This window comes from Molothrus aeneus, chromosome Z, assembly GCF_037042795.1.
Source record: "Molothrus aeneus isolate 106 chromosome Z, BPBGC_Maene_1.0, whole genome shotgun sequence".
NCBI lineage: Eukaryota > Metazoa > Chordata > Aves > Passeriformes > Icteridae > Molothrus > Molothrus aeneus.
Window position 1 is genome coordinate 61,697,059 of NC_089680.1, and position 72,089 is coordinate 61,769,147.

Consider the following 72,089-nt stretch of genomic DNA (forward strand, 5'->3'; position numbering starts at 1 on the left):
CAACATTTACAGTTTTAAACTGAATTCTGATCTCATTTAAGAGAAAAGTGAATTTCCAATTAACTTTGTTTGGAATCACAAGTGTCCTGTTACACATCTTGGCATCTGAGAAAAATTTAGTTAATCTTAGTCCTATTGTTTTGTTGTACTTTGATGCCTATTTGACCTCAGCATCTGGAGATTCCTATTTTTTACAAAATAACTTTAAGTTCCACCAAACTGTGTCAGAAATATATTATTCAAATATATTCACTAGACTGAGAGAACAGAGCACACACAGGAAAACAAATGGTATTGTATCAAATAACTTGTACTAGCAAGCTCCAGGTGAGATTTCTATGTCAAAATATACTAACTACAGAAACTATACAGTTTAAGGAAATTTCATGTTCATGCATGACATGTCTGTCACTTTTTTAGAAGTCTTTACAATTCTTTGTAAAGGTAAATTTGCTGCACATAAATATGTCATTTAACAGTGAACATTTTAGCCTGTGCAGAAATTTAGTGATATACTCATCCTTCCCTATATGCACTATTCTTTTCCCCAAGCTGCTGTCAATTCTTTCTACCAAACTTTGCAACTTTCACATGCCTAATCTCCCTTAATGAGTCCAATCAAGTTGCAACAGTAATTCTCATAAAAATGTACTAAATATTTCAAGAATATATGCTAAACATCAAAAAAGCATCCTTATAATATATATTCTAAATATGAACTAAGTATACAAAATAAGTACCATCACCTTAAAACTTACTGTTGCACCATGTAACAGACCTCTTCTTGGAGTCCCGTGATTCTGTTTGTGTCAAACTGTCCACTTTACTCCTATGTCTAATGTTTCCTTCAGCTATACTTTTGTCATGATTAGATATATGACTTCTTTATTTAAAACACATTCGTCTATAAAAATTTTCTGATAATACCATGCTGAGTTCTATCAAAATGTGTAGGAACTACCAAGACTTTCAGTCATGCAAGTATGCAAAACCTTGCAGTGTGACAATTAGGAATGCATATGTTTTGGTGAAGGAAGGCACTAGAAGAATTTTAAGCATCAGCTCAGCATTTAACATCCCTGTTGCCCCTTCCTACTCCTGTAACTCATGTATTCCATGTAATTCTACAAGTAACTTAGGTATTTCCAAATGCTGCACAGTGGCTCATCTCCTACAGAGTCAGTTTCCAGTTATTAATAGGCTGACTGGGCTGAGAACCCCAGAAAAACATTAACCTGTAACAGCATATCATAACAGTCTTTACTGTGAAAATATTAACAATGCAACAATGCATATTAAGGTATAGCTACAAAGGAGTTGCTTCTAAGAAAAAATCCTAGAAGAAGAAAGAAAAAACTGTCATCCTAACAGAATATCTAAAGCATGAAGTTTTTGCCAAGAACACGAAAACTGATTTTTATCAAGGACAGCTTTTCATGATTTTTGCCCTTTTTATCAAGGACAGGTTTTCATGATTTTTGTCCTACAGGAATATGGAAAGAAGAAGACTGCTCAGACACAGGCATGGGTCTCATATGAAAAATGTTAGGAAACACAATAACACTAATACATCAAATAAACAAGAAAATTTTCTGCTTGATAAATAAAAAGGCCATTAATTTCATAGAGTTAAAACAAAGAAACAAATAAAAGTCTTTATCCCTGTACCCCTGTATCTTCAATTTTCTTTTTCTTTTTCTTTTTTTTCTTTTCTTTTTCTTTTTCTTTTTCTTTTTCTTTTTCTTTTTCTTTTTCTTTTTCTTTTTCTTTTTCTTTTTCTTTTTCTTTTTCTTTTTCTTTTTCTTTTTCTTTTTCTTTTTCTTTTTCTTTCTTTCTTCTCTTTCCTTTCTTTCTTTTCTCTTTCTTCTAATACAGACCTAGAGATATTGTCTGACACAGTGGAGATAGCAATTTACAGCTCAGTGTGGGGATCTGAAATGCAGTATCTCAAATTGACTTTCACATGCAGGGTAGCAGTTATGATATTTCTATTTCCTTTGCTGTTAGCCTGGAAACAGTAAAGCTCCTGCTGGCTCTCATATCAGAGATGTGGACAAACTAAAGGAAAGATCAAGATCACCTCTGGTAAAATACAAGATGAACATCTCTGTGCTTTCATTTAAATACTCAGCTTCTGGCTCAATACAGACTGACTCATGAGTTTCAGTAGAATATTAGATCCTCTCCTTTCCCACCTATATAATTCACATTGTATATACATTAAAATACACTGCATGTTCTATAAATCTGTTTTATGATTCTTAGAAGGTAATCCTTCAATGAGAAGTCTAACACAAAAGATGTAAATATACCTTATATAGAAAATATTTTGATAGGAAGCTATTTATTGATTGGTAAAATCAGCTTAGGTTGCAAAACTTATAGAAATTAATGATACACTTAGTCTTGAAAGTAAATTTATTCAAAGGTATTTAATTTCACTGGCAAGATTTTCAACAGCATTTGGCAGAGCTCAAAGACTCCTTAACCTATACGTACAAGGAGAAGACTGGAAATTATATTGATGAGCTAGAGTTCACAGGACGTACTAGCGACAAATTCAGTATTCAGGTCCTAATCTCATATTGTTTATGAGTAGCAAGATCAGAAAAATCAATCAAAGCTAATTTATTTGGTGAGCCATTTCACTCTTCTTCACTTCTGTGGTGTTTTTTACCTCAGGAAGCCCCATGTGACTGTGTCCATAATTTGTAGGTCATACAATTATCTTGGAAATCTTTGCTTAACTGAAGGTTCTCTCTCGCATAATAGGAAGAGGTAACTACTGTGGTGATATCATGTCTTTATTCCTTTGTCAAACAATTGGCTAGAGTTCAAGGTGTGCTAAGAATATCAGATTGAAAATGTTAGCCAATGCTTTTGAAAGCAGAGTTAGAACCATTAAGAATTGTTATTTTCTTTATGTAGGGTAGAAATGGATCAAAATGCTAAAAACCTGACTCCTGCCTGACCTTCCTCAGAATTCCAGAGTATGTGCCAGTTGTAGTTATAGAGAGCAGTGAAGGGCTTCGTCATCTTTGACAAAAACATTCCTATTGCCATTTGTTTTGCCTGAAATGCAGCAATTTCTACCAAGTAAAGAGAGAAATTTCAAGGTAGTAGATGTCAATTATTTATGGACTAGATTCAGCAAGTCATTACTCATGAGAGTAATTGAACTGGCTATCTGCTTCAGGAGTTACAAGTAAAGAAATTGCAGTTTGATGTGTACTTTACCATCCACTTAAATACAAAGAAAGCACAATCCAATAAACCTTATTCTTGTCATTTTATATTCCACACAGTAATGAACTTAGCACATATATTTGCTATAAAACTGATGCTATAGTTTATTATTAGTACCAACATTTTGTTGATGTTTTTCTCCTGACAGGTATATGTAAATAATAAATTGTAGCACAACAGAAATAGAAGTTTTGTTCCAGTCACTCCAAATCACAAAAAGAAAACAGTAACTAGACAAATTGAAAGGGTAACATAACTTCACACATAATTACTGCAGATTCCAAACTCTTCCACATTTCATCCCCAGCCTCATAAAAATAGAAGTTCATTAGGAGTAATAAGGAGTACATACATCTTGTATTCTGCTTTATTATGTATGAATAGCTTTAAAACATTTAAGAAAGCTACATTCAGAACATCCAAGAGTCATATTCTTTCACATTTTGGCTTTCCACAGAAAGCAGTGAACATTTTTTCTTATGCCCTTGCTTCAGAAATTACACAGTTTCTGCAGAGTTTAAAAATTCTCTTTGGTATAAAAAAGAAACAGTGAGTCTTACTCTTGACCCAAAGGGATTTTCTGTGCAGAGAAGTGAATATATGCTGAAACAGTGTGTCAATGGCTTCAAATACTGCATCGAGGTTTGCTATAGGGGAGGGGCAGAGGGAGGGAGGGGTAATTGAGAAGATCCCAGAAGGGCAAAATCCTATTCACAAGTGGTTGAAATTCATCAGAACAGAAAAGAAAAATTGGTCTTCAGGTGACAAGAGAGACAGGAAAAAGTCACACACCAACTCTAGGACAGGAAGAGAGCAGCTTGAAAGCTCTGACTATCAGCTACCTGGAGAGTTCTTAAAGACAGGTACATGTCTTGTTATCTATAGTAGAAGAGCTGGAGGAAGGACAAAAAAGGTTCAGATTCAGGATAAAAAACTTCTCTGAAAACCTTTCCTACCTTGAATGTTATTGAATAGAAGAACTGGGTTTTATGAGGAAAAGCAGAAATATCAGGCCTATGTCAGTATGTATATTTATACAATAAATGTATATATAAAGACACAAGGGGTATACATGGATACACACATACTTTTATGTTGATATATGTGTATATACATGTATTTATTTACAGATATAGATTCACTATGCAGATGTTTTATTGTAAATGCTTATTCATTTGGGGGGGTATATTTTCTTAAGTCATCTCACCTTGCATTTCCCTTATAAGTGTTAGGATGGTTTCTATTCATGTTTTCTGAGGATCCCACCACTGACAAGCACTCATCATTTCACTCACCTCTTTTAAGAAGTTATTGAACTGACAAGAAAGTTATAGGATTAATGTGTATGTAGAATTTAAACTAAAAGTTGATTGATATGTTTATACATAGGATGGTGAAGTCTCCAACTGGCAATCAAACATGTCTTGGAGCCCACTGTTGACTTAATCAAAATAAAATTTGAGGATATATACAATGACCAAAGTGGCGGGGGGGGAGGGGCAGGAAGGATTGTCCTAATCTCTGAATTCACATTTCTATGCCTACCATGCTCCCTAAACAGAAAGACAGTAGAGAAATTGTAAAACACCTGTGATGACTGAGATTTCTGTAAACTTAGAGTACACATAGTTTTCAGTCAGGCTGTCTTTTTTACCCTGGGGTGTGGGTTTTGGCTTTTGGTCAATTATATTGCTGCAGGTAACATGGCATAAGGAAGTCAGTGAGACAAAATTTACTCAGAGGGAAAACAGTTTTCCTCATATGAGCTGAAAAAAAAATTGGTGAAGAGGTTCTACTCCTAAAAGATTTTTTGTTTTCATCAGTTCCCTTAACCAGTCTAACTAAAAATTTTGCCTGAATCTGACATTTACCTGTGCTGACAAAGACAAACGTGATTTTTCTTGGTAGATGAACTGTCCTCAGACGGGTAGGCAGGCCTGTCCACAGGAAGCAGTAAATAGTTCAGAGTCCCTGGTGGAATGTAGGTTGAAGCAAAAATTGCAGAGAACATTTTTCAGGGCCCTCTTCCAGCTCTGGCCAGTTAGTGCTTGAACTGTATTGCAGCAACATCTGCAGGAAATTATTTTCTAGTTTTACTTTGCCTATTGAGAAAAGGTGGCAAAACTTTTTTTCAGAGGGCATGCAGAGACTTTAAAGATGTTAGGGCACATAATTTACTTGGTTCATCTAATTTATTGAATCCCCAGTACCAATAAATGCCATGGAATTAACAGATTGGGAGCAGTTTTGCTGAAGGAGGATGTGGAGGTGTTGGTGAATGATCACAACGAGAAAGTGAAACCTGTCCTGGGATGCATCCAGAGCAGTTTGGGCCGCAAGGCTAGGACGGGATTTTGCCCTGGTGAGACCTCACCTGGAGTGCTGCATCCAGCTCTGGAGTTTTCAGTACTGGAATAGCATTGACTAGTTGGAGCATGTCTGGGGGAATGACACAAAATATGAGCTGTGCTACCTGTCTGTGAGCAAAGGCTGAAAGGCTCCTGGGTCTGTTTAGCTTGGAGAAGAAAAGGCTCTGAGGAGATTTTATTGTGCCACTTCAATACTTAAAGGGCATGTATAAGAAAAATGAGGACAGATTTTTAAGCAGGTACTAAAGAAACAGGAGATGGCTTAGTGGTTTTAAACTAAAAGATAGATTCAGACTAGACAAGAGGAATAAGCATTTTACAATATGGATAGTGAGATGTTGGACAGGATGCCCAGAGAGGAGGTGGGTGCCTCATCCCTGCAAATATTCAGGGTCACATCGGATGGGGCTCTGAGCAACTTGAGATATTTGAAGATGTAGAATGATGCGAATTGAAGGGTTTTGAACTAGATGACCTTGGAACGTCCCTCTCAACCCAAACCAATTAAGGATTCTACCTAAATTCTTTGGAGAAGGATTTTGCTAGTCAAAACTGAGCCAGATTTCTTTCTTCTGAACCAGTCTTTGTCCAGAACAGGAATTAGTGGGTATGAAGTAGGCCATGTCTGCCAGCTGACCTGACTGAAAGTAAACAGGGATCAATTGAGGCTGTCTTATTTAGCCAAGTTCTTTTGGATTGTAGAAGAAAGAAATTTCTCTCCTTTTCTTGATCCCACTTATTTTTTACAGTTTCTGATTATTGGATGTTATTTCTCATCCACATCCCTTTCCACTTTTCAAGGAGGGGAGGGGGTGTGTGTGAATGATTGCTTGGTAGCTATCTTGCTGACAATAGGTTTTGCAGGATGGGTGCTGTGCTATCTCCATCTTTTCCTGTATGTGAGTACCTTAGCTAACACAGGACTGAATCTGTAACAGTTATCTTGTTAAGTGTACGTTTCCAACTCAGAATGAGCTCCATTTCTTGTTAGTGAAACAATTTGTCATGTGTCAGGTAATGTGCACAAAATTGTACTGTACAACCCTATAGAGGGGCTGCTCTGTCACGTCTAAGCAGGATGTGTTTAAGTGAATGAATTAATTAGGGCATTTCATTTCTATCTTCCCTGCTTTTCCTCCATAAATCATCTTCATTTATTTCATTCTTAATTGTGGAGCTATGACCTTGTGTTTTGCAACCTTTTCTTTTATCTCATTATCAACCTAAAAGATTTGCACATATCATCTTTAATTGACACCTCAGTGTGACATCAGCAAATGGAGAGGAAATAGACTACTGAGAACAGCACAATGTTCTAGTCATTGCATCAATTATGCTTCACCAAAACACTGGGGACATTTGGGATTTCGTGTCTTTGGGTAGGGAGAATTCTAAACAGAGGCCATGAAAAAGCCAGACAATTTCTTAAATCAAAACACTCGCAACTAAAATTTTCTCATACACCCTGATGTGAGTCACTAGTAAAATTGCATGAAAGCTTCAAGGACATAAATCTGGGTTTTCCAGTCCCCAAGAATCTGGGGAATATTTTATATCCTTTGCCTTGGCTTGTCTAGTATAATGTGATATAAAATTTCATTCAGAGTATTCAGTGTATAAAGGATTCAAACATCACAGGTTGTATTAAGAAAATACTAAGAAAAGAAAATTCACATAAAGAGCTTGCAAATTTTTATCCCTTATCCTAATAGCTGTTTAAACAAAACAGATGAAGACATGACCTCTTTCAAATTAATATTGATGAGTGCTGTGTTGAATGCATTCAGGTCAAAGAATAATGTTTGAAATTTTCTTGTTCACCATAATTTCTAGAAAGCAAGAAAATTAGGAAGGTGGGGAAGAACTTCTGTGCTATCCTGTCATCCTACAGTACAAAAGAAAAAGTAAGGTTTTTAAAACTCTTTTATTTCCAGGGAGATTTTCTATTGTTTGTTTTAAAAACTAGGTTTTTTAAACTCTTCTATTTCCAGGGAGATTTTCTATTGTTTGTTGTGAATTTTCTATTGCTGTTATCTTTTAAATGGAAATTTCAGAAACACTAAATTAAAAGTTTTAATAGCCTTGACATTTCATCATGTGCTGTGTGAAACTTAACATTGCATACTGTTCTCTATGACCTTGCAGGAGTAAATTAAAATACAGTAGCTAAACCACATAGCTTAAGAACTAGATCACTGCTTTTAAAACAAAGTAAAAAATCTCAAGGTTCCAGATATGATCCTCCAATCCCAGTCACTGAACTTCACAATGTACCAAGCTTGTCAAACCTGCAGCATTACTATTAAGAATAGTTTTTATCCTTGAAAAACCATCATAAATTGATCTGTTTAAGTCATTTGTCTCCCATAACATTGGGACTTAGAAGAAAAGAAAAAGCAATGTTGAACGATTTTGCTTTTAAGGCTAGGAATTAACTAGGATATTTTACCCATCTATCTTCAGAGATTATTTATTATTTAGGAAAATTTCACTTTGTTATTATTATTTTGGCAGGTTTTCAAGTAAAACAGGTCTATGTTTTCTGGTATATAACTATATATAATTTCACTACAGTTTACCGCATACTCCTTCTCTGTGGCAGACCTTGTGAAATAACTCAGCATTTTGAACCAACAGTCTCGACCAACAGTTGAGTTGGTCTATGTCAAATATCTGAGCAGCAGCTTGCTCCAATGTAAAACATCAATGAGAGAAAGAGAGAGAAGAGTCTCTTCTGCAGTAGGATCCTGGCTTACAAGCATTTTCAAATATGCAAGTGCTAGGTAAGCTTGGTACAGAGATCTTACCTAGAGCTTACATAGCTATGTAAGGAACATAAAAATCACATTAATAATATTTTTTTTGCATATATGAAAGCTTTCTTTGGCATTTACTTTCGGCTATGTATTTTTCCTCTTTTTACAGAAACAATTGCAAAATGCCAGTAAAGTGGACATGAGTTCCCTTTGCTTGAAAAAAAGCAAACTTGCCTCTTCAGGAGATAGCCATGATTAGCCTTTTCTCCTTCCCCTGTATTTTATCAAGTCTAATTTTCTCCTATGATGAAAGACGTATGCTTGAAAAAATTATTGAACTGGATAAAATATACCAATGAATAGGGTAATGAAACTTCCAGAAATGCCTTGTCCCAAACACATATCTCAGGAAACGTGTTTCACTACCTACTTCAGTTAGACAAATGTTTAATAGATGTTAGTTAAAATAATAAATTGTGTCATTATGAAGTCATGAAAACCTTTTGTTTTCCAACAGAAATAAAAAAAAAGGGTTGCTGTACCCAGAAAAGCTTAACTGACTATAAGCTTGGAGGTAGATTAGCAACTTCCTTCACAAGTCTAGCAAAAATATCCAGCATTATATGAACAATTTCTAGTTTCTTCCTTTTATGCCCAGTTTCCTCAACCAAACAAAAATACATGGTGACAAAGAAAGGAATTTCTCAAACTGAAAAAGAGTGTGAAAACTAATGAGCAGCTGAGCATGAGCAACATCTTCCAGATAGTTATGCCCTGATACACAAGACCAACTAATTATTTCCTGATGGTCCTCCTTTATCTTACACCTTTTCTTCATGCAAATATGACACAGACCCTGGAAATAGTCAACTATGATTTCCTTGCATCCAATTGTATGAATCTACAACTCTTTAGTTTGAACCAATCCTTACTTGGCTGTCTCACCTGTTTTCTTCTCAGGCCTTCTTTGGATTGTGATTAGCATCTCTCATTTCAGTATTTTTTCTTAACATAATATGACTAATAGGTTTGAATATAAAATAGTATCTTTTCTCCAGTGACTCTGACTGGCTGTTATAAGAGTAATTTGAGCCTCTTTCCTGTCTCATTTCCTGATTAATTGCTGTATTTCTTCCAACCACAGAAAATAACTGATATTAATTTTCATAATCTTTAAACAGGCACAGACTTCAAACTCAGGTCACTTAGGACAGTATAACAATGGAAGTGTAATTTAAAGCAATCATAGCACGTCTCTATCCTATAAAATTTGGAAGATGGACAACTGGTTTTACCACATGCAGGTCTTGTGATCTACACTGGCTTTGCCCTTCAATGTTATTCACTGTCTTTGTGCCTCTTTGAGGCCACACATCAGCTGCAGTGATCTGATATAAACAACTGTCTACAGCATTACATTTATTATCAGTTACTGTTCCAAGGTGAAATGTAGCTATAGCTGTTGCCCAAAATTGAAATCTCATGATTCTGCAGTTCTTTCCCATATCCCTCCTGGGTATTTATACCTATTTCTATCATGTATCTCCAAAGCTCTAACCTTAGCTGAGAGCAGTTTGCCTTCACTGCTCAGTCCTGCTGTGCTTGCACTTTCTCTTCAAGTTTATATCTCAATTAAACCATATAGTATTGGGTATCCAACTGACCTTATATGAAAATAACAGAACTGTGTGACAGCTATGGAAAAAATGTAGAAATTAATTTAGTAGTACAGAGATAAAATTCAAATTGTGCAGGGTTTGAAAGGAAACATATTGTTAGCCAGAAAATATTTGGACAAGTTTTTTGATTCACAAAATCAGAGTTCGGTTAATGAAACTCTGGTACATCAAAGATAAATTAAAGCACCTGGAGTTCTTTAATCTTCATCAGGAAGATGGCAACATCAGGAGAAGAAAAGATGGGCAAAGTTACTAGGCTTCTAAATGTTGGAGTACCTGTAAACTGAGAGCAAACAGTGTAAGGAAAAAGAGAAGGAGAGAGATAGAGAAAGCAGATATTGTGACTGAACACGGAAACAAAATACAAACATAGCAGTTGATAAAGTCATGTCTCCTTAAACAGTAGGGATTACAAATGATAGACATAAAACTCTCAGGAGTAGCCACATGTTTTGTCCTTGCTATTTACTTAAAATCCTTTCAACAGCTGTCAAAGTGAGAAAACTACTAATTATGCTCATAAGCTCTAGGTAATATCAATTTTAAAGTCACTAAAAGTCAATAGTTTAAGAACCCTCTTTTAAAAATACTGGATGTGCTGTGCAGTAAAATTATTTTGTTTCTGATAAGGTTTTATGCTGTTTTAATTAATTATTTTCTCTGCTAGGCAATTTAAGCATCAATGAATTTCAGTAAGGCTGAATGCAGAAACATGCGAGATTATTTCTGGCATGCATTCTGTATCTGGAAACAAGTGATGAACTACAACTTGTAGTAATGTATCTTACAAAGGATTTATAGAGCTCTAGTTCTTTCTAAAGCATGTTGTGACAAGAGGAATTTTTACCATAATATTATAAAGATTTATGTTTTAATCAAATCATGTCACTATTGCCATAATTACTGGCAGCTCTAACTACCATTCTGTAGTTAAATATATTATTTACATTAATTGAGTAGAGTATCATTTTACCTGAGAGATCAAAGTAGAACACTGATGTGGAGATAGCAATGGTAGCAGCATACTTAAAATTTTCTTTCACTTGACACTTTAGTTAACATGTCAATATCTGATTTCTTCAGAAAAGCCTGTTTTTAATCCACACAAGCGAAATTACTCAGAAGCATCCATCGATTAAAACTAGGCAAATGCATTTGTCGAAATAGGGACCAAGTAAGGATTTAATTTTATCTGTGTGTTCGTTTAAAATGTCATCTAGTCAAAACAGACTGAGTTTTCCTGTGTACCTAAAATAGTGTTGAGCAAATGCTTTCTAGTTATTTTTCAAACACATTATTACTAAATATTTTAATTATGTTTGCTAATTATGTACATATTCATCATTGCAGATATACAGAAACCTTCTGCTTTACATTCTACTGATATCCAGTTTATTTAGCAAAATTTAAAAAAAAATAATTCATATTAAGACAGTATTTTGATCATCAAATAGAAATGTGTGGCAATGAAAGATGAATAACGTGAAAAGGTGAATAAGAATCAGTTCTGTTTCAGAGCCTGAAATAGCTGGAAATGTTGTCCATGATAAGAAATTTTAACTTAACTGCCTGGAGTATATAGTGAGAATAAAATGTTTAGTATGTTCCTATTCTGTGCTATAACACCTCTGGATTTCAGATAACAGACCTTTCAGTTGGTGTCAAGAAAATGAGGAGCACAGGGAGGCTAACCACAGACTTTTTGAGTGATTGCTTATTGTCCAGCTTGGCAGGTGACCTCTTGGCAAAGGGAAAGTGGAATTCAGTTCTTCAGCATATTACCCTCATCATGACTACCTCACAGAGGATTTCTGATATTTGCACTGATTAGAAATTCAATAAAAGTGTGTTCTATAGCATTAGCAACTGGTAAAAATTGAAAGTACTTTAAAAATTGTTTGAATTTTGACAGCATTTTCAGTCTTAACATCCTTTTAGCACAATTTTCTGAGTTTGGTATACAGGTGTAACACAAATACTTATTTAAATACTCTCATAAATTGCGCTAATTGTTCTTTCTCTTAGAATGTGTACAATCCGTGGTTGGAAGCCACATTTTATTTTCTGTTTAGTTTTTTGCTCTCTAATGAAGAATAGAAAGACAGTGATCTTTGAGCAGGATACAACAGGAATGAGAACCTGTCCACTGAACTAATTTTAGTATTTCCTCACCTGAAGTAAAGAACAAACAGTTTCCTACAGGAGATTGTGCTCCAGATTGTGCAAGAAAATATCCCTCTTTAACATTTCTGGAGCAGCTTGATGGAGAGATGGACACAATTGCTCTGTAGTCTTCTTCATTTTGTGATGAATCTGCAAGTAAGCAAGTTTGCAAGCAGACAAATTTGTATGGGTTTGTTTATGTAAGGACCTCCTAATTGATACTAAAAAATTAACTGGCATTTATTTATTTGATAATTGTAGAGATGGACTCAGACAGAATGGAATGTTTTCTCTTCTCCCTCACATACCTCAGCTCGCAGAAACACTTAACCTCAGATAGTAATAGGTCAATTATCAAAAATCACTTGAAGGGGTTTTGTGTAATCAAGAGCTTCAATATCAACCTTTTTATTTGTTTCCAGTAAAATACATGTTTATTTCTGCTACCTGACAGCAGTTGACACTGGTAAATTCCATGATTACTCTTAAGTTTTCAGCAAAACAGTACAATAGGGATTGCATTTATTCCACTGCTATCCAAAAATTTGTAACTGTCCTTCTATGTGTAAACATAAGGCATGCCCAACATAATCACAAAAAGAAATTACTGATTAATAGTCACTTTTGTTCTATATTAACAAAATATTGTAGAATGATGATATAATTCTATTTTCTCTTTTCATATTTTGGGAAAATGACTGCATGCATGCATCTGGAGTGCAAAGTGTCTCCATGCTCCTTCTGTAGGAGAGCTGAGGTAACGCTGTGAGATGGTAAGTCCTGTGCTGTTCTCTGGTTGCTGGTTGGATGTGTTTGTGGGAACAAGGCACATGCCTAAAATTGTTGTATACAAACAAGATCAATTTACACAAGTGTACAGAAACAGAATTTATTAAGAGTATGAGGCAGCTCAACTTTTGATACCAGATCAACCATGGCTTAGGTGTTCTTTCAGTAAATTCAAGACATACTTATTCAAAATTCCATTACTTGGAAAATAGTGGTAAGATTTGGAGATTTCCCTCTGGAATCCTTTATTTTTAGACCAGTGTAATTTTTTTCTCATCACTGTATTTTTTAATTATTCATTACTGACATAGGCTAGGGTTGTTTTGTTTTGTTTTGTTCTGTTCTGTTCTGTTCTGTTTTGTTTTGTTTTGTTTTGTTTAATAGAATGACTCTTATCTAACTGACTTCCAGCAGAATTACCTTTTTTCATCCTCCTTGACATCAGTGTTGCAGAAACCAGAAACCCTTGCTGTCAAGTTCCAAAACATCATTAATGTAGAAAGAGCTATAGGCAACCATGCTTCATATATATAAGATATAAGGATATCTTATTTAAGTTGAGAAATGAATGCGGATAAAACAGTGCAGATCTTCACAATTACTCTAAGTCTAGCATTGTTTTAGAAAATATGACTCAATGAAATAAATACTGTTCTTACATGATTTATAAAATGCATCTATTTGACTTCTGCCAAATTCAATCCCAGCATATTTATTAATTTTTCTCTTTATTGCAAATATCCAGTGCATCAAAAAATAAGAATTTTTTTGAACAGATGAAGGAAAGAGAATTTTCTTTATTTTTTTTTACCTTAGTCAAATTGTATTATTATTTCTGTTTTGCACTAGTCTTTGGTATTTGAAATCTTCCACAGAGTTCACTATTTCCAAAGTTACTTTCAAAGTCAACTTATTTTCATTTGTTCTGTGGACTTACACAGAAGCCTACCTATTTATAATAAAAATACTTGCAAAAAGGAGTTTAGTTAGACACCTTATAAAACTTAAATAGACAAACGGACTTAAAAAAAAACAAAACTGTGTAACTTCTAAGAAAGTCAATGAAGAATTTGAAAGACAGCTACTAGTATAACCTTTATTCCCTTCCTTAGCTTACATTCACTTTGTGGTGTTTACTCAATATAACACACAAAAATCCCAGATATGAAGATCCATGTGAGAATTCACATTTGCCAATGAGGCAGCCTAGCCTGCCTGCCCACTTTCTACCTTGGACTTAATGAAAGTCCACAAAACAAATGTAGCTTCCAAGGTTATTTCGGACTCCTGCTCCATTTACCTGTCCTTTTCACTACCCATTCCCTGTTAAGGTGCATTCCCCAATGCATCTTTTGCATCTGCAAAAGACTGTCAATCTATTATTTTTCAAATAATTTTTCTTTTATTATTATTGCATTCAAATTTTAGGCTTGTAAGTAAGTACAGAGAAAAAAACACATCCTGAATATCCCATATTTTCATCCTACAAATAGATTCTTTACAGTCTGACCATCAAGGATGATATTTCTAAACAAGATAAATTATTAATTCAGGGATAAAAAAATATTACTATAATTGTACTGTAAAGATGTTGTTCATTTTTGAAAAACAGAGATGACAAAGACTTCTGTGTTACATACTTTCAATTTGGAAAATCATCTAAATATCCACTTGAAAGAAATACAAAAGCTTTGATATTGTTTTAGAAGTTTTCATAGGACATTTAGGCAGCCTTTCAAAAGAAGTTGGAAGACCTCACTGCTGCCATTTTAGAAGTGCTCTGTGCTGGCATTTATGCCAGAACTCAATACAAAACCAGATGATAGTGAGAAATACAAAGTTTAAAAAGTACTTATTACTGTGAATATCATAGTCCTCTATTTAGCAAAAAAACACTTGGAGTGAGGACACTTGAAGGGGAGCCTGGAAAAGGCTCTGAGATGGGGGACCTAGAGCTGTTCAGAATGGTGAAGAAAAGACAACTTCAAAGTAACAACACAAGTCAGAGGACAGACATTAGTTGTTTAGTTACTTGAGGTTGGTTAACCTAGTATGACCTAGTCCAAGAACAGTAATAACTTAAATATTTCATCAGTATTATCATCTTTCTACCATTTCATGTTTTATTCCTACTAACTTCACTAGTCTTCCAATTTTCTTACATGAATGGCTGTGAAGGGAAATTTAATAAATCTGATAAAATATATAAGAAATAACTATAAGACATTATATACTGGTGTAGGTCAAATGTTGATACCTTCCAATATTTTATATCTAGCTTTATAACTTTTACTAAGAATTCCAGAATTTGCTAATATAAATATTTGGTAATAACTTAGACATTGCTAAAAGTGTCCAAATTACACTATTGATATTGCATATGTTTCATATGATTCTTCATGGTCTTACAAAAAGATTTTTTAAAAAAGTGTTCCTTGTTAGCTGAAACACACTGTTCAGATAGAAAGAATAAACCCAGAGATATAAGTTCATCATATGTGAGTTGGGAAAGAGAAGGTGGGATTTCTTCTGTTTGGGGTTTTTTTCCTGATTAGTACGGCTACCACATTAGTGTACCAATATTAATGGGACAGCATCAGTGAGCTTCCATGTCCTTCTAGTTGAAATTTGCTACTTACAATTCCTATCTGCACAATGTAAAACTCATCAATTTATATTTTTACTTGGCATTTAGCTTCTGGAGGCGAGATGTCATGTAGAGAGTTATAATGAGAAACCTGTAGTTGTAATTAGGTTTGGAAGTACCTGATTGATGTCTCAACTTGAATGCATGCACTATGGTTCAAAATGTTCCCAGACCACTTCTAGACTGCACAGTAGCTGAGTGCACTGTACACATCAGAGAACTGTCTGGAGAGCAAATCAGCCAATTGCAGTTCTCATTTCTAACTCCTTCACATGCAGAGGTAAAGGAAGGAAGATGGGTCAAGGAGGATGTAAAGCATACAAAGGTACTTTGCTGAGGAACTGGAACCTGTTGAGAAGCTCAAAATTTTTCTTGGTCCACTGGCAAAACTTGGCACCTCTGTAGCTCACATGAAAGCTTGGCTGCCTTCAGCTCTAGAAGAGCCATGCCTTGAATACTTTAGGTCAGGAAAGATTAATATACTAAAAAATCAAATAGCATGTTTATTTTGAACAGCAATCATACAGGAACTGCTCTACATTCAGGAACTTTCTGTGTTATTTGGTTATAAACTACTAAGAAATTCAAAGTTACAAGTGTCATTCATGAGTAACTGGTGTCCATATAGGTGGAGAATACTCACCTATGGGTGTTTCATACCTTCACAGAATTACAAGATAGATGATGATATCATAAAACCCATTATATCCATTCAGAACAAATAAAACATATGAATTTTACTGAGCTGTGAAAGGTAAAAGAACCACTTGGAATTAATTTAAGAATTAGTATTAAATCCACTAATTTAATCATGTGGCCCTTCAGCTCAGATTGTTAAAAGAACAATGCAGGGAATATTTTCCTGGGAAATGAAGCAGAATTCTTCAGGAGAGCATGCAGAGTGCTTTTTTTTTTTTTTTTTTTTTTAATCCCAGCATACAGGTTACTGTATTTAGGCAGTGATAAAAGCAGAATAACTACAAGGTAGTGCCTAGGGACAGTTTTGGACTGAGATGCATGAAACAGTGGCTCAGTTAACACATTCTCACTCATGTGTCATATGAACAGGTGAACAAATAAGTCTTGTCATCTGGTCAGTGGACAAGTTATCCTTTATTTTGTGCCATGGCTTCCAAGAGTTTTAAGTCTGTAAACAATCCCAACAAGCTTGACATCAAGCATATGCTAAATCATTTCTCTGACAGTTGAGGTTCTTTACAAGAATCTGGCTATAGTGCTTGCATAACTTCCTTTAAAATATCTAGAATTGATGCTTTTCTTAAAGGATTGATGCTTTTCTTAAGTGTGTGAGTCAATAAGTTGCTGCAATTTATCATAATTCATTTAAATAAAGTGTGGAGAAGGTATATACAACTCTATGTCATCTGGTTATCAAATAAAACTTATTGATTGCCATAGTTTTAATAGTTAGTATTCAGATGTTTTACTCCACTTGGGCATGACTACAGTCTTTTCTATATCCTATCTTCTAAAGGCCCTATATAAATATAGAGTTTTTAAAAGTTTACAGACCATAGTTTGAAAGTGTTATCTAAGAATAATCAATTGAACCTTGCAGCTGCTATAAATATGTTCTTGAACCTCAAACACATTGTGTGTGTGTTCTTGAACTCCTTTGGTCTTTTGACACTGCTACATTCTCTGTTTCAGTCAACCAGATATAGAAGTTCTTCCAGTTGACTTTTGTATGATTTTGATCAGGACTCGAATGTCTTGACTGTAAATTTTAAAATATATATTTATAAAAGGATTTAAAATATTTCATGCATTTATAAACAAATACATGCGTACCCAAGTTTTGCACTCGCAGCCTGAAATACTGGGACATGAGTGTTGCCTCTAAAACATAAAACAGCGGAGCAGTCACTGTGCCTCCGACTTGTGGTTGTCACTTCATAGGCTGCAGCTTACCCAGTCTGTGATTTCTTTCAAAGAAATTTTACTAAAATTTTCTTTTTAGAATTTCATAACAAATATTTTACTTTAAAAAAATCTAAGCTCTATACCATTCAATTAATTTTAGTCAAGCATTAATTTATAAATATTGCCTCATCTAAATTCAGGTGGAGATAGGCTGAATGCCACCGATAAAGTCAATATGAGTCTTTTATAAAGCAGAAATCTCATCAAAATTTGCAAGGTCAGAGCTTAGGGGATTCTGCTTGTTGTCTTCTTGGGGTTTTTTGGTTTTCATCTATGTTATTGGGTGTTTTTTCTGGTTTTTTTGTTTGTTTGTGTTTTTAGTTTTGGTTTTGGTTTTGGTTTTGTTTGTTTGTTGTTTGGTTTGGTTTGGTTTTTTTCTGACCAGTATTTGGCAGCCTTTAAAAAGTCAAGGAAGGCATCTGGCTCTTAAAAGGTCTTGTGGTTTTTTGCAGTGATTCCCTGGGAATTTGGTGTCTTCTGGCCTGTGACAGGCTACCTGACCATAGGCTGAGTGACAATAGTTTAGGTGTTCTGGATTTCTAGCCCCTCTTAAACATTTGTAATGCTGTGTGACTTCCTTTGCTTCATATGTGAGGGTCTTTCATTAAGGTGTAGAACAGAAGCATTCAGTCCCACCTCAAGAGCTATGAACTTTTTTCTTTTTTTTTTTAATATAATTTGCTTTTTGTCATCAGATGGAGAAGACACAAGTCACCAGAATACTATCTGAATCCCCAGCATCCTTTAAGCTTATTAGTTATTCATTAAAATTTTCTATTTCTGAGCAAGTTATCTCAACTATTCCATGTATTACAACAATCCTAAAGCAAGGAAAGAAATACGTAGACCACAAGTTATCATTTTCATGTGAATCCTTACAGAATTTTTTTATGGTGATCATGAACGTCATACACATAGTAGCCCTTCTGAAGAAGTTTTTTAAAAAAGCCCTGTTTGAAAAGAATATTAATTTGCCATGTACCAGATGAAAAGAAAAATCAACCATGAAACAAGGAATATTCATTATCAAGTGTATTATAGTTCTGAGCCTTTAGAAATCTCATCACTTTACTTTGACAAAAACATGTAAGGATTAAAGCACTCCCATTTGCTTTTGTCCTAGCAATCAATTTATGTAAGCAAATGCATTGCTTATTCAGCAGTACCCAGTGCATATTATGATATGACAAAACACAGGTTTCTCATCTACTTAACAGATTTGAGTGTCATCAGCCCCAACATGCAAATGAAGTTAGTTGACTGGTTTAATATTATGGCCCTGTCTACACTGAAAGTATATCCCAAGTATATGTTTATGTTGGCAGAGCTTTAGTGAAAAACCTGAAAATCCAAGTCTAGTTGATATTGTCTTTCCTACTCCATAAATTGCTTAATACATACTTAGTGGCTGGCATTTTCATATTACTGGAGAGATACTCCAAAGCTCATACATCATGTTGAATTTTTCATTTACAGCAGTTTTCAGCAGATATTTTTTCTAACATAGTGTTAATTTGCAGGAACTCCGATTCTCTGGATGGTATGAAAACATGTAGATGTGTGCCTCTTCATATACACATGTAGAAGAAACAGGAGACTGTGAGAAATACAGAATTTTATTTTCTTGTTTCCAGCATGTTATTATCAGATGAAACTCATTACATGTTGTGTGATAAATAAAATTCTAGGATAATTCTTTCACATGATGGAAAACCTTCTGTTTGAACTGGTAGCCTCAATGGTGAGAGGAGAGTAGCAGCAGTCGTGTGCTAAGATGTACAGCAAACTGTCATTCTGAGGTAGGTAGAAAACTGTCCTACCAATAAAGTAAATGCTTCTTATTTCTAAATGGTTTCATCTCAATTAAATGTTAAAGCAAATAATATGCTTTATGTCAATTATTTCTCTCTCTCTGTTTTATCCCTTTTCTCACTTCTAATTTCTTGTCCCTCTCACCCCTGCAACCCATCTGCCATCCAATGAAAGTACCATTTTTTAAGATCAGTATTATTATAAGTATTAATGCTTACAAATGCCCACGAGTAACACAATCATGACTGTGCTTCAGAGTCATTAGTAGGATTAGTCATTAACAGTGATTTATCCAATGTTATTAGGATAAGTCATTAACAGTTCTGACTTCTGTTTTTCTGCGAAAAAGAAGTGTTCAGAAAATGTGAGTAGCAAAGTGTTAGCAGAAGACAACTTTTGAATAGGAAGGATGAAAAAAAGATTATTCCGAACCTTGCAGGAAATGTAAGAGGTTGCAATTAGCGGTGGAGAGTGACAGGAAAAATACAAAAAGAGAACCAAGACAAGGAATGGAGAGAAAGGGGAAAAGAATAAGTCAGGAAAAAAATAGAAAATTGCAGTAAATGAATTGTTTTGAGGAATGAGAATAATTTTAAATTATCTTCTGAAAAGAATACAAATCAAGTCAAAGGGATAGTGGATGAAGGCAGAAGATTCTTATCTCCTAAAACTGAAGAATAGCCACGTGACATATTAATTTCAGGATGTATAAATATAATGAATGTTGAAATCATAATAGCTGGCATGGGACATGATGAAATATATTAAATACGGAATTCTAAGGTGACAATTAAAAAAGTATCTATAAACCAAATATGTAGGCAGAGTTTGCTGATCCCAAAAAGTTAGAGCAATTTATTGCACCAAAATAAAGAAAAAGATTTTAAAAATTCAGGTAAGTTTAGAATATATATAATAAAATTTAAAAATTAAGAACTGTTATAAAAAAGCAGGAAAGCATAGAGCTCCAGATAATTTACTTGCAGTGACTTTCTGCAAAGAGAAAATCTGAGCAGGTTTTAGTTTGGTTTCCTTGGTTTGGGGTGTTTTGTTGTGCTGGGTTTTTTTAATTACTACAAAATGCAAGTGGAGTCAGGTCTTATAGGAATTTTTGTAAAGCATGGTGAGCTAAAAATTTGTTAAACTTTATTTCTGTGACAGAAAATCGTGATATGTTTAAAGTTACATTTTCATCATCACAGAAGGATTTAATCTGGTAAATTTCACTATGACTCTCAATAAGATAAAATCCCTAATGTATATTAAGCACTGTAAAGAATGCAGTTAGAAAGGCTGACATTGCAATGCCAGATGAATATTTATATAACTATTGAAAGCACTGGATGAGAAGAAAAAAAAAAAAAAGAAAATACTGCCAATTAAATACTCAGCTATACTTTCAGACAGAATAGAATGAAAATTGCAATCATTATTTACAAAAGGCTTCAGGATTTGTCCAGGCAAGTATAGTGATGTTTTCCTTCACTTGACACAACATGTCTGTTTCTGCAACAAGAAGCACCTCCAAATTCTAGGTTTTCTATTTATTCACTAAAGTAAAACAGCAAATCCAAAACCTACTCTGAAGAACCATGAGGTTTCTTCCAAGGACTTCAGTTTTTCAGTAACAATCCTTTTTAATCAGTGGGAACTCAATCTGTTATTCTTTTCCTACTAGACTATATATATTCATGTTTATGTTATTTTATATATTTTTAGAAATGTGTTGTTCTGTTCAAATTAACATTTACATTTTTCAACTTTTAAAGCATTTACTTGCTCTTTCTCACAGCACTAAATGATTAAGAAGTAAAAAGTTGCCCAGTTTTATAGAATTTATTTTCCTGGAGCAGTGGTGGCTGCACCTCTTCCTGGCAGATGCTGCTGCTGGTTGGGTCAGTTCTGAGGGGATAGCAGACCTGCAGGTGCTCACTGGCCTGAACTTACAAAGCAGCTTGCAGTGGCAGAGAGGCCATGTGAATGACATCTAAGGGACATCTTACAGATCCTGATTTTGCTAGACAAAGATGCAGACATCGTGATGAGACAATCCTGTAGCATCCAAGGACATAGTAAAGATTCACTTTCTATGAGTTTCAGCATTGTTTCACTTCTTCCTATTAATGTCCCAAAGAAGATTGCCACCACGAATTCATCATTTTATGGCCCTCTTCCAACATTGTCACAGAAGCTTCCAAATGTGTATCCCTGGACAGAGCCTGAGTCATCTACCAGTAGTCTGGTACAGGCACATAAATTACCAAACCTTGTCATTAGATGCCTCTCTGTGATACCTGTGAATCCATTTCAGCTTCAGGATAACATAAAAAATTATTTACATTGTGGGTAATTTCAGAAAGAGGAGAACCCCCTGTCGTTCTGGACAGCTGTGGATCAGGAGGTACTTAGGAGAATCATTGTGAGTCAGAACACAAATATGCTAGTTAAGACTCCCAACCGCAACAGCAAAAACTTCCTGGGAGCTCCAAAATCCTAAACTGAAAAATGTCTTACTGTTGCAACCACTCTGTTTCTTGGAAAGTTCCAGGAAAGGAAAGGAAGTTCAGGAAAGGAATGTTTAGGAAAGAAAAGTTCAGGAAAGTTCCAGGAAAGGAAAGGAGAGGAAGGTTCAGGGAAGGAAAAGAAAGTTCCAGGAAAGGACAGGAAAGTTCCAGGAAAGAAATGGAAAGTTCTGGGAAAAGGAAGGAAAGTTTTGGGAAAAGAAAGTTACAGAAAAGGAAAGGAAAGTTCAGGAAAGGAAAGGAAAGTTCCTGGAAAGGAAAGTTCCAGGAATGGAAAGGAAAGTTGCAGGAAAGGAAAGTCTAGGAAATAAAATGGAAAAAAAAGTTCCAGGAAAGGAAAGTTCAGGGAAAAAAAAAAGGAAAGGGAAAGTTCCAGGAAATGAAAGTTCCAGAAGAGTTCCAGGAAAGGAAAGGAAAGTTCCAGGAAAAGAAAGTTGCAGGAAAGAAAAGAAAAAATAGTTCCAGGAAAGGAAAGTTGCAGGAAAGTTCCAAGAAAGAAAAGGACCATTAAGCTTCCCCCACGAGACAAAAACCTGTTATTGCTCTAACACATTAACAAACACTGAGTATTATTTAGAAAGCAATGTTATTTCTGTGTAGGAAACATAGTCAGACTCAAAGAATGAAGTTTGCAAATAACAGCTTTAAAATAGCAGAAAGTGATGCTGAACTGATTTTTTGCAGAATCTTTCAGCACAACTACAGGCACTGCTTGGGAGGCAAAGTTAGATGGACTGGAGCAAAATACAAAATATAGTGCAAATTCTTCACCCTTAGCATATTTAAATATTGGAATAAATAAAGCAGGAACATGATAGATTCTTCAACCACAATACTTGAAATAAAGCTACATGTCTTTCTAAATCATATGCTCTAGTTCCAGACAGAGCTATAGGCCCATGTTAAGCAGGTGAAACAGGATGACCATGATGGCCTATGTAGGCCTTGCATTCTACAAACAGATGAAAATGAAGTCATTAATTTCACTGTCAGAACAGAGTTACACCCTCAAACATGCTAAACATGCTCTTTTACCCGGCAGTTGTTCCTTATTTATTTATTTATTTGGTTGCTTGTTTTTTTTTGTTTTTTTTTTTCTCTCCATAGTTATCTTTTTTGGAACTTCATTGTACAGAATGGTCATTAACTGTGATGGAAATGCCAATGTTTCCATGGAAACCTCTGTCCACTACAGAATACACTAGAGCAATATTTGAACCATTTGTCCATTTGATTAATTATGTCTTTGTGCTGAAGGCAGCTTGGCTAGATTGTCTCATCATGTATTAGAGAAGCTACTGCTCTAACAAATGGAGCTATTGTTTTGGGTCTATTCATCTTGGTACATCCCTGAGAGCTGATAGACATGTCAACAAAACGACTGTCACTTAATGAGCTGCGGCTTGTCAGAACTGTTTAGGGCTTCATGCTAGGCACAAACTATTGTCATGACAGCTTCAGTTATTATGGCAATGAGTAGGATGTCCATAAAAGAGTCTATAGAAAAGAATGACCCTGGTTTTGATATCACATAGTTTGCAATTATCAGCTATATATACACTATGTGATAGATTAATAATAGATTCCAAAGCTTTGAGACAATTTACCGATGAACTAGTTGTTCTTCAGTCACAAAGAACATATAAAATATTTTCCCTAATCTCCTTAGCTGCTTTTCAGTAAGTACAGAAAACAAAACCCACAAAACTAAACAGAACAAAACAAAATCTCATAGAAAATATCAGCTAGTAATTGCTTGTAATTTTGCTTTGTGGGTAAATCATAGACATTGAAGCTTTCTGTAGCGAGGTAATTTCCATCTAAATTATATTTTTTAAACTTTCATGTTACCTATTGCCTGAACCGAAAATTTACTAGGAATGACAAAAAATTTAAATGCCATATGCACGGCCTAAAAGGAACATTTTTTTCTAAAACAATATTATGTAAATCTACACGGAATTTACTCTGGTTCTTGCTCAATTTGCATCAACATTTTTGCAATTTTTGTGGACACATCTGTCACTGTGTTGTTTACATTAGTGCATATCCAGTTCTAAAATGTAAGCTGCTTTGGCAGTGTGGGATAATGTCATACACATACCTGCTTATTTCTGGCAATGAGTTTCATGTATTTTGAGTAATAGTGAAAATATTAAAAATCTTTATTTATTTTCACAGTGGTCTAGAATTTCCCCTACAGAAATGTGAACTTCTCAATTGGGAAACATACTCAGAATCAACCAAACATGCACTAAGCTTACTCAAACTTAAAAACCACAAACTTACTCAAACAAAAAACCAGAAGCTAATTATGAAAATCAAGATAGAATTTCTACATATTTTTAAAATGTAGATTTATCATTTTCATTCTTAGATGCTACATTCAATTAACAAACACTAAGAGTCACTGTATATGTCATTTGCTTTAAATATTTCCCTGTGCAGCATCAGTGATTAAGCTGTGTCCCTAATAATCACAGATGGAAGTCAGCACCCTGTAGCTACCAACAGCCACATTTAATCAGTTAATAACTGTGGATTAAACTTAATTCAGATTAATTTGTATTAGTATAGAATTTGTAACTCAATTGCTTTCATATTAATTTACATGTTGTCTAGACATGACATCATATTGACTCTTTGTTTGGCCCAAACACTAATTATGAACCATGTAGCTAATGGATGCAAAACTTGCAGTTTAGAAGCAAAACAGAATTTCTGACTACACCATACTGAGGATAGTTCAATACAGTTTAGAGCTGCAGGCTGGGCATTGCCTGGGAATGACAGTTCTTCATTTGCACTTCAACCTTCTTAACAAAATATTTTGTTCCTACATGAAGAATGTGGCTACTGGAAAACAAAGTTGCTACTCTCCATCAAAAATTGTTAGCCTCAAATTTTTCTGCAAGAAGTTCAAAGAGGAAAATGAGGGACATAAAAACTTGAATTGGCTTAAAGCCAAGCCAAACCAAGCTAAACCAAGACAAGCTAAGCCAAGAGTCAAGCCAAACCAAACCAAACCAAACCACATCAAATCACACCAAACCAACCAAGCAAAGGAAAAAACCACATCAGAAGTAGGGGAAAAAACCCCACCTGCTAACATTAATAACTGTTGTGGTACAAATTGGACTGAATCACTGCCAAGGTTATTTTATCATTTATAAATAATTTATATATCCGTTCTGGGATGACTTTCACATGAACCTGAGCTCAGTTATCATTTCTTTCATAGTACTCAATCCCTTAATGGGCTTTCAAAGCACATTTTCAAGTAAGAGAAAAATAACTTAAAAAATCCTTGAAATTAATTAGCATGACATTTAATTTTCAATTATTTTGGTTTAACTAGGTTATGTGTCTATTATACACATAAGGTTCAAGTTAACTTGAGATAAACTTTACAGACAGTATGTATTTTTATGTATTTTTATGCCCATATGTAAAATTTTACAGGCAGTGTATTCATACTTATTTTTATGCCCATAGCACTTTTAAAACCTATGAAAAAAAGAGAGAATCACTCATTTATTACCTTGAAATTTTCATGAGTGATAATGGGAATAATAATTTTTTTTTTCAAAGTTGATATATATTACTCTGAACGTAAATTGCCTTTAAATTTAATTTGCCTCCAGAACCTTCATAAAAATCACCTTGGATTAGTGCTTCAAACAAACAGCAAAAAAACCCTCCAGATTAGAAGGCTGAGTTTATGTCTCTGAGCTGAGACATTGCTACTCCCATCTAATCATTCATTTCAATGATGGCCAACAAAGGTAATAACTGAGCAACAAAATAAGGCCAAACACATTTTGAGTTGTTTGTTGATTTTAATTTTTTATATTTTTAAATCTGAGTATTCTCCATATAGTTTACATGATTTGAACAAACGAAAAACCCACAATCTTTGCGGTTCAAAATATCTGCAATAGATGTTATCCTGGTATAGATGTTATCCTGCGATAGGTGTTATGCTATAGGAAAGTCTATTACTCCGGCATAATTTTTAACCTGCTGTATAAATAATGTTGGACCGGCTCATCTGCGGGGTGGCAGTGTCACCTAGTGGCCCCCGCTGCCCGGCCGCTGGTTCCCGTTCCAGGCTGCCGCTCTCCCTCCCGGTACCAGGAGGGAGGCGCAGCACAGGCAGCGCGGCACGGCATGGCCGTGCTCTCCGCGCTCCCTGCGGCAGGGAGGCAGGGAGGCAGGCAGGCAGGGAGGCAGGGATGCAGCTCCAAACACACCCCGCCGCAATTCACGCTGCATGGAGGCAGCGCTTTGCGTTCCCACCCGCGCAAACTGCGTTCTGGCACATGGGGAATCCGAGGAGCTGCCCTTCTACCAAACACACCTTGGGCTCGAGCTGTCCGGAACAACAAAGGACATTCATCATTTATCACTTACTGTCACAGGCACATGTTCTCAAAGTATAGGAGGGGTGAACGGGACACACAGAATAAAGTAATTTCAACATGTAAGGTTCGTGGTTATATGATATTTTATTTTCATATGTAATTTACTAAATTAGCATCTACCAACGAAGTAGTTACAAGATTATAGAGCTAAATTCAAACCCTAAAGAAAGATATTTTATCTCCTTTATCGATGTAATAAAAAAACTTAAAAAAACAATTTCTTTAAAAAAATTAAAACATTAAAAACTGAAAAATGGAAAAAAACTTCTTAAAATTTTATTTAACTTCTTAAAAAAATTAAAAAATTAAATAATTCTTTTAATCTGAAATGTTTTTATTAGCTATGAACTGAAAGAAATAGAAACTATTGTACAGACGACTGAAAAGCTTGAATCTTCTTTCTTCATATCATAAATGAGCTAAGCATCAGCTAAGCATTTGTAAATTCATAATGACTCACTGAAAAGTTCTACAAAAATGACAGAAGATACTAGAACTTAAAGTTACAGATACTCAATGAGTATCTGTATTCAAGGCTAATGTTAAACAATTTAAAAAAAAAAGCAGGAACATATAAAGTGACCTCTGTAAAATTAAGACCAACAAAAAAATCAGATTGATACTTTAGCATGTTGGCATTTTTAAATTTCTTTTTGTAAACAAATAAAGCTGTACATCATCGCTCCGTTCAATACACTCATATATTTCCAACAAATTAGCTCACGTCTCCTCTTTCCCGATTTTTAAACTAAAAATCCTATTCAAATGGAACAAAACCAGCCAGAAATGTTTAGACCTATACAGAAAACAGATACTGCGAATTACAATGTTCCATACACTTCTGCAGACTGTAAGTGCCAATTTCCCTCATATTAAGAGCTCCTGAAGTTTTTAAAGAGTTTATTTGCAGCTAACAGTGCATTTGACATTGAAATTAAACTCCACAAAGCAATTGCTAAACTAATACTCTTAAGGTTGCCAGCTATGATCTTTGTAAGTTAACTGTGTGTTTCAGCAGTCTCAATAGATTGAGAAGTACAATAATGTTGGAACTCTTCTTAGCATCCTGCTTCTTTCTTTCACATAGCAAACACAACAGCAGAGTAAGCAGTTTCTACATGATTAATTAAATGTGAGAAAAAATGTCCAGATGCTACTGAAGTGCTCTGAAAATATGATATATTTACTGCATTTACTTCTGCTTTTTATAGAGATTATATTAAAAATGTATCTCATTTTGCAGTTCTCTGCTCTTAGCATCTGCTAATGCTTTAGTATAAATATAATTATTTACATTAAATTGGGTGTATTTCTTGAACATCTTTATAAATTAAAGGTATGGGGATAACCTCTAGCTTGATATTGACATCGTTGCTTGGAAATATATTTTTTAATATTTCCATGTCTTCATAAAAACCTGAAACAAATTAATTCACATGTTCCCACTTTCCCTCCAATCTCATTGCTACAGATATGGGGAGTGATGAAGACATGGTAAGTTATACTCAGCTGTTAAGGCTGGGTTGAGGTCAGAAAACACACTCTGTACTAGGCAAAGGAAGCAGTGGATTGAAGAGCAAAGCCAAGAACATTGTGTAGTCATATTGGAAGCAGTATGAGAGGAGGAACCACAAAGTGAGGATCCAAACTGAATATGTTGGACACTGGAATTTTTTTTAATTCTCTCCAACAAATTCCTTAGAAAACCAAAGCCTTGAAAAGACCAGAGCTTTGATAATTTGCTTTAATCCAAAGCAACTGGTAAGATCTTCATACAGGTAACCCCAGTCAGATTCACAGCAACACACATGGCATCCTGGGAAGCTGGCTGCGGGACCAACTATCTGACTCTGCAAGGAATGTCTGAGATTGCAATAGCTTGAATCATCAACAAGGAATATCCGAGGTGAGAGTGTCTGACTGTAGATTTCTTGTAAAAAATTTTGAAGAGCTATGGCAGTAGAAGTTGTCTCCAGGAAATGGAATCTTTATTGCAGCTTTTGCTGGGATGTAAAGGTTTCATTCGTTTCTCAACAATACAGTCTACAATATCTATATCTTGGCAATACAGCCATCTTCAGCCTGCAGTGTCATATTCCTCAGCTGGAGAAAGCTGAAAAGCTGATAGTGAAAAACAAAACCCAGAGGCATGCATTTTGAAATAGCAGGGAAGACGTTTGATCTTGGAGGGAGCATGGCATATCTTCTCACTGTAAAACTATAGAGTCTGCCCATGATACAAGGACTTGCAGAAATTTGCTACAGTAGGATTGCTTATTACCCTTCCCTTCTTCACTGGTTTGCCATCTTTTCCACACTATGCCAGTGGCAGTAAAACACTGAGAGGATGTCCAAGCTTAACTGACAGTAGCAAGAAGCTGAGCACTGAAATCAACTCCACCAGGGCTTCTAATTGAATCTTAGGAGCTCTGTCACTGGTGTTAAAAGGGTCTCACAAATCTATTTCTGATAATACTGCCATTGAGAGAAGAGGAGCACAAAGAAAGAGGCAGCCTTGAATGGAGGGAGCCCTACAAGTTAAGCTTTGCAGGCTTATAAGCTTTGTGTCATATAACCTGCGTGCTTTTCCCAGCACACAGGTTCTGTGACATATGAGCTGCCACACGGACTCTTCTGGGGAAGAAAAGCTGATTGCAGCTAAGCATATTGTGCTGCCCAAAGCCCAGATATCCTCTTTTTAAGGAAGATACACAGATGTGAAGGCTGTTGGCAGGAAAGTTTTTCCTTCCCTGCAGATATACCTACATCCCTGTCTTGATGGATCTGCAGGGTTTTTGCAGGCCCTGCACCTCAGACCATGCAGTGAAAACCATAAAGAAACAGAATCTCTGCTGTGGTGGAGAATTTCTGCACTGAGATACAGCCACTGTCTCAGTAAGGATGGGTATCACTGGACTGCTTTCCTGGTCTCTTCATCTGCATATCTGCAGGGGTATTGTGCATACAGTACCTGAGTTCTGCCTGTGTTCCAAGAGAATAGTACATATTCAAACAAGTAAACATTAAAAGGCAACTGCTTAGATCCCCATGGCAATTGTTACATTAAGTAACTGCACTCTTTACAGGTATCTGTATTGCTAGCTTCACTTGGAAAGTTCCCCATTGCTTAACATTGTTAAATCCTCATTTTATTTCCAATCTCTCATGAAAAGGATCATGTGGCATCTTTCTTTTTCAGATCAGGGACTAGTTTGAAGGTGTCGCATGAAAACTCTGACTCTCTCCACAGGCCTAACTAAATCTGTGACCAGAAGGCAGTGGCATTTAGTCTTTAAAATGAGAATGTTTGGGTTTGGGTTTCGATTTTGGGGTTTGGGGATTTTGTTAGGTTGGTTGTTTGTTATCCCTCTGCAACATGAAATCACATCATATTTTTACTTCTTTGTTATCTTTTGAAAAACAATGCTCTGATTTTCTATTGACAAGTGATTTTAATTTGATTGCAGCTTCAGCTGAAAAACTGTTATTTGAATGCAGAGAGATATGAAATACAACTAGTGTTTGACATTTTCTAACTGCTAAATGATTTAGAGCATTATTTCCCAGGAGTGCTATCCACCACACACAAGCTATTCTGGCATAAATGCTTCTTGTGTGTACTCTCAGAATTGCACTATTCTGTGTAAAACACTGCTATAAACATGATCATAATCTCTGACTACGGTGATTTCCACTCCTGGATCGTCACCCCAACAATTAAGCCAAAAACCTTCTAGGCCTCTTTCTCTTGCTCAGGGTCCACAAATGTCTTTCACTTTTTAGCAAAGTTTAAAAAATTTCTCTCTGAGAATACTCAGCAATTCAAGGGAGATTGTGTTTGCCCCAATAAACAGAGGTCTGAAACCCTGCTCTGAATTACAGTAAATTTGCACTTTGGCCTTCTACCTTATCTCTACTTCACTGAACCTTTTCAGAACCTGCTTAAGTAGCAGATTTCATTAAAATTTATATATATGGTACTTATCTTTTCATAATCTTTTACCTCTTCATTCCCCTCTCCACAGAAAATATTTCCTTGACTAGATTTCCATCAGCAAACAAGCCTTTACACTGTTTAACATGTTATTAATCTTGTCATGTAGAACTTCACTTCTTACTTGAGGTTCCCATGTGTGCAGTAAAAATAAATCCCAAAATATGTTTTTTATTTATTTGAAACACAATACACACACATTTACAGTCATAAATAGATACAGATACATACATTTTTGCAATCAAATTTTCATTGTTGCATCTTAAACAAAAAATGCATAAAAATATATCTACAGTAACCTTTTGAATTGGTGACAATATAATTATTTTCACAATGGGCAAAATACAAATCACCAAGAGGGAAAGTGCTGCCTCAGTATTTAGGACTTTTTGTTTTGTTATAAAAAGGGTATATAGATGTGACAACATTTTTAAACTGTGAAATAGATATATATTTTATCTGTCGTACAATTTTTTTCTGAGAAAACTGTATGGCAACTACAATTTTAACTCTGTGCAAAAAGTGCTTTTATCACTTTCTACTCTCATATTTCAGAAAGGTATTTCAGGGAGAATAAACTGTATTTATGTTCCTGACTTTCTCCAGCCAAATGTTCTGCTTTCAAATTCAATATATGACCAGCCTAACCAAAGAAATCCTGCGGGATTTACACCTGATAGTAGATTAGTACTTTGGCTGATTTTCTAACAAATGTATAAGGAATAAGAAGATTGAAGGAAGCTTTCCTTTGTAGTTCTGTTAAGGGGGTTGGGAAGCCATGGGCAGAGAAGGGGAGGAAAGACCACAGACTCTGTGCTTGGAATTCCTTTTTCTCCACCAAGTATAGCAACAGGGGAAAAGACTTTAAATGCCCTTGAGCACAAACTGGCAGGTATGTGAGACAGAGGATCATTTTGCTCACATCTTGCACAGTAAAATATCTGTTATGTCTTCCCCATACCTGTGAATGTCAACTTTGATCATTACTATATTATCTGGGCAGACAAATAATCTAACCTCAATCCTTAAAACTTTGTGCTTACACTGTGCACATTTTCCTAATGCAGTCTCAATACACTAACCTCGCTTCACTCTGTTTAATAAAGTACATTTATTAAATCAACTCGTCTTCTGACAGAAATGTTAAGAATCAATCAAGAGTCATTTGATTTTCCTTATATTAATATATCATTTTCTCATATAATTTATTGAAGCAGACTTTCTAAAGAGTTTTCATCTACTTTGAAATCATGATTAAAATATTTCAATTACAGGAGCATTCTGCTATTTGTTTTTGGTGGATCTTCAAGGATATTCTGGGTAAGGGTAAATGTTTCTACCAATAACATAGATGTCAAAACAAAGCCAGAAATTACCATGTATTAATTCATGTTATAGGAAACATAATCTGCTATAATTAAGGCTGTATAATGCTCTCCATTAAACATCATGATTTATCTTGGTCAGACTTCAGGTTTTAGGGTTAAAACTCTCTGTGCTGAGTGTCTGCATTGCACAGATTTTATCTCAGTGTCTGCAAAACCAGATCAGTCATTTCTCAAAACAAAATTAGGAAACAGATCCTTCAGTTCAGACAATTTTAGGTGTGTTTTGAAACAAAAACTAGACATATGCTTTGGAAAGGACTCAGATATGCTTCAGAAAGTCACAGGAGCATAAGTCTAGCACTCTAGCAATTTTTATCTCTATTAAGCAGGTAAATATATGAAAATATCTTCCCCAAAATTTGATCTCCTACTTGAAGTCCAGCCCACTGATGTGTAATTGAAATCCTTCATGTAAGAAGTTAGGAAAAAAGTGCCTGCCTGGCTGGTGGTAGACTATACTGAGGAAGTCATCATCAGCTCCCTGGAGAGTGGCACTTTCCATCTCAACATAGGGTTTTACGTTGACAAACTGTATTCTTATGAGTCACCAGTAATAGTGAAAATTTATTCTATTTTCTCTGTAGAAAATACATTCTATAAAGTGATGAAATTTTCAAGGATCACTCTTCAGAAATCTCTTGCCTTATCTCAAAATACATGTATGATTTACACTATGTAAAGGTAAATCACAAACTGTTGAAATATCTGTCAATTAATATAGCAGAAAATTCTGTTATAAATAAAAAATACCCAAAAAAGGAAGTAACACAGCAATTCAAAATACTTCATATGCCAGTTGTTGAATCCATCAATATCATGAGAAAGTATCTACTACTACATTGAACTGACATCAGAAGACTCAAAACATGACATGAAAGCACAATCTTAGTAAAACTTAGTAAAACAAGCAATGCAATATTATTTTTTATGCAGCACTAACTCAGGAATATACTCATATATACTCATGTCTGACTTTCTTCTACAAAAAGATGTCAATGAGATAGAAAGCATGCAAAGTTGAGAGAGGTTAACATGGTACACTCCATACAATGTAACTGTAGAAAAATCTTGAAAAAGAGATATGAGGAAAAGATATCAAAATTAAGTGTCAAGGAAATATGATGGTGAACTGGTCAATTGAGTGGTTTTTTCCTTAGAAGATCTTGGCACAATGGATTTTAAAATTCAAAAATCCTGAGGTGCTGTCAGACAACCAGACTGTTTCTTTTCTATTTCAAAAAAAGGCTCCTCCAAACAAAATTCTTAGGGTTTTCTGAGCAGTAGTTCTCCAATGTAGAAGTAATTCTCACAGTGAACTCCAGTTCATTAAACAAAACTTTCTAGTCTCTTCTATCTTCTATTGCAAAAGAAGTTCATGAAACTTAGATTTGTTGCTAAAGACATTTTCTTTACAGATACTGCCGATGAAATAGACAAAACACTAATTTTCAGGAACCTACAGAATCAAATGGCTCTACAAACCCCTTTACAATGAAGTTATCTAATTATGTTCAGCTGGGCTTAATATTTCTGTCATAGGAAACTTAGATTGGTACTTAATAATTTTACCGTAAGTGCTCATTTAAAATACCCTAAACAAATAAGGGTGGGGTTGGAGAATGTTTGTGTGCTCAGGAAGCTGGGGGCTTAAACTTTAGAATCACCCCAAAAAAATGGTAGGTTGACAGAAGAAATTCAGCTTAGGTATCAATGGGTTAATGCAGTTACCAACAAGGAAGTCACTAAAGCTCCATTAGACGTGCTCAAAGAGATGGTGGATGTTACGTGAGGAAACTTAATGCATAGGTTGAGTCTTGCACCAAATGACCCAGAAGCTCCCTCCAACTATAAGCTCTATGAACTGTGAAAATTGTAATAAGTGGTGGCACTTGTGGAATTCCTTCCTGCCATGAAGGATAAATTATTATATAAAGGCTGTCACACGCGATACATCATCTACAAATTTTTTGAGTTCCCACTGCAGCTGCCATTTGGGAAAAAAGCCCCACCAGACCAACAAAGAACACTTCCCTTAAAATACATGAAAATGCCATAGAACTACTTGGCACAATAGAAATTCATCCTGAGGCTCTCTACAAGTACCATTGTCTTTGTTATATTTGCCGTTGGTGATGTGAACACCCATAGAACACCAAAACTCATGAAAGAAAAGTCATTCTACAGTTAAGTGGAAAAGTAAGTATTCCAGGCAAGATTTGCTTCATTTTACTTACTAAAAGGTAATAAAAAGAGGACTGGGTTAACACTGAGATTTTGGTCCATTTCTCATAACTGACAAAAGTGAAGAAGATGGTATAATCTAGATGACAAGTCCTTGAATTCAGCAACATTTTAAAAATGCCAACACGTTTATCATATATTTTCTAACAGAATCTTAAGGATAGAACAGAATTCAGAGGTTGTATCCATTAATGTTTCAGTCCACTCATTCCCAGTTTTCCCCTCTTACCCCTCCATCAACTCCATACCATTGTATTTTGCAGGAAGACTAAAACACAGAAAAATATTGAATCAGTCTTTAATATTTTCTCTTTAACAAGGAGAGAACAAGGAATTTTATTTTATTCTTATTTTAAAATTCTTATTTTAAGAACAAGGAATTGACTACTTGATACCCATGTTAGATTTCTTAGGAGTTGTACTGAAATGAAAATTGTTACCTGACCTTTGCACTGTTATTGCAAATCCTGGTCACATATGCCTACATGATAGTGACAGAGCATTCATTACAGTCATTCTTTCTGTAATGTTATTTTCCAAATTCATTAAGAATAAGGTAATGCATAGCTGATGTCTGACAAAAGATCAATTTTGTTATACTAGAGAGAAGCAACAGTTTGTAATGGTGTATCAGCATTCAATAAAATATGATTTATCTATTGCTTTGTTATGATAAAATTATAGATTTTATCTAGCCTTAAATTATATTGGTAATGTAGAAAATATTCTTTAAAGATACTTTGTCTTAATAAGCTCCTTTAGCAACAGAAGAATTATATAAGATTATCAACAATTTAATTAATCTCTACATGCACATATAGTCAACTTTGTATATAATATATAATTGTGTATATTATGTATAGCAATGCGATATGCATATATGCATATTGCATTGCTATATATTGCATATATGCATATAGCATGCAATATGATATGTATATATAATTTTGCTCAAATTAGCAATTAAGTTTCCAATACTTAGAGAAAAGGAAGATGTTCTAAAAATTATGATCAGAATCATTCTGATTGCTGTCCATAATTGTTGGGTTTTTGTACAGTATGTGCTATGGATGAGTGATAAGAAAACCTGAGTTACTGACATATATTCTTTACTTTTCTGGGCAGTTGCTTTTTTATAACATTTTAATTTTCTGTAACTAAAAAAACCCATTTTGAATTGAGAAAAAGTAAAAAATTAGTAGGATATTCTATTTTTAAACTGACAGGTTCAAAGCTATTTCTTTTTGCTCCTTAAAAGTAGTACAAGAGAGGCATATACTGTCTTCTTCATTATTAAAAGAAACAGCACAGCTCAACCTTTTCTGATGACTGAAACTGAAAGACAAGACAAAATAATAAATTTAAAGCTCATGTTTATCTTTAATGTTCTACAGCCATCAGTGGGAACCATATTGTCAATGCTGACATAAATTTAGTGTCTGAAGGTCATTATTTATACAAAAAATAATTGCACTGAGAACCCAATTTCAGTCTTCTTTTAATTACTGTTAAGCATTTTAATACTGTTTGGTGTAGCTGTAAGAGATAAAAAATAAAATATGTAAGAAAAATTATTTGCTTTTGATTGGTAGCAATAGTTCAAAGTAGTATTAATGGAAAATCCACAGAAGTATCAGAGTGTTTTTACCTTTGAATAAGTACTTTTAAAATGCTCCAGCAAAAAAAACCAATCAATAAAACCACAAAAATGCAAGGGTATAATCTGGAGCTTCACCATTTATATCAGAAGTGAAGTTGGCAAGCCATCCCCAATTGTACTTATTTCTCTTCATTTCATTCATTCATGTTTTGTCACTCCTATTTCTTGTGAATTTAATTGAGGTTTTATCTTTTTTCTCTACTCTCTCTTCTCAATAGAAACAGTTTCTTATTTTTCTCTTTCTTTCTGTATATTTCTTCTATTCTCTGGTTCTCTCACTCTTTGTATTCCTCTTGTTTCCCATCTCTGCCATTCCACTGCCCTCTAACACTTTTCACTACCCAGTTATGCACACACAAAATACCCAAACAGACATTTCAGGATTTTTGGTGTAAGTTGTCAAATTATCATTATTATATCCAGAGTACAAGCACTCTTGGTAAGTAATTTCAAATGGAATTTCTTTTTGAGAGAACATAATTCAAACATGTATTGACTATAATTGTGAGCCAGTGGGGAAGAAATCTTCATTGTTTTTTCTACAGTGGGGTCATATGGTACATCTCTTTCCATTAACTAATGTACCTAGCAGGAAATGCCAAGCCCCTTTTTTCATCTCTAATTATGTAATTCACTAATCTGTGTATGAACCATTCTTTAATTTATACAATATATATATTTTATCCTCTGCATAATATGACCCAATCGCCCTCTCATATTTCTAGTGGTACATAACAAAAAGCCTTCATGAAAGCAAAATTACATCCTGGGTTTATAGCTTCTATCATATCACTTAGCAACTAGTAATGTTCAAAAAATAGTGTTTTTCCATATAAACCATCTTGGACTCCATGATCAAAAACACCAGCTGATTTTACCCACTGTTCATCTGTTGGTGGTCAATACATCTGCATAGTTATTGCCATACTGCAAGGTGGAAGACACTGCAGAAAACAAGCATGAAAAGCAGACAATAATAGAGCAGAAAAGATTAATAAAGCAACAAAAAAAAAGCACCATATTAAACTGCCTTTTCTAACAGTATCAGATGAATATTGCACTGCCAGTCATCCACAGCATTCAGTCGCCATTTTAGGACTGCTAATCTGCAGGAAAGCAGGATTAAAGTCTTAACATGTGGTAGAATCCATAAAAAATGCATTATTTATTTGAAGCAAAGTATGCCAGTATTTCATATGGTTAAATTAAAACTTGTCATTTGAAAATGAATGCAGTACTGTAGTAGAAAATGTAGCAGAGAATGATGGATCAGCCTTATTGCAAGATCTTATGACATGAAGAATTTTTTTCACAGAGCTAAGAAGTCATCTTTTTAATGGCATAAGGGCCCTTTAAACTCATCTAAACTATATTCATGGAATTGATATTTTATTTAAACTAAAAAAAAGGAAAATTCAATTTTTTCTTAAGTAATAATGTTTTCTGGATATCTACCAGCTTCTTTGTGCTTCTTAAAGTATATTTTAGGCTTCAAAGAAAGTTTGCTATTTATCTGTTGCTAGCTATTCACTGTGAACTATGACCTACAGAAGACCTGGGCAATCTGCAGTCCACCAATATAATCCTCTTCCTTTTCCTCTTAAGTTTCTCACTGGGGAATAATCTTCTCTTTTGGCTATCTGGTTGGCTAGATGAGCTACTACAGTTACACACAAGCTACTCTCAAGTTCTGAGTTTTTTCCTTTAAATGTGTCAGGGTCTTATGATTCATGTGTATGTTATGGTCTCTCCAGCCATATCCAGTTTAGAGGAAAATAAATAACATACTGTCTCCTTTAAATTCTAAATAAAGCAGAAAATAACAGATGTACAAATAGTATTTAAAAATCCCTCAAGTTATAGGTTTTATCTGGCCATTCTAATCTGTTCAGATCATGTTCTGTCAGGAAATATAGGGACAGAAATGTAATGATTTTCCTGCACCATTTTTGAATCGTAAATAATGTACCATCAAATGTAGTGTTTCATTTTATATTTTATTTTATAAGAAAAAATAACTAATTACATCATTGATCTGTTTTCAATATCTCTGTAGACTGTCCTTTTCCACACAGGGTCTTTATAAAATTATTCAAAATATAGATATTTTCATGTCTTTTTGCATTTGCTTCAAGTAAAAAAATAAAAGGTAATGATATATATTATGTGTTTGTTCAATTTTACTTGGAAAAAATAGATCTCTAGTCATAAACTCATATGGCCCCATTTGAACACTGAGCATTTGAAAATCAACTTTTCATGCAAAATAGATAGAATACTTTAAACTGCTGAAAGTATGAAATACATTGCACAGTTAACATTACTATCATTATTTTAGACAAGATACAGGGCAAGAACACCAGTATATTGTGTACAAAGCTTTCATTGTCACTTAGATTAAAAATTTAAAAGAACATCCTAGTTTACAAATATAAATTGGCAGGTTTTTAACTACAAGTTGTAGATATGTCTAAATTTTAAAACTTGTACAAACAAGAATTTCTGGCTGCAAATCTGTGTTATCAGTGATTCTTGGAAGCTGGTTAAGAAATTCAGTTTGCTCGTATGTGCTCACTGAGTGCAATTGAGCTGGGTTGGATTCATTAGTGCTATAATTCAGTAAGTCTTATTCCTTCTTGACTCTCATTGAAGCCATAATAAATTTTCAGAGAGACAGTTGAACCCTGCATACTTTGTAAAATATATACAGAGACTTTGTGAATTTGAATCATTATGTAATTATAAGTATCTTTAAATAAATGCAGTTATCTCTGGTTTTATTTAATTCCCACTCAGAACTTTGGCTGATTGTCAATTGTAACATAAACATATAAAGTTAACTTTAATTTCTCACTGATAGTGCTAAAATATAATCAAGATAATTTTTAGAAATCTGGTAAAAGTATTTTCTCCCAGGCAGAATATTTTTATGCGGGCTTCAGCCTGAAGCAGATTTTTCATGGCAGATTTCTCAAAACAGAAATTTCTAAGAGAACTGCTGACACAACTTTCGCTCCTACATAGTAGTGTGAACTTGCCACCGTAATAATTAAGCAATTAGGCATGACAGAGAGTGTGAGTTTCCTGAGATAATCACACCCCTGGGGTATTATAAGTCATGATCCAGAGATAAGTGGTTTTAATCCCCCAAGGGTGTGATTATCTTATGATAACCACACCCCCTGGAGGAAATTCATAAGTCACATAAAAATCTTCAGTGTAAAGTAAAAAGTGCTGGTATTGCAAGAAGTCTGGATACAGAAAGTGCTATGTTGCTTCCTCAAATTAAGGAAGAATTGCAATACACAACAGTATTCATACAATTACCCATCAGTCCAATCCATTTTACTGGAAAGAATATCTAAGAACATTGGATGGGGCTACCATGGATATGTGTACAGACTGGGGAATGGGAAGTTGAAAAACAGAGTAATGGAAAGGGAGCTGGGGGTCCCAGTTAGTAGCAAGTTGAACATGAGCCAGCAGTGCCCTGGCAGCCAGGAGGGCCAAGCGTGTCCTGGGAGACATCAGGGACAGCATCTCCAGCCAGACAAGGGAGGGGATTGTCCTGCTCTGCTCTTCTCTGGGGCAGCCTCACTTCGAGTGCTGGGGGCAGTTTTGGGTGCCACAATGTAAGATATGAAACTATCAGACAGCATTCAAAAGAGGGTCATGAAGATGGTGAAGGGCCTTATAGGGAAGCCATATGAAGAGGGGATGAGGGCACTTGGTTTGTCCAGCCTGGAGAAGTCTGAGGGGAGACCTCATCACAGTCTGGAACCTCCTTGTGAGGAGAAGAGGAAGGGCAGGCGCTGATCTCTTCCTCTGTGGTGACCAGTGACAGAACCCAAGGAAACAGCCTGAAATTGTTTCAGGAGAGGTTTAGGTGGGATATTAGGAAAAGATTTTGCTTGTGTATAGGCACTGGAACAGGCTCCCCAGAGAAATGGTCCCAGTACAAAGCCTTATAGGGTTCAAATAACATTTGGATGATACTCTCAGGCATGTGGTGTGATTCTTTGGAATGGTGCTATGCAGGGCAAGGAGTTGGACTTGATGATCTATGTGGGTCCCTTTCAACTCAGCATATTCTGTAATTTATTGTAGTCTTTCTCCAACATCCAATGTAGCAAATACTGCTTTAAAACTTTTGAGATTATCTCAAAAGATAGAAATGTAATCTCTATTTGAGACTGTTTTACTTCCAGGTTATGACAAGAATGGCCTTCCAAAATGTCATGTGTAATTTTATCATGAAACACATGCACTGCAAAAGGTAGCAAATAATACATCATGTCAAACTTACTTCTGAAAGTCATATTGGATACTCAGGAGTGATGCCGGGTAGCAAAAGGAATAAATTCCTTTTCATGAATTGATTTCAGACAAAAGTGAAAAACGCAGTAACTTGAAATCATACAGTTGTCAGATCTTCTAAAATAGCCTCATCTGTTTTTCACCTTAAAGCTTCTCCCTTTGGCAGTACAATTTGAAAACCAAGGTTGCCTACCCTTTCTGTTGTGAGGAGAACACCACTTATTTGTAAAAGACACCTGATGTTGACACTGCTCACTCTTACTTCCCCTGAAATGGCATTCAACATTTGTGAACACTGATGTTTGGTTGATCAAATCAAGATGTTGATACTTTGGAAATTACTTCTGCACAGTTCCAACTGTGCTTACACCGATTGATACATGTAAGCTCTTTGGTTTACAGCATTACACACACAGATCTTGATGGCACCTGAAGTGCATTATGCATTAATGTTTCTTCTGTTTTACATTACACTCCTACACAATAAAATGTGTAGAAGTGTATATATATATATATATATATATATAATAAAATGTGTTGTATACAGTTATTCCACTATTACATCAAGATAATGAAAACATCATACACTCACAATCAATGAGCAGGTACTTTTTCTTTGTAATATTTAGCATTAAGTTGTTGACATGCCAAAGACTTTAAAAATTGACTGAAAAGTTTTGGGTATTGGTCAGGCTCAGCTTAGTTTTCTTGATCCACCACTGTAATTTGATACAAACAAAAGTCTCCTGCAAGGAAGATTTTTATGCCTGTAAATAGTCTCAAAGTTTGCTGTCCTGTATTTGTTGGAGGCCAACATTGGTAGAAGCCTGACTGCAGTGATTGTGCCTTGGTGAATTTTACTTTCTCAAGGGATATTGGCCAAGCAAAAAGTCAAGTGAAAACTTTAAACCTTGGGAAAGTAGTCTTTCAGTTTCTTAAGGAACTAAGATGGGACAGATGTTCTGCAAAACCTCCTTCAGGAATAAAGGTGCAGAAGGGATCTGTCAGATATTTAAAGACATTTTTCTTAGAGCACAAGACCTTTGCAAGAAATCAGACAAGGACACTTGGAGACCAGCATAGATGAATAAAGATCTTTCAGTTAAGCTGAAACACAGGATGAAAAAGGATAGTCACTAGAAGCAGGGACACACATTCTTGGAAGATTATGGGGATGTGGGTTGGAAGTGTAGCAAAGAGACTGAGAAAGCTAAGGGACAAATCTAGCCATAACCAAATTTGGCAGGGGATGTGAAAAGTAAAAAGTACTTCATACAGGTACATTAGTCAAAAAAGTAAGACAAAAGAAATTGTACCCCCATAAGACAGAGAATTTGATAACAGCTGACACTGACATGGGGAAGGCTGAAGTACTCAACTTTTTTTTTTTTTTCATTTTTCACTGGAAATTGCTCTTGTTGTATCTCTTGGGATGTTGAATCTCAGGGCAGAGACCGGAGTAAAGAAGTCCAGTCCCTCTCATCATAGGAGAAAATCAGGTTCAAATAATCTGATGTGATCCACTGATAAGACAAGTAGGATGAGATAAAGAACAATTTAATACATAGAGCAAAAGCCACATGTGCAAGTGAAGCAAGGAATTAATTGTTCCATGGGCAGGCAGGTGCTCAGGAAAGCAGGGCTCCATCAGGCATAATGGTGACTTCAGAAGGCAAGGTCTTCACTCCGAACATCCTTCTCATAACATTCTTCTTTGCACAGGTTCTTATTCATTACCATACTCGTGACCATCATATGGTCACATGCAACATCCCTTGGATCATTTGGGATCACCTGTCAGAGCTGTGTCTGCTCCCAAAATCCTTGTTCTTCCCCAGCCTCATCACTATTGTATGGGTAAGAAACAGTACATCTCTGAATTATCAACACTGTTTCCAAATCCAAAACTAAACCTCATCCTAGCTACTGTGAAGAAAATTAACTCTATCCCAGCTCACACTAGCACATCATTATGCAATATGGAAAAGGGCAGAACAAAAGGGCGGAACACACTGGCCAGTTTTCCTAAGACATTACAGAGTTCATCAGAGTTCTGAAGCCTCTAAATAACAGTTTGCTCTGTTTATTTTTTTTGTTGTTAACCTTCTGTCCACTTATGTTCTTGCTGAGTTAGAATACAAGATTTATTATGGGATCCAAGACCATGGGTAATTACAAGCACAATCAAAAACTCTGTAACAGATTTGTGTGGTTCTTAATGGCATTAAAAATCCAGGGATTTTTAATCAGATCATCAAGGAAATTAATTTTTTTTTAGAGTTTAGACAAATATATAGCATAGCACAATGTCTGCTAGACTACCTCTTACTTACCACTTCATACAAATAAAATCAGTATATCTGGACATTATTAATGATTTGGAAACCCATAGCTTTGTATTTTTTCTACGTAGCTTTGGTTGCTCATGTACATTCTATAAACCTCGGGATTTAGAAATTAGAATGGAATGGACCTCTTCAAAATACAGCTGAGAATTTCCAATTACCATACAACTCCATTTTATACTCCTTTTTTAAATACAGCAGCACAGGAAAAAAGAGAAAACAGGATTCCCTTTTAATTTTAGACAAAAAAATTAAATATTCACTCAGAGTTGATCAGCTCTTAGGCAAAGATTTGTAAATAAAGTTATCCTTTGTTAATGGATTGATGACAACGTCATCATCAACAACATCTACAATAGCAACTGTTATTTGTAGATGGGATAAATTTTCTGAGCTGTAGGATTTTTTTTAAACTCTCTTATTACACCATTTCTTACACTACAGCTTTCTTTGTATCACCCTGCAAAACTTGTACAGAAGAGTACAAGTCAGTATCACTGCAAAGAAGGGAAAAGACAGCAAGCTGAGTGATGATAAAATGAAACTCTTAATCAAATTTCATTGTAGGTGTAGCTTTAGACCTGTAGAAACAATGCAAGCTGATCAACTTGGCAGCCAGTCAGCATTTTTGTAGAAAAACTGACATGTTTTAGTAGAAAGGCAGGAATCATTTTCATATTAGTAGTTAAACAGAACAGCTTTGTGGAGTTCTGAAGTGATCAAAACAGTGTTAAAGGAAATATTTTAGACAATAACATTAAATTTTTTCACAATTTTAAATCCATATTCTCTGGAAAATTCAAAAATTATCTACTAATTTTATTTATAGATAGAGCTCACGTACATTTAGCTCTCTCATTTCTCACTGTACCTGTCACCATAAGGTCATTCCTGTTCCCAGTGGAAATGGCATATATTTAATTAAATTTGAAGTTTTTTCTTGTGCTATTTCTTGGTTTGTCTTTGGTTTGTTGGTTTTTCAGTTTTTCTTACAGGTGGCCAGCCAGATTTCACATCCAGGGTTTATCTAAACCTTTCTTACTTTCTGAACTTAAACTATTGGGTTGCATACTTTCCTATCCATCTTCTCAACCATAAATTCCAAGCAAACACCATATTTTCTATCCTTTCTAATGTATCTTGTGCTTTCCTCTTAGCAATACAGGAGTAATCCCTACAGATTTTAATAAAGCAAAGATAGGAAAATTAGGTTCCTTGTTGTTTTTTGTCTTTTGATTTTTTTTTCTATCTAAACTGAAAAGATTTTTATTTTTTTTATTTGGAAATTGTTGTGGGAAACAGATTTGGCTAAAATGTAAGAGAAAGATATGGAAGTAACATGAAAAGCCATCAAGAAAAACAAATATTTTGATCCGCAGTATATTTTATTTAAGCTTTGGAAGCCAAGGGTGAAGGAAAAATGAAGGACAAATTTTAGAATTTCCAAACCAGCTATATTCTAGAAGAATTTTTGTTTAACCTTCAGTATAACCTGCCAGGTATCTGAAACTACGAGTTAACAACAAAGGAAGAGATGCCTACAAATTTTTATCATATTGAAATTTATTAAATTGAAATAGAAGTAACTCTCACTATGCTCAAGAAATTGAACAAATGGTCAAGAAATCAGATTTTTTTCAGAATGGCCACCCTCCACTTAATGAATACAATGTTTATTCAGTTCACAACACTCTCAAAGAAAATTCAAGATATGATCAAAACATAGCCTTGCTTTGAGTTCTCCTTCCTTCTCTTTCCAGCTTCCTACACTGTACTGCATTAATAATAGACTTAATAAATTAAAGTCTATCTCAACGTCATACACCTATCAATCAAATGAAATCAAATGTTCAAATCAGGATGGTTTTTAGCATCCCTTCTGAAAGGTACATGAAGCCTTCAAAGAAAACCGGTATAAAGATTTTTTTTTTAATAAATACTTTCAATGTTTTCATAGTGCAATATATTTTATATTCACAGGAAGTCCCCCCCCACAACCCCCAAATATAAAGAAGAACTTCTTTACTGTGTGGGTGACCGTGCACTAAAACCGATTGCCCAGAGAGGTTATAGGTTTTCCCTCAGTGGAGATATCCAAGATCCATACAGACACAATCCTGGGCCGTGTGCTCTGGGATGACCCTGCCTTTGCAGGGAGGTTTGACCAGATGAGCCACTGTGGCCTCTTCCAGCCTCACTCATTCTGTGATTCTGTAATGCAGTGATGATTCATCATAATGGGTTTAATAATTTCAATAAATATGTGCTTCTAAAGATAAAAAGAACACTATTGAGTGACTAAACTAATTCTTAAATCAGCCGGTTAAAAAGTCAACATTTATAGTGCCTTTTTGGAAAGATTACCACAAACATTTCTTAACTGTCCATTCAATATAAGCCTCTGATTTTCAACAGGTTTAGAACTGACACACAGAACTGTCCAAACATAAATTGATCAGTTTGATGCCACTTTACTAAAAGCAGAATCATTCTGCAAACTAAAAATCACGAATCATCTATGAAAACTTTGACAACTTTGATGGCTTCCTAAACTTCATATAGTGATGACTTTAAATCTATTCCTGAAGACTAGTAATGCTGGGAAAAATACAGACTCAAGCAACCAACAATAAAATACACCATCAAAAATCCCAAACCATCTAAAAAAATTCTAACTTTGTATTATATATCTTCTAGACATCTAAAGACATGATTGACATTTTAGCTTTGCACAAATTTCTGGTGTTGCTGCCAGTATTATGCTTTTCATTGCTGGCACAGCAAAAAAATCTGATTTCATGCCATATGGAGTCAGAGTAACTTTAGCACAACTCCAGTATTCCTAGATGCTCCAGTGTTTGGCACGATTTCTGTGGTGGCTTTGGAATAGGTTTAAATTTGCTAATAGAAATATTGAGAGTGAGCTTGGTTTGATTTGTAGACCTCTTTCTGATCTTCTGATGGAGATGCCAAACTTTAGGCTGACACATCTAACCTCTAAAACTCATCATAATATAAGAATGCCCAATTTAACACTGAATGGGGCACAATGCTGCAAGTGGCAGTTGGTTTTTGGGGGATATAGCTCAGGGCTCCTGCAGTCTGTTTGCTTCCTGTACTCAATACAGGTCATGCCATACTGCATTGCACTGCAGAAACACTGCACTGCTGCTTTCCCTTCGGTGTGAAGGGATTTGTCTCCTCCAGAAGATTTATTCCAGTACTTACATTCACTGTCATCAATACTTGGGAAGGTATGTCCACAGTGAGCAACTGTGATACTAGAGCCAGTGCAGAATTTATAAGAAAAATATAATTTGGTGGTTAGTCCATCTCAGAAGACAAGCATCCCTCAGGCAAACATTGGTTTATTCTGTGACCGTGTCTGCCTAGCACTAGAAACAGATTATATGTTGCAGATAGTGACACAAATATCATGAAAATCCTGGACATCAGCTTAAGCTGCCTGGATTTCTTCACTGAGACTTGGCCCTTCCCAGAATATCCAAGAGGGTTCTATATAAATGCAAAAATCTTCTTTGTGCTTCTTTATGATCTCTCATATATCAAAGCCAGCAAGAAAATACTGACACTGCTGAAATCTCTTAAACTTCCATAATTCTGGAAATTCATGTCATATCCATCTGAAAAAATAAATGTATTCAATATATTTCTGGTTATTTTGAAAGCAGTACACATAAAAATGTTATTTTCTATTATAAAGTATATACTTCATTAATATTATTTAATTAATTGCATACTTTGTTTTCTTATTTGCAGAATATTATTAGACCTCGATTTTACCTCTCCTCAATAATCTCATGGTTCTTTTCTTTTTCTTATTCCCTCCTTCCCTTTAGTTATCTTTTCTTCTCTTCACATCACTCCTTATCCAAAAAGTACTTTGGTTTCAACCAAACTTATTTTGCATTAAGTTGTGTCTTATCAAGTTGTTTTATTACATCACTTTACCATGTACAGAAAAATCTATGACTTTCCAGACCAGATTCCCACATAACCACCTCTACCAGCGAAATCTGTCAAAGACCAATATTTGTTTTCAGATCTCTTTCAGTGCACTGAAATGCTGGCTGAGTGTGTCATTAGGAAGAACTATAACAGCAAAGGTGTCCTATATAGTAGCAGGGTGTTTTAAACTCCCTTACTGGAGCCTACCAATTTATTTACAGGAGTTCATATAAAATGGTATAATATTGGCTCTAAGATAGGGACATTTATATGTAAACTCAGAACAACCAGAATTAATACTGACTGGCAAAATGTTTCAAGGAAAACTAAATTTTAAATTTTAAAAAGTATTTATTAATATAGGAATTTATTCATTATTTTTTTAAGTCACTGCTATGGCACATGTGGGTAGTTAAGTCCAGATATAAACTATGATCAACTAAACACACTGTACTTCTAGGCTTTAAAAATCACTTTCTGATTCAAGGATTACAGAAGAAAAGAAAATAGGAGAAAGAAAAAAACAGAATAAGGAAATACTTGTGGGATGAGAGTAGAGCACAAATTATATTTGCATATAACTCTTCAAAGAAGTATTAATGTCTGTTTCTTGATTCTGCTTGCATGGTTGTAAAGGTATCAGAATCCATAAATATTCCTGTGATGCTAAGAAGTCCAAGTCAAACCTGAAAAACCCTTTCCAACAGCTTATTACCCCATTTATCCTGCTAAAAATTAATTCAATTACAAGATATCACCAACATTTTTTGTCTCCATTTCCTCTTGGTCTCCACTGCTTTCCTTTGGTATAAAACATAAAGTGGATATGGGTTGTGGGATTAGTAATAGGAAAAAATAATCAGGATTAACCAAGATTTTCTCCATCTCTAATTGTACAGGCTTTGCTAATGAGCTGAAGCTTAACAATAAGTTGACCATAGACTCCATTTAAAATACATTCTTCACTTCTGCTCGTAAACTGTCTGTCTTAAATTTCTGCAAAGAGAGGTAGCACTGAAAAAACACAGCATTTATCCCTAAGTTCACTAGCAAAGGCTGGAGGAAGGATTGTCCAAGAGGAGCTGTCAGGAAAACTAGGGAGATAACATCCAAGTAAGTGGAACAGGGAGGTCGTCAGGTAAATACCATGAATAATGTGTAAAGGTCACTAGGAGAATAAAGAAGTTAAGTTATACCTGGAGATAAATAGAGGGAAAAGAAAAAAAATATGGATGGATAGCAAAATGAGAGAACTAGAAGAAAAATAAAAGTAGTGAGAAAAATTAAAGAAAAAGAAAAACAGTTTCTATAAAAATGTCTTACACAAGGTAACTGACACAGTTCTTCAAGGTTCAAAAAAGGGAAAACCATTGAAAAGTTGAAAAATATTGAGCTTCTCTCTTAGTTTGTGGAGTAATTTTTCTCTAGATGTCTCTTTCTCTTTCTGCCACAGCAAATCTGTCCTTCTCAATCTCCACCCCTTTTGCCCATCATGACACTCAATGCTCCTGTATCTACTGACTGTCTCTGACACTGTGAAAAGTTCTCTGTACCAATACAGCGTGACACAGGTGAAGACAGAGAAAAGCTCCTTAGTAGCATCAACACCAGTAAATAAATATGTTTGAACTGAACAGAGGGGAAGATTTCCAAAACAGCACAGAAAGAGGCTGAGACCTCTTAACCTGTGCACAAAAGCAAGCTGTTTTGAGCAGCCCTTTAAGGTACTAGGCACAGTCTCAGTAACAGGTTGTGCCTGAATGGACTGATTTGCAAAGCAAATGGAGTCATTGCCTGAATTCCCACAGGACAGATGAGGAAAAGTTATTGGTTATATTTCCAACCCATTGTTAGCCTTTACTTCCTCGGGCTCTGAGGATATTGAGTGTCATCTGAGTAGGCATCAACATACAAGTGAAAATACCAAATCAGAATGAGAGTAATCTCTCTGTAGATACGGTGGACTAGATGAAAGGAATAAAAAAACCAAACCCTTGTGATAGCAATGACCACATAGTATTTGAGGTTAAACAACTTGAAATAAAGTGCCCAAGGAAATTTTATGATTTCAGCAGAAACTCTGGCATAGGGAATAGCACACAGATACCTTTCAGGACTGTGCCTAGTGCAATTGATCCAACCTTAGGAAGGGGAATGAACAAATGATACCTTCATCCAGACCTACATTTAAGCTACAAACAACATAATGTTTATGTACCTATGTTCCTTTCTCCTCTTAGTGCTGCTTCAGTCACAGTTCAGTAGATTTACTGTAGATTTTGTCTTAACCATAGCTGAAGTGTGCACTTACATGAGTTTCACAGAACATGTGTAGCATAATTAGACTATGGTGTACCAGGAACATGTGAGGGTTTTCTTGCTTTACAGATGGGTAGCCTTTTTAATTACTTCATTATATAACATCATGTATTTTAACTAGTTTTCTCTCAAAAGAAACTTAGAATCTTGTTAATCTGACTTTGTGTGTTTTCTCTTCTTTATACGTGCAGATTTAAAAATCTGCCAGATGGGGTACCAACCTCTGCCAGCAACTTTCCAATTTTCTGCCACTACCTCTTAGTTGAGAAAGACTTCAGAAGTTTTCCCTTAAATAAAAAAATTATATTCCTCTTGTATTTTGACTTTTTTCTGAATGTAAATACAGTGCAGTGACAAAATTTCTTACCATGGAATCTCAATATTTAATTTCACTCTTCAGATTCCAGAACTTCCTCACAAGGGGAAGCAGAGCTGCAGGCACTGATCTCTTCTCTGTGATGACAGTGTCAGAACCTGAGGGAATGGCCTGAAGCTGCATCAGAGGAAGTTTAGGTTGGATATTGGGAAAATGTTCTTCACCTATAGGGTGGCTGGGCACTGGACCAGACTCCCCAGGAAGGAAGTCACAGGCCTGATAGAGTTCCAGAAGCATTTGGACAACACTCTGAGGTTTGTGGTATGATTCTCCAGGCTGTCCTGTGCATGTCCAGGAGCTGGACTTTATGATCCTTGTGGGTCACTTTCAAATCAGAATATTCTATAATTTTATGATTCTGTGATAATAAAACCCTGATTTTCTCTTTCAAGCTGCGCTGCATTCTTTGTCTGCAAGGGACAAGGTGGAAAAGAAATACAGACATTCAAAATGCCAGAGGATTGCATCACTGCTCCACATTGTCTGATCTACTTGGTCTCTGTAGACTCCTCTTTCTTTCTCTTTCTGAGGACATACATAGAGGAAAAAAATGAAGAAAATTTAACAAAATATATTCAATAAGCTGAAAGGTCTCAAAAATATGGTATAAATTTCTAGTGCATAGGATTAAACTGCCTCCCCCTGCCTCCAAAATCTCTCTCATCACTATTATTTAGATCAAGCAGTGAATGATGAAGGCATTCCAAAAGTACAATGTCACCACAAACAAAAAGGCTTTTTCTCTAAATAAAATTGTTGTCTTGCCAATATTAAACAGTACAGAAAGAGGATGCATAAATATTCAAATGGTAAAAAGGGCTAAGAATGAAATAAAATCCTCCATTTGGGTTTTTGGGTTGGTTTCTTTTTACTTGATGTAATCCTGCAAATTGTGTTTTAGATTTTTTAGAATTGTTTATAGATTTTTTTAAAACCTGAAAGCTGAAATAGATTATAAACTAAGTCATTAAGCATGTTCATCACTGTAAGCCAGATGCTCTGGCTGTGACTGCTTACAGCGTTTCTGCTGTGGCTTTAAAAGGAAAAGGTCACACAGAAAAAATCTAGCAGGGTATTTTGGTTTTAGAGATGACCAAAGAGAGCTTTCCATTGTCCTGATTGAAAGGTTCCTTGAAATCAGCTAGAATGACTGGCTAGCAGAAAAAAAATACAGCAAAATGCAGGTCTTTTCATGTTCGTGAGGTGATATTCCTGTTTGACAAACTTAACTTTCTTTTACAACATAGTAACCCATACAAGGGAAGCCAGTTGGTGTACTCTTTTTGGATTTCAGTAAAGTTTTTGATACGTCTCTACATTATCCTTATGGAGAAAAAGTCCACAGCTGGATAAGCACATCACATCCTGGGATTGGTGAGAAACTGGTCATGGGTCAGGCACAAAGGGTGATAGCGATGGGTGACATCAGGTGGGCAACTTATCAGGTGGGATTTACCAGGCATCCATCTTAAGCACTATGTCCTTCAGCATCTTCATTAAAAACTCAGATGCAGAACTCAAGTTCTGCATGAGATTCAGTTATGGCTAAAATTGGCTAAAAGTTATATGGCTAAAATTGGCTAAAAGTTATATGGCTAAAATTTGTTATCGATATTAAACTGGAAGAAGCCCTTCACTCCCTGAAGTTCCACAAGGGAAAGTGCCAGATTCTGCACCTGGAACAGGGCAATCCTGGATGTATGTACAGACTGGGGAATGAGAGGCTGGAAAGGAGAGACAGAGAAAGGGACCTGGAGGACCTGGTCAGTGGCAAGCTCAATATGAGCCAGCAGTGCCCTGGCAGCCGGGAGGGCCAAGGGTGTGCTGGGGTGCATCAGGCACAGCATCACCAGCCAGGCAAGGGAGGGGATTGTCCTGCTCTGCTCTGCTCTGCTCTGCTCTGCTCTGCTCTGCTCTGCTCTGCGGAGGCTCCACCCTGAGAACTGTGTGCAGTTTTGGGCACCATAATATAGGAAAGATATAAAGCTATCAGTCAGCTTCAAAAGGAGGACCATGAAGATGGTGGAGGGTCTGGAAGGAAAGCCATTTGAGAATCAGCTAAGGTCATTTGATTTGTTCAGCCTAGAGAAGAGAACACTCATCATGGTATGCAACTTCCTCATCAGGGAAAGCATAGGGGCAGGCACTGATGTCTTCTCTCTTGACAGGTCCCGGGCACTGATCTCTTCCCAGTGACAGGTCACAGCAGAATGGCCAGAAGTTGTGTCAGGAGATATTTAGGTTAGACATTAGGAAAAGGTTCTTCACATAGAGAGTGGCTGGGCACTGGAACAAGTTCCCAGGGAACTGGTCACACAGAACCAAGTCTGCCAGAATTCCAGAAGCATTTGGAAAATGCTCTCAGACACTTAATACAATTCTTTGAGTTTTCCTGCGGAAGGCCACAAATTGGACTCAATGATCCTTGCATGCTCATTTCAACTCAAACTTCCATTTCCAGCCGGCAATGTTTGCTCTGTGCACCCTAGGACACGCTTGGCCCTCCTGGCTGCCAGGGCACAGCTGACTCATGCTCAACTTGCCATCAACAACAACCCCCAGGTCCCTTTCCATGGTATTGCTTTACAGCCTCTCATTCTTCAGTCTGTATGTACATCCAGGGTTGCCCTGTCCCTGATGCAGAATTAGGGACAGTCCCTTGTTAAACTTCATATAGCTGGTAATTGTCCAGCCCTCAATTTGTCAAGGTCTCTCTGCAGGGCCTCTCTGCACTCAAGAGAGTCAACAGCTCCTCCCAATTTCATATCATCTTCAAACTTGCCAAGCATTTCTTTGAGCCCTGCAGAAACCCACTAGAAAGTGGACTGATGTTACTCCATTAACTATAACCCTTTCTGCCTGACCTGTGAGCCAGTTTCTCACCCGTCACATAACATGGTTATCCAGCTGTATCCTGGACATTTTGTCCAGAAAGATCTTGTGTGAGACAGTTTTATAGGCTCTGCTGAAGTCCAAAGAAGACTGCAGTGACTGGCTTTCCAAGATGAACTGTGTGAGTTACCCTGTTTTCCTGCTTTAAGATAATTTAAGAGATGCTCTTAAATGAGTTGCCATCCCTTATCGTATTAAAATAATCTCTTTCCACCAATCAGAAACAAATACGGGTCCATGTAAGTGTAAAACTAACAGTTTACTATGAAGTGAAACAGCAAGAGGCAAAAAAAAACCACAAACAGAAACAATAGCTACAAAAGTGATAAATCTCTTTAACTTCTCCTGAGCAAAGATAAACCTAGAATGGTAGGGTAGTCCTGCCCCATGGATGCTAGGGGCAACGTCGTGTAGGGAGATGAAGGAAAAATGGTATCAACCTGTAATATATGTTATGAAATAATTCATACTTAAAGAGAGAATATATTTTATAAGATTGTAAAATCCAAACAAGTCTCTGACCACAAGGAGCCAAGGGACAGATGTCTGCTTTGGAATCTCAAAATTCCTGAAGGTGGCGGGACAACAATACGCCCATTTACCCATGGATAGACATGGCCAGACAATGATCGCCCCCGTTCTCCGGGTAATCAAGAGGCGCCCAAGAGTGATCATCGTTCAATTGATACCATCGACCAAGATAACAGAAGTCACTGGAAAGATGCATCTGAATACCCGACTTCCCCTGCATGATCAGCACCCACCACCACCCAGGAAACAGCGATTGTCCAGCCCTGCGCAGTGAAAGAAACTCTCATGCATGTGTGGGATTACAAAAGAAATTGGCGCACCTCTAACTCAGGCATAAAAAATTGCATAAAACAGCGACTCTAGAAACAGCAGTTGTGAACAGAGGGAGATCCGGTGCCATAGAGGTTGGATCTCAGTTTACCCAGCATTGAACCTGGGCTCGAAGCTGTCTCTTTGGCTGTGGGTTTTTGAGTACCGTATTTTGGTCATGGAAAATAAAATCTTTCACATTTTGATAATTTGGCTTTTCGATTGATCATTTATAACAAGCCTCTTCCCTTTCTACTTAAGTCTCCAGCAGCAGCAGCTCTGCCTGCAAAGCCGGCTGGCAACTGTGGTGCTTGCTGCTCAGTCAGGGGCTGGAACTCGGTCAGGGGCTGGAATTTCTGGAGGGACGTTGGCTGTGGTGTTGGCAGCAGAGAGTGAGCGGCCGGCTGGCGTGTCCCGGCCTCCATGCCCCTTCGCCCTGGTGATGTGCTGCCAGCGGCTGCAGTGACCACACAGAGCACGGCTCCTCACTTCTCCCAGCCTGGCACCACGGATGAGGACAGGTGCTGCAAAATTCTCTGAAACAAGTTTTGATTGTGAAATGCAGCTTCTAGAGTTGGCACTGTTGCAAGTAGAGGCAAACCAAGCAGCTGGAGAGGCAAAAGCCACACAGCTGAAGAGAGCATGCTGCCTGGGAGCACTAACTATAAAAGTGACCATGCCATCCTCTCCTGTCCCCCCACACCCACCCATTCCGGTTTGTGGCCGCCAGGTCTAAAAGAAACAGTAAGAAATTTGGGCACAAATAGATATGGAATGCAATATTTTGTGTTACCCTGTACACCTGTTGTAGAAGGAAATCAATTGGAAAAACAGGACTTCCCCCTCACGAAGTGCTGGCTATGACCAATGACTGTGTCCTCAGGGTGTTTTACAAGACTTCCCAGAATAATCTTTGCCATTGTTTTACTGGGCACTGAAATGAGACAGACAGTCCAGTAGTTTATGGGTTCCTCATTCTTAACCTTCTTGAAAACTGGGAAAACATTAGACAGCTTCCAATCAGCTCTCCAGAATCCCAAGACTGCTCAAAAATCATTAAGAGAAGCTTTGTGATAAAAGCAGCAGCTAGCTCCTTGATAATTCTTGAATGAATATCAGATAGACAATTATACATTTGCTATAGCTTTGAGGTTTATCTGGGTCTATAGCCATTATATTAGCTCTGCTTAATACAGTATGCTACAAACAAGTAGCTCAGGAAGTAAACATGTACGTTATCACAAACTTTTATTTCTTGACTGAAAAAGAAATTATCAAATGTAAACAATCTGTAAAACAGTGAATCACTGAGATTTTGTTGTTTGGGCAAGTAATGGGAAAAAAGGGTTGAATGGAAGAGTTACATTAAACTATACTTAGGAAAAATCTCTTTTAGCAATCATAAGGAGTACACATCAAGAAGTGAGCAAAGAGCATACACTAGGAAGCATGTTTTTAAAACTACAATCTGAAAAGTACTGTAGAGAGCTGTAAGGTAATACAGGTGTGCCATCTAGACAAATTTGTGAGCTATTTTACTACTGTTTAGAGACACTGGAAAACACTGCTCTGAATCTGTTTGGGCTGGTGTTTCCAATTAAACAATATGATTCTTGCCAAGGGAGCAGTTAAATGTATTGTATGCTGTTGCTATGGTGAAACACTGTGAGCCTGCCCTAGAAGACTTTTGTATGGTACACATCTGTTCCAAAAAATTGGGTGTGAAATTAAAACACAAAATTCTCCATGAAAACTACCTCAGAACTTGTGAGGTATAAGAAGTAAACATATTTTAAATATTTTGGATATTGAAAAAATTTTCTTTCTAAAAATATTGGAAAACCAGTCTGGCCTCCAGGTATGTGTTTCCTGGAGGATAGACAACTAGGATTATTAGGCATGGACTTCATCAGAAATTGTAACAAAAGCTGATGAAAGCATCAGAGATGAAGGGCCTAGGATAGACCTCACAAAAGGCCAAGGACTTTGCCTTTTCCTGAGCTGTGAGCTGCTTTTAAAATGTCTCTTGCTCTTTGCCCTGGCTAAGCTGTACAGCTATCCCTGGCCATCATTCTCAATGTCCTGAGAGTCACATTTCACCTTGTTGTTAACAGCTTTTCTAGAGAAGTAACAGTCTTGGCAACTTAATGATATGATTTTAAAGTTTGCTTTCTTTATCTGAAATAAGTGCAGCTGTAATTTCAGAACTTGTCTTATTTCAAAGTTCATTCAAGTTCTGATTGACAATGTACAGCTTCAAATAGCTTAGCTGGGACGTAGAGGCTGGCAAAGTACTTAGAGAGCACTTATCCTCCAAGCAAGATCAAAAATTTAGATTGAAGCAATTAATGTTAGTGAAACCCAGGTCCTTCCTTTTGTAGAGAAAGAAAATATAGAGACCTCTTATACCTTTTTCCTGATACAATGTCCTTCATTATAATATGACCTGTTTAGTGTAATTTCATTAAAATATATGTATGCTGAAAAGGATTCTTATTTATTCATTTATTATCAGATTCAAAAAATGTAACTTTAAGTCATCTGTTTATACATGTTACAATTGATTTTTTGTCGTTTTATAGTCTGTGAAGCAGATACATGGGACAAATGTTTGTGAAGAAAGATCATGAAACATCAGTAGTATCTTTCAGTATCTACTAGATGAAACAAATAATGAGGATGTCATCATGGAAGTCTACTAGGCTTCCTAAGGCTTCCTAACCAGGACAATGATGACATCAATTTACTCATTGAGGAATTAAGGGACACTTCCAAGTCAACTGCCCTTGTTCTTATGTCCTTCAACTTGCAGAAATTAACTCAGGGTATCTGGAAACTAAGGCCTGAAGACTCCTGGATGACAACTTTATGAAGCAGGTCCTAAGGGAGTAGATGAAGGAATGATGAAAGATGCCCTCCTTGATCTACCGCTTGTCAGAGAGGATATCGTGAGCAAAGTGGAGATTGGCCACAGCCACCAGTGTCTTGGCCACAATGATCACAAAGTGCTCAAGTTCAAAATCTCTGTTGACAGGAGGAAAAGTGCCAGCAAAACCTCAGCTCTGGGCAGAAGGAAAGCAGATTTCAGGTTGCTCAGGAATTAGTAAGCAAGGTCTCCTAGGGAAATGTTTTTGCAGGTGCTGGGGTCCACACGTACTGGTTACTTTTTAAACATCACCTGCAAAGGGCACAGGAGCAGCAATTCCTGAATACTTCAAGTCAAGCAGGAGGGTCAGAAGGCCATACTGGCTGAACAGGAATCTTTTCTTGGAAATAAGGAAGGTAAAAAGGATAAACCCAGTGGAAACAAGGGAAGAATACAGACATGCTGCTTGCCAGTCTAGGGAGAAAATTTGTGCAGCTAAAAGTCAACTGGAGCTGAAGTTGGCCAAAAAAGTGAAGGATAATAAAAGGAGGTTTTTTTCAAATACATTAATGTATTTGAAAATAGGCAGTGTAAAACTAAGAAGCAGTGTAAAAATAATACAGAGTGTAAAAATAACAGACAGTGTAAAAATAACATCTGCCCAATACAGGATGAGGATGATCATCTCACACACAGGGGCATGGACAAGGCAGAGGTGTTTTAAAGCATTCTCTGCCTCTGTCTTCAGCACAGATTACAGGCCAAGGGGGTCTCAGTGCCCTGAGCTGGAGGACCATGACTGCAAGAATAATCAGCTCCCAACTGACTCTGAGTTGTGTGAGATCAGCTGCTACCAGCTGGACCACTACAAATCTGTAGGGCCTCATGGAATTGACCCAAGAATCCTCAAAGAGGTGGATGATGTCATGGCAAAACCTCTCAAGGATTTTTGAGCAGTCTTGGAAATGCAGAGAGCTCCCAGCTAACTGGAAGCTGAGAAATGTCCCAGTTTTCAAGAAGGGCAAGAGGAAGGACCCCAGTAACTCCAGGGGTCAGTATCACTTCAGTGACTGGTAGAGTTATAGAGAAGATTATTCTTGGAGGTACTGAAATACATCTGAAAGACAATAGAGTCATGTTGCTGTTCGTATTAGAAATATTAGGACTATGACATACCATGCCAGATGGAACTGTTCATACCATATGAGTGATCTGAAATCATTCTTCTCTATTCCTGTGCTCCTCATGATTGTCATTCAATAGGGCATCTATGCCTATGAACACAGGATCAATGGAAAACAACACAATTATTTAATGTGTGTTATAAATGATCAAATCGGAAGCCAAATTTATAAGAAAATTTAGCAATGATTTATTAGATTGTCAGCCAAACAGAATTTTGAGAAAAAAACACTACAGCCAAGGCAGCGTCAGCCCCGGGATCAATGCTGGGTGAACCTGGATCTGACCGACAAAGTGTCAGCATCTCCCCAGTGGTTCACCCCGACTGCTTCACGCTGCTAGCTTATATACAGTTTATTCTGCCTGAGGCAGAGATGACCAAATGTTCCCTTGTGTCCCTTCACATGCACAACTGGGGCCATACATGTGCAGGGATAGATGAAAGTGGTTCCAGGTGTCTAGATGTTGTCAGAACACTTCGGAGAAGTCCGCATTCACATGTAGCAGGGTAGCGCCAATGCTAAGTGCAGTAGATGTAATCTTCAAGGTGCGAGATCACTCCTACATTCCAGGGAAGTCGCTGATCATCGCTCAGGAAGATTCCATTCATACGTTAACAGACTTGATATTATCTGAATGTTGTCCGGGAACTAATTGTATAAAAATAAAACTCTGCTCCTGGTTGGGGTGCTCAAAAGACATAGCTTGGATTTTACAATATTTTATACATAAACAGCATGAATTATCTCTACCATATACTACAATGTGTAATCCTGATCTCCCATAGAATTTTAAATGAGGAAATGCTAGGCAACAAGAAATCTGTAAAACTTGGATTTGTCTTCATGGATAATCATTCTATGACCCTCCTCCATCTGATTTTCTCAGAAAATATATAATTACTGTGAACTTCACACACAGCTAGGCAGTGTGAAAAGCCAAAAGAATGCCATTAAAAGCGGAAAGGGATAAATGCATGCAAAGTAGGATAAGTTAATTTTCTTCTATTTCTCCACTAAAGCATGAGACTGTATCAAGATAACACTGTTATAATTTATTCATTAAACTGCAGTTTGTTTGAGATTGTGTTAGATTTATAAATGCGAGGTTAAAATTTCAATCCATGTAAGAAATATTTTCACAAGAAGAATCCCAGCTACCTACATGGACAGCCCAAAGAAAGAACCACAAGGGGTTATGTCTTTTCTGTATCCTGGCTCCACAAGCAGCATAAATCACACATTTTCATTTTGGAAAAAGGGAAGTTTGGCCACATGGGTTGAAAAACAACAGTGTTCCATGACATTAGATCACAGATACAGATGACCGAGGCACCCATTCTCAGGGTGTGTGGCAGTGATGAGTCATTTTAGACAGAGTTTGGGACTTCAGTTAAAATCTGTCATTTTAAAAACTGCTAGCATTTAATTTTCCTAGAGTCATAAAACAGTTTGGCTTATACTTCTGTGGTTGCTAAAGAAGAGACCAATAAAGATGATTATTCATTGACATCTCAGTTATCATATCTAGAGGCCTAAATAATTATTCCATTATACTAAATAACTTGTGCTTATTTTGCCAGTTAGCTGTTGTTGAGATACAGCAGTGAGAGCAAAATCAGAATTTTGATTTTCAATTTGATGTCTTAATTGATAGATTTCATGCTTTCTTAAAAAGAAAAAAAAACCAAAAAACAATTGCCAAACAAAAAGAAAAATTGAACATACAAAAACCTCAAATACAAAAACCAACCCTTTAAAAAAACCAAAAAAACTCCAACACAAATTAAATCATCTTACAATAGCATGCAAACTAGAATTGATGTAAGTATAACACACTTTCATTTCTTTCCCAGGCATGGCAAAAGCATAAGTCTGTCCCAGCTATGGCAAAATTCCTACTTGGGTACTTAGCAAAAGACCTTGCATTGTTTTCTGCTGTTTGAAAGTATGACCTAGATCATACAGAATTTCACACAGTTTCCTCTCCATAATTCATTAACCATGATTCAGACAAAATGCAATGCATAGAAATGGGAGAAAAATGAAACATTTTGTCAAAAAATGTAAACTAGATTACTTAATGTAATCATACTTCATGTTAATATCTTTGTATAATTTATCAAAATCACTCACAAAGCTAGACACTGTAGGAAGATGTCTAGATTTTTTGTGTATCTAAATTCAGATCACCAACTATTATTCTAGAATATGTATTCAGACATTTGCATTAGATACTAGTTGTGCCCAGTGAAGCAACAAATATCAATTACAATTGTGATTTCTTAATCCTGACTCAGACAGATTTTGATCACTTTCGTCACTTTGACTGGCAGAGGAGATTTTGGAATTAGACATAGGAAGATTAACTACCCATTTCAAGATTGATCCTTATTCCATCCTCATTGGCCTCTTTATTTCCAGAACAAAATCAAAGTTTATTCAGTTACTTCTTCAAGATTTTAAGGCTTGTGGACTTCTTGTACCAACACAGTAGTTCAAAATGTTGCTTAAAGGCAAGAAAAATTCAACCATATAATTTATTACAATGCTGAATTTTTTGATCCACATTATTGTAAAATATTTATCAGCTCTTAGAAAATAGAGAGTAAAAATGCTGACCCCTTATAAATCCTTTCTCCATTTCTTCAGCAGCAGAGTGCAAGCTACAATTTGCTTTCACCTGGAGGGACGTCCAGTACACCTGGTACAGACTGCCACAGGGGTGGAAGCACAGCCACACAATTTACCTTGGACTGATCCAAGCTGCACTGGAAAAGGACGAGAACACTTGAGATACATTGACAAAATAGGGCAACACAGCAGAGGAAGTTTTTGAGAAAGGGGAGAAGACAATCCAGATCATTCTGAAAACTGATTTTGTCATAAAGCACAGCAAGGTCAACAGACCTGCCCAGGAAATTCAGTTTTTAGGAATAACATGGTAAGAGGAACATCATCACATTACAATGGATGTGATTACCAAAATAGCAGCCTTGTCCTCACCAACCAGCAAGAAGGAAATACAGGCTTTCCTAGATGCTGTGGGTTTTTGGAGGATGTATATTCCAGACAACAGTCAGGCTATAAACCCTCTCCGTCTGGTGAGGTATACTTCAAATGACGTTCTGTACAACAAGTTTTGAACAAATTAAATAGGAGATTGTTCATAGAGTAGCCCCTGAGCCAGTCAGGACAGGACAGGATATAAAAAATTTGCTCTACACTGCAGGTGGGGAGAACAGTTCTTCCTGGAGTAATGAGGTAGCAAGAGTTAGCAAGAGGTAGCCACAGGATTCAAGGGATTCTGGAGACAGGCATACAAAGAATCTGAGTCTTGCTACACCCCAACTGAAAAAGAGATCTTGGCAGCTTATGAAGGGATTTGAGCTGCTTCAGAAGTGATGGGCACCAAAGCACAGCTCCTCCTGGCACCCTGACTGCCAGTGCTGTCAGGGTGCCAGGGTGCTGTCAAGTCGCTGCCACACATCATGGCATTGATGCTACATGGAGTAAATAGATTGCTCTGATCACACAACAAGCTTCAACAGGAAGTCCCAATCACCCAGGGATCTTGGAAGTCATCACAAACTGGCCTGAAGGTGAAAATTTCAGAGTATCATTGGAAGAGGAAGAGGAGGAAAAGGTCATGAGGCCTCACCGTATAATCAGCTACCAGAACATGAAAGGCAACACATTCTCTTCCCTGCTGTCTTGAAGTGATATATCAAAAATGGAAAGCTGCATTATGCTGTGGCAAGTTGCAGAAGCTATTTAGGGACAAGGGGGATTAAGTCAGGTTGCAGCGCTGAAATGCATCCAGATGGCTTTAGATATTGCTGAACAAGAGGAATGGACAGCATTCTACACTGACTTGTAGATGGTAGCAAATCCTCTGTAGGGGTGGCTGGATTGATGGAAACAGAACAATTAGCAGCACAGAGGTAAACCATCTGAGCTGCTGCAGTCTGACAAGACATCACTGCTTGGAGAGAAAAGCTTGCTGTAAAAGCACCTCACATAGATGTACACGCACCTGTGAGCTGGGCTACGGAAGAGCATCACAACAATGGACAGGTGGATTGGACTGCCAAGATTAAAGCATCTCAGGTGGATGTGGACTAGCAACATAAAGGTGAATCATTTCTGGCTCAGTGGGCCCAGTTATCAGGGAAGAGATGCAACATACAGATGTGATCAAAGGACAGACTTCACCACAGACACTATTTCCCTGGTTACACATATCTGTGAAACATGCTAGAATCAAGCAGACCCAGCAGGTAAAGCCTCTGTGGTATGGGGGAAAATGGTGGAAATATAAATATGGGAAGGCCTGGCTAACTGACAATATCATGCTCCTACAAACCTACTAAGGCAAGCTCTACATGCTGACAGTGGTGGAAACAACCACTGGATGGCTGGAGATGTTCCCTGTGCCTCACCCCACTGCCCAAACACCATCTTGGGCCTGGAAAAGCAAGTCCTGTGCTTACATGGAACCCCAGAAAGAGGTCAGCCAGACTGTGGGGCTCATAGATCCCTGGGCCAGTGAGCACAATATTTAATGGGTATCATATTTTTTACCATGCAACAGCCTCTAGGAAAATCAAACAGGACAGAGGAACATTAAAACTACACTCGAACATTAAAACTACCCTCAAACATTGGGATCTACATTAATGAAAGTCACCTGGTTAGGAGGTCATTTCCATCTTACTTTAGTCCTTGAAAAAGATAAATTTTGTCCTTTAAGAGGCATGAGCCATAACTGTTGCTAACCCATGGCAAGGGGTGATGCTGCTGCTCCTGCTGCTGTCGCTGTCACCCCATAGCTGCCCAGGGAAGCCAGCCCTTGTCCACAGTGACCCTGTCTGGACCAAACAGCTTCCCAGGCACCACTGGCCCCACTCTGGGAAAGGATGGGGTGGGGCTGGTTCCATTTTTGTCTTTGCTCAGGCCACTTGGGGCCTAGGTCAGTGAACACCTTTTTTGTACCTTAATCACCCTCATTTTGTGTACTTTCCATATAGTTTCTATTCATTACTCTGTTTTTCTTATTTCATTGACGCTTTGTTTTGTTCAAGTAAATGGTTCATATCTGAGCTCAGAATCTCTGCTCCTAGACTCCCTCTCACCAGGAGGGAATGAGGAAGAAAGAGAGTAGCTTAGGAGGAGTTAAATTTTCCAGAAAGAGTTTTTTTTAAACCAGCATAAGTGGAAGCAAATAGATTTTTCTTTTCAGTTAAAGAAAGATTTTGGTATCTTCTTAACATATGGAATAAAACCTTAATGACCATCAGCAAATTCATATAATATTTAAAAAATAAAGTTTTTACACTGTGATCTTTTCAGAGCGAGGCTTTTATAGCCCTAATCAATCTGGCTTTTTCCCTCTGTTTCTCCTTCATAGCAGAGATGTTATTTCTTAGACCTGTGAAAGAAAAAGAGGATAAATTTAATGCTTTGTTCATTTTAATGAACAAAATCTGTTTTATCAGTCTTATGTGGTCCAGAGGTTCAGAAGTATTTTCAATTCTGGCAAGTTCATACTAGTTTTATTATTTCATTGTTTGACTCATGCTTGTTGGAGGCAAAGATTAAATTGTGAAAGAATAGGCAGAGGTAAAGATTAAATTGTGAAAGAATAGGCATAGCAAAAGAGGCTTCAAGAAGTTATCTGATCTGTTCTCAACTATACTTAAACAGTCCCTGACAGACTTTCTTTCGCCCTGTAGTACAGGCTATCATTAATTTCATCAATTCAAAGGAACCTCTTTGAAAATTCATAGGCTTGAACAAGAGCGTTTTCATACACAGATCTCCGTGGCAACTTAAACAAAAGCATCTTTAGGTTTGACCATGACAGCCATCTGGATATCATGAAAATATGTAATGTTTGTAATGCTGCTGATAATTTGTTTACCCTGTAAGAAATTTAATGTAACCTTATGATCACTCTTATTGCAGCTGAGAACACAAAATTCTCTATAGCAAGAAGGAGGCATCAATTCATGTGGCACTCGTGATCTCTGTGCCATATCAAATCTAAAGTGATGATTAGGACCAGAAAACATAGGTGGGGGAAGCAACCAGCTCTGTGGAAGAATGGCTACGTGACAGGGGCCACGTTCTGGACCAAGAATTGGGAGGATGCAGCTAATCTGGGTCCCTGCACCTGCAAAACACTGTGTCCTTGAGCATAGCTGTGGTACAATAACAAGTACTGAGAGAGACATGAGAAAAGAAAGATGTAACCCCTAAGACATGAGGAAGAGCTGATATTGTAGTATAACCAATAGATTGCTTAGCTCGCAGAATACGTATGAGCTTATTACTTGTTATGCATAAAAGTCTGATGCTCTCTTCAATAAACGAAGCTTGCTAAACACTCATATTGAGCGTCCAAGTTTCCCTCACCATGACAAATGGCACCCAAACAGGGACCCTACAGAGGGCTTGAACCTGTGAGCCACGGTCCGGTGCAGTATTCCTTGTCAGTCCCAACGCAGCACAGAAGGTGAAAGAGCGGGCTCGGCATCCCCGAGCGACCTTAGAGAAGGGTCTTGGCCAGCGAAAGAGCGGGCTCCGTGCCCCGAGCAACCTTAGAGAAGGGTCTCAGCCGACTAAGCACCACACACGTCTTGCAAGGGCTGCAACAGCGCTGACGACTAAATTAGGAGGTAATGGAGAGACAAGCGGCGTATGACCTTTTTAAATGCTTTTTACAAAAGCAGGGATTACTGGGTATCGACCCGGGAAAAGAACTCCCGGGATTGCTTGCATAGGGAGTTGCAAAAGGGTGCTTTGCAGATCCCAATCAGGTCTTTGAGGAGTTAGAGTGGCGTAGGTTTGGGGATAAGTTGTGGGAAGCTGTGTTAGATGAGGGTAAAACTGCAAAAAAGTTGTCTAAAACTTGGCGGATAGTTGCTAATGCACTAAAACAGTACCAGGCAGAGCAGAAGGCTGCTCAGGCAGCCTCCGCCCGATTGGGAATGCCTGTTCCTAGTGAGAATAGTGGGACCTCAGCGTCTACGTCCTCTTATCATCTGCCCCCAGCAACTACCATGGTGTATCTGCTGGTGGGGACAGCCTCCGCAGCAACCGCCCGAGCTGCTCCTTCTGTGCCTCTGCTGGCAGCGAGGGATTGCCCCCCACCTCCGGCTGGAGAGGATGGCGGGGAAAGAACAAAGGAAATTCTTGACCCCGAGGCGGTGCGAATTGCTAATGAAAGGTGTAAGGCATGGCGAGAGATTGCAGGAGAGGCGATAGTTGCAGGCGACTGAGCGGCTGCTGAGCCCTTGCTTGAGGTGGCTTGTCCGGTGGTTTACGCACCAAATCCTGCCAGAGGCTTGCAAGCAACTATCACTACCTTAGACTGGAAATGGCTGGCACAGCTCCGTGCCACTGTAAGTGAGTGTGGTATCCACGGAGAACCAACTCGTCAGATGCTCAATTATTTGTGGGGAAGAAACATACTGTTGCCATCGGATATTAAAAGCCTCATGAGGCTAGTGCTTACCCAGCATCAACAGTTGTTGTTTAATGCTCACTGGCAGGCTGTGTGCCAAGAGTCTGTGGCTACCCTGAGACAGCCAGGACATCCGCTATATGGAGTTTAGAGGAACTTATGGGGATAGGGGCATACCTAAGGACGGAGGCGCAAGCACTAATTGGGCCCGAGAAGCTGAGGGAGGCTATGAGATTAGCCCGGGTGGGGCCCGATAGAGCAAAATCCCCAGGGGGTATTCCCTCATACATGGGAATTAAACAAGGAAGAGAAGAGCCATTTGGGTTGTTTATTGACAGAGTGGCGAATGCTATTCAGACAGCAGGGGTCCCTGAACATATGCACGGAGCACTACTAAAGCAATGTGCCCTACAAAATTGCAATCCCACCACTAGGGATATACCTGTCACACTCCCTGGTACCTGGACTGTTGAGGAGGCTTTAGAACGAATGGCTCAGGTCCCAGTGGGGCCGCAGGCTACGTTAGCGGAAGCAGTAAGAGATTTGGGAAGTAGTTTCAGGGAGCAGGCACAGGCGACGCAGAGTCAGGTGTTGGCTGCCCTTGCCCCCTTGCAAGCGTCGGTAAATTGGCTTCAAAGAAAAGGACCATCACGATTCCGATGCTTCTGCTGCGGAACTGCTGGCCATATGTGACGGGATTGTACAATGGGAGCTGTGTGGTGCTGGCGCTGCAAGTCCAACACACACAATGAGTCAGCCTGCCGGCACGTCTCGGGAAATGGGAAGCCCAGCAGGAGGGGTCGCCCCGCTCCGACACAAGTGGCAGCCCAGAGCCCAAGCACCTTCCCAGCACAAGCACCTCCTCCTTCCGCCCTGCAACCAGCAGAAGCCTCAGTTTGGACCTGGCAACCTCAATAGACTGCACCTTAATAGACTGCAGTGTATCCCAACGGGGATTAAGGGCCCTGTTACAGCCGGCAGGCAAACCGTGGGAGCTTTGTTGATTGGACGCTCGTCTGACAGCATGTTGGGACTTACTATTCTTGTTGGACTAATTGATGCTGATTATACAGGTGAAATACAAATAATGGCACAAACACTATTCCCACCATTGTTTATTTCGGCCGGATCATGAATTGCGCAATTAATCCCCTTGCCTCAATTAACTGGAGGGACTGTACCACTTGGCAAGCAGTGACATGGTGAAGGTAGTTTTGGTTCTACAGGAACAATGGCATTATTAACAGTGGACTTAAAGCATCGTCCAAAAAAACATATTGACATCCAGTATCAGGGTCAAACCATCACCCTGGTTGTGCTCCTAGACACCGCTGCAGACGTCAGCATCATAGGGACGCAGAAATGGCCACCCCAGTGGCCCACCCATGTGGCAGATGCCACAGTCGCAGGAGTAGGAGGACTAAGGCTTGCACGGAAATCCCCTCTGCTGAAATGGTTATGAGAGTTCCTGATGCAGCTCCAGCAGGCCACGTGGCAAAGGACTGCCGGCTATGCTGTTTTGCACATTCGCAGTCATCAATGGGACCAAGGACTTGGAGAGGGCAATGTGAGGGCAGATCCTCTAGTGACTGTGACGAAAGAAGCCCCATTGTCACCTCATTGCCGAGCTAGAGAGACTCATGCAATATTCCGCCAGAATTCTCGGGGTCTCCAGCGAGCATGTGGTCTTTCCCCAGAAGAGGCTAGGGCCATTGTAAAGGCCTGTCCTATATGCAGCCATCATAATCGAGGTTTAGGGCTTGGAGCAGTAGTAAATCTGAGGGGGTTGAAGGCCAGTGAAGTGTGGCAGATGGATGTCACACACATGCCTGCCTTAGGTCAGTTAAAATACCTGCATGTTACCAGTGACACTTACAGCCACATGATTTGGACTACCCCTCAGCCTGGTGAAAAGTCAAGGGACGTAAAACGGCACCTTACAAGTTGCTTTGCTGTTATGGGGGTGCCTCGTTGTATCAAAACTGACAATGGACCTGCCTACAAAAGCAAGACAGTTGTGCAATTCATGCAAACATGGGATATAAAGCACGTAACTGGCATAGCTCATTCCCCTACAGGTCAGGCAATAGTGGAACGAGCTAATGGAACTGTGAAGAGGTATCTTGAGAAATTCCAGAGCATAGGGGACCCACGTGAAAAGGTTAATAAGAGCCTGTTTGTAATGAATCATTTGTGTGTGTTTGGCGACCACCAAGAACCTCCTGAAATTCGGCATCAAGTTGGCCCTACAGAAAAGCACAAATAGCCATCCATGTGGGTCTTTTACAGAGACCCCAAGACAGGATAGTGGAACGGGCCTGCAGAAGTGGTCTTTGTGGGTAGGGGTTACCTTTGTGTGCTTACCCCAACAGGCAACATCTGGGTGCCGAGCTGGTGGACCAAACTTGCCATCGGCCATCCTGGATCCAGCAGCCAACGAGGAGAAGAGGCAGTTGCTCTGGCTCCACCTGCCGATCGACCCGCTTCTCTGGCCAGCGAGAGAGCTGATTGACCCTCGATTACTCAACTGGAGGACTCTTGACCAGCTGGCACAGCTGATAGCTACCTTGCCTATTATAGCACCTCGTGGCCTTGCATACACTATTTGTAGAAACTGTGGGGACAAGCGTTGCTGCCCTTGAATAAAGAATTTCTGTAGTGGCTGTGAAAGAGATCTCTGGGTGAGTCAGAGTGTGCTGACAGGATTGTGGTGTGTTGAGTGTGGTCATGAGTGGAAAAGGAAAACAGTACTTGCTGCATTACAGGAGGAAACCGGATTACCTGGAATCCAGGGGTTATCCCTATAAGAGAGTTGGGAGCAAAGGGAGATTGCTAGGTTAAAGTGGGAAGTACAGTGGCAAGTTAGCAGAATTAAGAGCCAAACAAAGACAAGCATCCTGCAGGAAATCTGTGGTAAACATGTTGACCTGCCAGGACATTGGACAGTTCAACCAAGGCAGATGGAGGAGCTATGTCATTGCCTTAGTATTCTCCCTCCTCCTAGTAGAGACAATGAGCCACGTAGAAGGTGCAACAGGAGGAGGAGGGCTAGGAATTCCCTGCATGGCCCCAACTCAACCTAAGACCAATATTTGGGCCACTCTCACAAACCTGACAAATCAAGAGGCCATTTGTTTGTCCTTGTCTTCTCCAGGTAATCCATTCACAACCTGCTTGATTGGGCTACCAGCGGATCCTGGGCCATGCCCTTCAAGTACACCCACCTGCAGGACCAATGATGCTAGGGCAAGTGTAGATAACTGGGACCAATGGGTTTCCCATTTTTCCATAGCACCGCAGGAACCCCAAGAATTGGAACTGTTAGGCTCAGTGATGGGAGATGCATGCCTCAATTTTAACCATATAAGCCGGATGCCAGCCAAGAACCATTCCACTATTGTAACCTCCAGCATGGCTGTCTACTGAAATGCAACAGCCTGGTGCAGTTATACCACAAAGAAAGTATCAATCTCATCAAATGACCCTATTCAATTGCCAGCAGGTTACTTTTTAATATGTGGAGACCGCGCCTGGCCTGGTATCCCATCTATGCTGTGAGGGGGGCCATGTACAATTGGATGGCTGTCTCTACTTACACCCAACACTTCCCAACACTAAACATGAGCCGCCGCCATCATTGAAGTAAAAGAATGGCCCATGCATTTACTGCTGACTGCAAAGATGATGTAAAATTTTGGTCCCCAGGGGCCAAAATTGTGGCATACTTTCTGGCTCCAGGGGTGGCAGCAGCAGGCACCCAGGCCACCCTAAATAAGTTGGGATGCTGGCTTGCGAAGCAAACCAATGCCACTTCTATGGCGCTTTCTAGCCTTTTGCTTGATGTTGATTCTATTTGCCATGCATCACTTCAAAATAGAGCTGCAATTGATTTTCTTTTGCTTGCACAAGGCCATGGTTGTGAAGAATTTGAAGGCATGTGTTGCATGAACCTTTCTGACCACTCTCAGTCCATCCACTCCCAGCTCTCTGAGTTGCGGAGGTTAACCGGAAACCTACAGGTAGAATCGGGCTTTGGTATTGATGGATGGCTCAAATCTTTAGGCCTGGGATCATGGCTATGCTCTATTGTTAAGGTTGGCATTATAGTAGGCATTATAGCTTTGTTGGTAGTATTAGTTTTGCCTTGCTTTTGCATATGCTTACAAAATATGGTGCAAAGGATGATATCTGCTGCATTTAATCAAACATTGCTTATGCAAAAAGAAAACAGGGGAATTGTGGAAGAATGGCTATGTGACAGGGGCCACGTTCTGGACCAAGAATTGGGAGGATGCAGCTAATCTGGGTCCCTGCACCTGCAAAACACTGTGTCCTTGAGCATAGCTGTGGTACAATAACAAGTACTGAGAGAGACATGAGAAAAGAAAGATGTAACCCCTAAGGTATGAGGAAGAGCTGATATTGTAGTATAACCAATAGATTGCTTAGCTCGCAGAATATGTATGAGCCTATTACTTGTTGTGCATAAAAGTCTGATGCTTTCTTCAATAAACGAAGCTTGCTAGACACTCATATTGAGTGTCCAAGTTTCCCTCACCACGACACACCTCAGTATGTATTTCCTGGCCAGAGATTTTTCCATAGACTCTTTTTCTTTTCCCAAACAGAAAGAGCAGTCAGGTTATTGATGGGTCACTGTGCTATCAAAAAATTTATTTCATATTAGTTGACTAATATTTACCTATTTTTTTAGCACTGATGGGAATATGGAGTGTATCAGAACTCAAACCCAGGTATAGACTTTTAACTGTTCTCTTCATTTTTGCTGCAATAGCAGGTCAAGCTCAGTCTCCTGGGTTATGTTCCTTGACCTCCAGAAAAATCAACAAGGAATTGAGGGTAATCATAAACAGACAGAAAAGGCTCAAGTAGTTGTTGCCTTTCAGACATCTGGAAAATTGTTATTAGATTTATTTTTTAGAAAACATCATTCATTTATACTGTATTTCCTCCTCTTATTAAGTCACAGTGCTTAGAACAAATGCTATCACAAGAGTAGGATATCCATTAACTGTGTTTACCATGACTCTAAGAGTTTTCAGAGCATCTCTCAAACCTGATGTTTAGATCTAAAATTCTCAGCATGTTCAGCAGAATGTTCACAACACAACTATCTGTTTTTAGAATAAGTGTCTTTCCCTATTCCAGTTAATTGAAAGCAATTCTCAATCACCCTCCTGTGTTTAAAGTATCTGGATAAAGTTATAGTGGCAGAAAAGTCTCAGGGTTTTAAAGACTTATAAACAACATAGTTGTTTGAACAGCTGACAAATAAATTCAAGCTCCCCAGGATACTCTTGTTTAGGATTTTCCCAATTAGGCATTTTATTTGATCTCTGGGTCTAGGTGAGCCACAATTCTCAAGAATTGAATAAGAGATTAATGGACTGGATACAATGGCTAATTCCTCTCCAGAGTTTTGTTCATTGCTTGTCTTTGCTAATTTAATACCATTTTATTCAAAGTGAAATAAATCAAAATGAGAATTAGGCTTAGTGCAACCAGCCTTTGAAGGGAGTTTAGAGCTTCCAGATCATAAGAGCTTTTACAATTCTAAAAAAAACCCTTCATTTTTCTTATGGAATGTTGCAAAGATAGACTTGCAAGAAAGCTTTTGTAAGAACACAGAAAGTTGCGATTTTACCTGTTAGACAGAAATGTAAAATCACTTTAAGACAGAGACACTTGAAAAAGGAAAATAAGAACTGAGTCCCTAAAGTATTAAGTATTAAAAAAAAGTCTGGGGAGCTGGAGCACCAGAAAAATATTTGAGGGAAAGCCAGTGCAATGTGGGACACAGATAAAGGCAAAAACAGTTTTGTGCTTTGTTTGTTGGGTTTTTTTTTTCATTTAATGACTACACTTGAATCTGAAATTAAGCACAGCAGGTAGGAAGATACTGAAGGGATTTTAAAAGGTATCACACATCTGTATGCTAACTGAGTTTGGTTTTTACCCATAGAGATGTGGACCCCACAGTGTTTACAGTCACAAATGGGAATTGTGTATTTCCTGCAAGTATACTGCGTCCTGTTGACCCACTATTTAGAGCAGATAACTTCTATCTCTTAATTGCACTTGGCTTTGTTTTAAGAAAGAGGCTTTTTCCTTGAAAAATGCATTTTACGCAGGCTCTCTTCCAAGATAGTGTATTTTTCCTTTCTGTGACTGCATCAGTCGGGACAGGAAAGATTTATATTCTGGGGGACAGGTCTTCAGATGTATAAATAAGCCTAACCCTCCCATAATCAGGTATATATGATGAACTGCTTGTCATTGCAAAAAGGCTACTTCTTTCTCCCTTTTAAACTACAACACATGTAGTGTGCAGTTCAATAGCTATGATACATGTTGTCCTAAAGTTTGCAAGTAATAAAATGGTCAAAATGCCCATCCTACAGGAGCTTTCTGAGAATTCTGTGAAGTGTGACGAGATCAGAAAGGCTATCCTTTCTGATCCTTTCCAAAAATGAAAGTAGTAGGGGGATTTTTGTTCTCCAATTTTTAAAGCAACCACCACATTTTACCACTCCTGATGTATTCAAAAATGTCCTCACTTTTTGGGTAATGTAAAAGTACACTCAAATCTGATTATTAGTATTAAAAGACCTTAGTCTAAGAACTTTGTTTTGTCATCAAACACTTGATAGTTGATGTGAGACATTTGCACATTGAGTTCACATCAACGAAGCATAAACTGATCCAAGCAGAAAAATCTCAAAAAATAAAAAGAGAGAGACAGAAAATTAAAAAGTACAAAAGAAAAAGCCAAAGAAAGCAGCCCAAATACATTGCATTCCTTTTGGGAGCATGAAGGAGCTACAGGCCAGATCAAGTTCTGTGGTCTGGTGCTCCCAGATACCAAGCAGAATAGAATAGAAGGTCACAACCAATTTTTCCTGGAAGTCTTCCAGGTTTGATAAAAGCCTCAAGGTAGATTTAGCCAGGCTGTAGGTTACTGTACAACCTCAGTAAAGCTGGACTATGTAGAGGGTGTCCAAATGCAATTCTTTCAGATGCAACTCTGGGCAGGTATGTAGCAACAGTTAAGTCCAAACCATTACAGATACCACACATCACCAGTCCAGAAGGAGATTTTCATTCTTTTCCTAGGTGTGACAGGACAAATGACTAAGGCCAGGACTGTCTTTGTCAATGCAGTGTGTCTGGGGTTTTTTTCTCAACACCAGTGAAGGAGTGGGAAACCTTAATGAACTCACTGCAATGGAAGACTGTGTTGCCCAAAAACTAAAGAATATTATTCACATGGGGCTCTAAATCCCATTGGAAGTTATAAATCTCTGTCATTTAGGTATCTTTTGCATTTGGAAAGTAACTTATTATCTCTGTGTTTGTTGCAGGGTCTGAAGAAAAGGAGCTAATGAAAACAGTAGGCCTTTATTAGCTCTCCAGTGTTCTAACCATTTCCTGAAGACTTTTCTGTCTTTACTTTTAGGTGGCTGATAACTGAGGCTTTTCTCACAGCATTACAAAGATTTTTCTGCAAGGGATGGTCAGGCCTGTTACACAAGACATTGCTAATGCACTTGAAGAAAAATTGTCTTCTTTCGTTAGAAATCCTCTTTCAAAGCAGGTTCATGTCAATCCTTGAAAGCTGAGAATTATCCCCAACTTAACCAACTCTCCACAGCTGTGTCCCACCTATCTTGCCACTGCTACCTCCATTTCTGTGTTTCTCTATCACCTGCAAGGAAGGGCAAGATTTAAATCCAGACCTTACCCATCAGCTTCTTCCAGTTCCTGTTCACTCTAACAGGAAGAAAGTCCTTGCGAACATGATGAAAATTTGGTCAAGAGCACCCAGAAGTTGCCCTTGCACATGGGGTCCTGTGACTTGCTG